Source organism: Symsagittifera roscoffensis, chromosome 1 (genome assembly GCF_963678635.1).
Source record: "Symsagittifera roscoffensis chromosome 1, txSymRosc1.1, whole genome shotgun sequence".
Taxonomy (NCBI): Eukaryota; Metazoa; Xenacoelomorpha; order Acoela; family Convolutidae; genus Symsagittifera; species Symsagittifera roscoffensis.
Window position 1 is genome coordinate 10,661,469 of NC_087062.1, and position 72,089 is coordinate 10,733,557.

General features: G+C 36.5%; 2 protein-coding genes across 5 annotated transcripts in view; one reads left to right on the plus strand and one right to left on the minus strand.

Moving 5' to 3' along the window:
- Positions 1-5,091: 5,091 nt before the first annotated feature.
- On the minus strand, positions 5,092-33,947 carry LOC134854431 (uncharacterized). Its single transcript, XM_063870681.1, has 7 exons — positions 33,519-33,947; positions 29,508-29,732; positions 26,751-26,893; positions 26,296-26,438; positions 7,272-7,392; positions 5,963-6,152; positions 5,092-5,563 (listed from the first exon to the last, which is right to left on the minus strand). Exons 2-7 carry the CDS (start codon positions 29,650-29,652, stop codon positions 5,220-5,222), a joined length of 1,086 nt encoding a protein of 361 aa, XP_063726751.1. The 5' UTR covers positions 29,653-29,732; positions 33,519-33,947; the 3' UTR covers positions 5,092-5,219.
- Positions 33,948-71,762: 37,815 nt separating this feature from the next.
- LOC134857235 (arrestin domain-containing protein 3-like) overlaps positions 71,763-72,089 on the plus strand; it is a 16,088-nt gene continuing 15,761 nt past the window's right edge. For all 4 annotated transcript variants that reach the window (XM_063873610.1, XM_063873612.1, XM_063873611.1 and 1 more), the window contains exons 1-2: positions 71,763-71,878; positions 71,947-72,084. In XM_063873610.1, the coding sequence (XP_063729680.1) occupies positions 71,764-71,878; positions 71,947-72,084 (253 nt within the window). In that variant the 5' untranslated portion in view covers position 71,763. The remainder of the gene's footprint in view (positions 71,879-71,946; positions 72,085-72,089) is intronic.

Here is a 72,089-nt window from a genome sequence, read left to right on the forward strand (position 1 = left end):
GCCCGCGACTATATAAACCATCCTGACCACAAAAATACTCCCGAATTTCTCCGAATTTTATAACTTCTCTTCGTTCAATATACATATAATCACTCCGACCCAACTACTGAACAACCCCACTATGTCGATGAGCATGTATTAATCCCCACACTCCATTGGACATCATTTTATCAATTTTCAAACCCACATTTTCTGACACTCACTAACACACCGCAAGAAATAGAAAGAAACAAAAATGACCTTTTCAGACTAACTACAGCACTGTCACCTCGACAATTTACGCACGTAGGATACAAAAAGCTATTGAAAATGTTCACCGCGCCCCGAGCTAACGAGTATTCTATCGAGCACTATGATCATAATATCATCCGACCTAACCAAGACCAATTCCTCGATGACGACAAGACCGCTAACCCGCAACTAACTGAAATTTTTTTCATCTGAACATATTTTCACACTCAGTGCAATAGATAAAAAGCATGATCACATCATTTCAGAAGCACTTATTGACAATCAAGCTTACGAATCATTCTACAAAAAATTTGAATCCTTCTCACTAATCTTACACTTCCTCACTCCAAAAGAATGATATTTGCACTGTTCACACGACATCATGTTGAGAAATAGACATCCTGTTGAGAATTACTTGCACTTATTATAAATTCATTCAAAATCACTTTGACTTACATACACCATCACGACAACCGCATCACCGAAATCAATTTATTAACTCTAAATACACATCACGGTTTTTTCTTAATTTCACATATTGCATAAAAAATACTAACTTTCACGGCATCCTCCGTAACTATGACCCCATAACCCAAATGTACATCTTTTGTCCACTAATCAAGACTTTCAATGTAGAAGAATCCAGACCCTTAATTGTCCCACATGTATACATCCAACCTGTAGAAATGTCAATTTCAGAATTTATCCACAATACTAAGTATAATCACAAGCTTTTTAATCTAATTCAGAACACACATCATGAGTTTTCTTTTGGCACTGAAGAACTAAAGACAATTAAGGCACTGCAATTGCTTTGGCCACTGCTTCATACTAAAAACATCATTCGCATATTAGCAAAACTACTAACCACATCAGATGCTATACACGATATCTTCCCTCATAGATTCTTTCCCGATGACTAAGTAAGTATGAATTAAATAATTTAAAAACTAACAAATACGAAATAAAACTAACTTTTCTTTATCACCTGTTTTTTCTTTTTCTTTAGTCTTTAGATCACGATCATCAACAAATAGAAAAATCAAATAAAAATTACAAACTCCTTCATAAATTATAAATTTTTATTTACAAACCGTAATGAATGATGCAGTATAATTTCTTCTCCGAAGTAGTAAATTAATATATATAAATTTTTTCCCAATGTAGTAAATCTAAACACAATGAAAATAATTTAATAATTTCAATCCCTTCAAAGCAGTAAATTTAAAATTTTCAGTAATAAATCTATACAAATGCAAGCAGTACTAACCTTTTGGAGACAAAACTCACTCGCACACAAATTCTATCCACACTCGCACAGCTCGCCCACGACGAATTGTTTAAAATAATGATTTCCAGTTTCAACTTTCACTAACAACAGCTCAAACACCAACGCAGCTTACTAAACACCATAAACCACAAACTAACAGCATGACTATGAAAAGAAAACCCACGGTACCCAAACCGGATTAAACCAGCTTACAGAACTAGATAATTTATTCTTTTGAAGACTATTGACAAGTCAAAATGAAAGAATAAAACACCAAAAAGTCGAAAGACAAACCAAACCAAACAATTTGATTTTTGAAAAAAGGACACAACCAAAACAACAAAAGGAAGAACCAGTAACAAACACAACATAACAGGTTAACACAAAACAGGACCCCATAAAAAACCAGCATGAAATAATACCCTCACTCCTGGCCTAACCCACCAGAAGAGGACGCCCTGAGCATGCTTTATAGCCGGCCCAACCCATCGTGCCAGAATTCACACTTTGTTACCCATTACCTTTTTTGACAAAAAGTACTCAAGTGTGAGTCACTCTTGAAAACTAACAGAACTAAATTAAAGGCTTTTGTGATTAAAACTAATAACAAATCATAACTAAAAACAGAACTAACTAAAAATTTATTTATGTAAATTTTATAATGCAGTAATAGAGATCATTCACAATCACGAAAACAAGCATCAAGAAACTAAAAAGACCTCATCACACTCAATCCACAGAATGGCTAAACACAACCGATATGCCGCCCACAACCACAACTCAAAGGATTTGAAATACTACTTGACATCGAAGCAAAGGACTTCATTGAATCCGACCAATGACCACCTCGATGCTCAAGTATACGTACAGATCCGAGTTTCAAGGCATTCTCTCCAAACTCGAGCTTCACGCCATTTTCAAATAAGATCGAAACACAGTTCTCTACGCCGAACAGGAACAAACGATCATAACAAACCATTTGGAAATCAGATTGATTTTGTTTGCGGTCACAGTCATTGCTGAATGACAGAATGAGATCTACGGTTCCAGCTTCCTGGAGCTTCTTCCTCCAAGAACGGAAAAGAATTGATGCTCGCGAAATACAAACGATCATCATCAATCCTCCATTACAGATAGAAGTTAAAGAACAAAAAACTCTGTAAACCCCGGATGGGTGGAACCAGATCCAAAGTATATATTGTTATTGGTTATAATTTAGATATTTTATCCCTATAAAATATTAAAGACTAACCAATCACACTCCATCAAACTAATAACCCACTTATTTGTAAGTGCTGAAATTACTTGTAATTTCAGCACCAAAGCGATTTGAATTTAACTTAGAACTTAGTTGCTTTCTCCAGGAGACCGACTCGTAACAAAACCAGTATACTCTAGATCTATTGAAACTAAGAGATATAAGAGTAAGATTAAGCTCGGTATTAGACTAAGGAGTTGCACGAATCTATCCGACCGAAAATAAGATAGCGTGACAAGCAGACGGTGTACCCTATCTGAAATTACTGAGTTAACCTCCCATCTCAACTCATTTAGATCACTTTCAACCGTTTTCAAATGCAAAACAGTCTTATCTCTACTTTGAACTGTTACACTATTTTTCAACTTCAAATTTCCATAAAATATTCTCAAATCTTCCTGAAGTTTGCGTAAGATGTCGTTGGCCTCAAGGTTATCATTCCTTTTCGACCTTGTTTTTCAAAAACATAACGTCTGTTGATGGTGATAATTGTGTATGTATGCATTTAATTATGTAAAATACTATACTGGATCGGAATGGTGCGCCAAAAATAACCTTAGAGGCCAAATTTTTCCAAAAATGATATTTTGGACCTGTATTTTCAAAAAAAGTGATCAAAAAAAATCTGACGAAACTTTGCGGGACGGGGGGTTCAAGAACTAGAACACCAAGAAGGGGGTTGTTTCTGGATAAGGGGGTCGTTATTGGGGGTAAGGGACAAAGGGGCAAATTTTGTGGTGGGAGCAATGGAATCGATCGTTCTCCAGTTCGAGGCTTAGAAAAATTAAGCTTAGAAATCGAGTAGGATGTATACTCGTTTTGCAAAATCTCTTCATCACTAATTTGATAAATGCAGATATTCTTGCAAAATTTTGCGCGATGCGAAACAAAAAGAAAATGAAAAAAATCATTTTAATTGATTTTAAAAAATTGATTATAATCAATTTTAAATGTAATAAAAACAATGGATTATAATTGTTTTTTCCATTCCATTTTTTGTTTGAGGGCATCATGGGAATCTATTATTTTGTTACTTCTAAGCAGGGCATATCAAAATACTATTGCTATTGCAATATATTGTAATATGTATATTGCAATATTCTATTTTGAAAAATTATCATAAGCAATATATTGATATTTATCCTGCAATATATTGCAATATTTTGCAATACTTAAATTGATTAATAAAGCAGCGTTTAGGTTAAATGCACGTAATTTTCCGGCCATTTATAATGATTATCGGAAAAGCATGCTGCCTGCTAATCTGGAAATGCAACTTTTTTTTTCATTACAATCATAAATTTTGGGACATTACTACCGTGAAAGAATGTGTTGACAAAAATAATTTTTAATACTTATTTCCAATTCAATGTTTTTTTTGCATTTTTCTTCTCGGAAGTATTGCAATATATTGCAATATTATATTGCAAATGTGAAAAAAAAAAACAATATTTTATTGCCAAAAAATTCGGAAAGCAATAATATTGCAATAGTATTTTGATATGCCCTGCAATTATGATGATTTCTTTTCTATTTTTAGATGCGGGAAACTTTTAACACATGCAATTGATGTTTTTAAGGATCTCAGAAGCAAGCGAACACATTTTTCTGCTCTATCATAGCACCGAGCTTGGCGTTGTAATGAAGTCTTTTTCATAGTTCGACCAAAATGGTTCTTGAGCTTTCTCAGATAACTATAAATACCCATCCAAGTTGCCTTCATAAGAAGTCATCGCGTGCTTATTTTGAGGCACAGTTTTGGCACGTTTTCTCAAAAATGGACTTGCTGTGCAGCGTTTTTGACAAACTTCATTTTAGGGTGTTTTAGGAGGGGGTTTGATAAATTAGACGATAAGCAAATTAGACGGAGGAACTTAAAAGGAAATTAGACGGTTTTGCAAAACTGCAATTGTGAGAAAATAGACGAAAGTGAGAGAAATTAACTTTGTTTGCACACAAATTGCGTTAGAAAAATAAAATTGTTTGTAGACAACAGTTCAATTTCGGTGGCCAAAAACTTTACAAGTCAATCATGCATAATTTATTCAATTCAAAACTCTCCTGTAATATTCAGATTTGACATTGTATGTTCATTTGAACTAATTGTTTTGATAGGTATTGACATTTTATGTTCTTTTTGTACTTGTGAAACTTGACTCTTAAGAAAAAATTGGCCCTTTCCTTTTCATAGCTTTTTCGTCTAAAATGCGACATCCGTAAAAAAGAAATTCCGTCAAATTTCGTTTTTGTAGTATCCGTCTAATTTGCTTATCGTCTAGTTTCCTAGGCCCCTTTTAGGAGAGATTGGTTAATCAAGTTAGTCTATACTTCAAAATACTTATGGCTGATTTTCGACGAAATACAGAACTTACTATCTACTGCTTTTCATATACTTCCAAAAAATGAAATGGCAAAAAACAGCAGAACTGACAATTGTATTTTAAAATTAAGCTTATAAGTTTACATGAGTCCGACTTCTGATAAGTTCTGCTGAATAATTGTATCAGCCACCACATTTATCAAATGAGCCAGAGCTTCCGTGTCAGTCGCGCACGTTAAGTGAGGGTATATATTTCTATTCTCCGTCTGGTTTTTGCTCATAAACTGATCTGTGAAGTACTCCGCCCCTTTTTTGTAGTCTGGGCCGCCTGAATAGTCCTTGAAGTATTTCTCAATAGGGGATCGCACCACTTTCTCTCGGAAGAGGTCTGTTTTGTTCAGAAATAGAACCACGCTTTTCTTCTTGAAGACGCTCATTTGAATTGTGTTTTCGAAGAGATTTAGACTCTCGGCCATTCGATTGGTTCCTTTGAAAGAATCAAATCAGCTGATAGAAACTAAAACTTTTACCTTAGGGCTTTCTTATGGCGAAATTTGATCAAAAAACGCCTTTTGAACAGTTAAGCGGAAAATTATCAAATTATCAAAAACCTTGTCGGCTAAAATTATTCTCAAAATTTCTATACAAAACTATCCGTTGGTGCAACAAAGAAATCAATTTTTCTGACGTAAATGGTCCGTTAAGTTTTTTTTTAATGAAGAAACATTTCGATAGGCAGATAAATGTCCTTTTTGAATTTTTTCCAAATTGTGATTTTTCAAAAGGTAATAGTTATTTTCGTAAATTAAATGCAAATTAATTCCTTCTTGAAACACATCTTTATTTTTAATGTCATTTTATTCTTAACTTAAAACTAATTTGATTCCTTTTCTCGTGTCTTCAAAGAGCGTGAGGTCATAGTCATTCAAAGAGGCCACGTATATGAGGGCAGTGACATCATCAAAAGCATGCACCCACTTCTTGCGCTGGTTCCTCTGACCGCCAACGTCTATGATTCGGAATCTGCCCTCGCTGTTGTTGGTTCGGATGTTGATTTCTATTTCAACTATGCCCTGTTTTGACAAAGTGCAATTGTGAACAAGAAACTATTTGGTTTTTGGATTTGTTTGCTTGTCTTTGAGCATAAGATTTGAGCATGTTTGCTTGTCTACTTTGCCAGACATAAATTATATCTACTGTTTTTTGATTATTTGTTTTTTTTTGCGAAGCGCCATTTTCATTTTTTTTAAATTGAAGCTTCCATGTAGGTCTTCCCGCGTTTAGAAATTGTCTTATTGTAACCTAAAATTTATCTTTTTATTTCAAAAATTGCTTTTTAAAAACTAGGTAATTTACGCACTAACAACGCTTTTTTCGTTTTTAAAAGCCTTTTTGAAATAAAAAGCCAAAATAAATCTAATATAGTTAAGTTAAGACGATTTCTCCACGCGGGAAGTATCAAAACACAAGCTTTTCAACTCCTTACGGAAAACCGCTGCTGTAACCCGTAAAAAAGGATTTACATGCAAGTTTTTTTGATTGAATTGTTTAAATGGCATGGTAATTTTGCCTCACATGCAATCAACGAGAACTCCAGGCAATTTAGCTTCTATGCTGTGCGACGGTTGTTGATTACGTTCTAGAGAAAAAAATGGATTTTTTTTAAACAAGAAATTGGGTAAGTTTTGAAACGATAAAGAAGCGATGAACTCTGATCATATTTTCAAACGCAGTCACGAAGAGTAACATCATTAATTTATTTAATAACATTCTACCAGCTGATTTAGAAAAAAGAGGCTGAGGTTGTGGCTTTCTGATCATACTACAGCGACTGATCTTAGGCATTTATGGGTTATTCCAGACTTTTGAGGCCGAGAAGTATCTGCGACAGGTGCAGCACAAGAAAAAATAACCGCTGTTTCAATTTAACCAAAACTTGCTTCTCAAAAAATTTCAAGTCTTAAATTATGTTCTGTTTCCTTAGTTTCTGAAATTTGAAGCTTGCTCAATGCGAATAAAACCCAGACAATTTTATTTGTCGTGTCCAGACTACCGCTAATTTTTACCGACTATTGCGACTGGTTTTAAGACAAAACGCCGAGCCAACGCATCAAGAACGCATATCGATGTTTGCAACTTATCTTTAGACTTTCAATGTGGCGTCAATGTCACTGTAACTTATGTGTACTTGCCTGTGTCTGCTGTCGTGCTCGGATAATGTCATCTGTAGATGGCTCGTAGCTCTCCTTTGAGATCTCGTCAATCTTCTCTATGAAGTACTTGGCAGAGTCTATCAGCTGGTACTCGTTCGATCTAGAACGATCATTGGTTGGGCTCTTGGAACCTGATCTAAACTACATTTTATGATTGGATAAATTAGATATTTTACCACTGTAAAGTATTTAATATTAACCAATCATGATCCATCTAACTAACAACCCACTTATTTGTAAGTGCTGAAATTACTTGTAATTTCAGCACCAGAGAGATTTGAATTTAACTTAGAAATTAGTTGGACTCTCCAAGAAGACTTCAGCAGCCGCAATAAACCAGTATACCCTAGATCTATTGAGCCTAGCAGAGACTAGTTAAACAACCTGAGACTAGATAGTATAAGAGTAAGATTAGGATCGGTATTAGACTAAGAAGTTGCACGAATCTATCCGGCCGAAAAGAAGATAGCGTGACGAGCAGACGGTGTACCCTATCCGAAATTACTCTATGAGTTAACCACCTCGGTCCTAACTCATCTTGTGCGACCATAAGTCTCGAACAAGACCCTAATAGCTTAGAATTAACCAAAAATAGATTAGAATTTAGACAAAACATTTTTAAAAATGTTATACGACGATAATTTAATCGAAATGTCTCTACGACTCAATAGATCAGAGCCAATATTCCGAACGATAACAAAACTACCCGGAATTGCAAGAAGACCTCGAACCAGAGACGACATACGACAAAATAGAAACTTACCAAATAGTTATATGATAGTACGGCAAAAGCCAACACAAACTTTTATATTTAGAATTTTATTAGCAATGAATTTAGATTTTCATTTGCAAACATAAAATTTTGAAGTCAATCTTCATAATCATTTCAGGCGCTAAAACAAAACTAATAATATACAATAACGATTGATAAAAAGATCTCAGATCGTTTTCCTAAAATTCTGCAGTATTATATAAAACATGTTTGAAAAATATTTTTTGAAATTCAAAACAAAAATTAGTAGCATGACAATAAACTGTTAGTAATCATAAAATCATCTAAATGTCCCAGCTTCATCACCTAAAACATAACAGCAATCATAAGCTCACTAATATCATTAAAAAACTAAATCTTTTTCTTAAACAAATTTAATCATTTTAAACTTAAAATCACTTAATTTTAAAATCAAATCATCAAGGCTTATCCTTGGATCTTAAATAATTTTCTTTTTAATTAAATTTAAAACTTGATCATCAAGGCCTATCCTTGGATCAAAAAGAACAATTTTGTTCTCCCCCACCCACTTAGCTAGTGTCTAACGACCTCAAACGTCGATTCACTATCCAACCCTTTCAAAAAACCCAAGACTAATAGAAATTTTTGAACAAAACTAATCATTCAAATTAGGATAAACAGTGAAGAACTTCGGTTATTCATCCTTCACTTGAACCCTCCTCTTATCAAGACCCAGGATAAATATTAGACTTTGTAAGTTTAAAATAGTATCTAACGAACTACTCGCGTTCTAATTATACCTGAACCTTGTGGATCGATTTACTATTCTCCAACCCTTGAACACAATCACTACCCCTAAGTAAGATTAAGTAAGTTAACACCTTAGCTTATACTAGCCACGAGAAAGTAAAAAATCATTCTTCGGAATCGATATACTTTTCTCTCCAACCCTGAACAAATAGACCCAGGTTAAGCAAACCAAAAAATCGTAAGGACTAACAGATTAAGAAAATAGAAATCATCTAACAACTTACTGCATCCGTCATCCTAAACCTTATGTCATTTAAAAATCTAGGAAACAAATAAAAACAATCGTATTACACAACTTTGAAATAGATAACAAAAAATACGATCTTGTAATCACACCTCATACACAAACAGTTGGATATATTAGAACAAAACGACAAACACTAAAAAGAAAAATAATAAACAAATAAAGACAAATCACACGAAAAAGATTTTCCAAAAACAGAAACGCATTTTCAGAATCAGAAGCCAGCAATTTAGTCGAACTTTATAAATTAAAAGAATCAATTGATAAAAATTGTCCCATTCACGATCAACTATATTTTTCCGACTCAGAAACAACTTCAAATTCATCAAAAAGAGGAAAAAGACGAATAAAAAAGCAATATAAACACAAACCAGTACACTTATATAACTGGAAACAACCAATTAGACACATCGATAATTACCTATTAACAGTCATTAAACGAAAAAATGAGCCAAACACACACTCCAAGTGAAGATAGTCCAGATGATGACGATATCTTCCCCTTCCTCGTAGATGCAACCAATGATAGAGGACAGCATATATTTTGCAAGAATTTACTCCTAAATTTGTTTGAACCCGGAATCAGCCCATGTAAAACAGAGTTCCCAGATGTAAAAATCAAAAGACAAATTATTGATCACTATCTGAAAGATATATGTAATTTGACACAACACTACGGAATCTACACCATAGAATTAACCTCACCAAACCCGAATCACCGCAAATATGTAATTCAAACAGACGACCTTGATTTAGAATTTTCAAAAGTATTCTCAGAATATATAAAAAGCATACAATATCATAACTCACAAAGAGCAAACTCCATATTTACTAATGAAGTTTTTGCAATAATATATAGTTATATCTCAATATTAGAAAACGAAATTCCAATCTCAAATGTCTCACCGACAGAGACATCTAAACATATAAGGGTACGACATGAAATCACACTATTTTCATCTTTCCTAAATATAATTAAAGAAAATTTCACTAAAGATGAAGTTTCACAACATACAAAACATGACTTACAAAAAATTTTGGCATGGTTTATAATAGATTATTTCACACATAATATAGATTTAATTTCACAAGCAAGAAAAAATTTTAGACCTCAAAATTCAATCGATGATACCGGCATCACAGAACAGTCAGACTACACTTGGGACCCCGAATGGTCTCATTATGCATCCATAAATTTTCCACAATCAATTTCAAGTCAAGCAATAAGTACAATATCTTATACAAGAGATTATGTAAGAGTAGTACCATTAACCATTGACGCAACACCATTAAACTACAATACATTTTTACCTGATACTCGAAATAACAGTTTAAACTCAACGGTCATACACAATGAAAACCTTAATGAAACTAGGAATCTCACTCAAAACACCATCGCACTTCATAAACGAAGAAATTGTCCAAACAACAACTACACAACAAAGTATTTCACCGATACGTCCAAATTTAACAACACCAAAAAATACACACACTTCACTAGCACAGGTAACCTTACAATCAACCGTTAAACCTTCGGTTGCTCCAAAATATTCACAAATGGATTACCAAACATATAAACCCATGACAATACCGTCAAAAACACGCAGAACGTTCACAAGAAACAATTTTGCAGATTGCTATCCTCCACGAAATAATAATAATAATCAAATCAGATCTCGACATTGGAATAATCCAATGGCAACAACCAACTCAGTAAATTTTTCACATCCTCCACAGGATCATAGTGAAAATTACCCATTCTTTCAACAGAATAAAAATAAAAAACAAGCACCTCATCAAATGGATTATCTATCCTCTGATGATGATTATTTACAACCAGATATATTTGCACCATATACCCACGAACATCGCGGACAAGGAGTACAGAAACCATATACACATCATAGAATTTTTTCTCCACATCCAACGGATACACAAAATCAACAACCAATACAAATGCAAAACCCAATTAACATACAATCCTTTCAACCAATTCAGCCACAAAACCCAATGATTACACACTCGTATCAACCAACACAAATGCAAAATGAAATACCACTCCCATATTACCTTCAACAACACGAAATAACAAAAAATCAACTTTCAAATTTTTCACAAATGCCAAATGCCGCAGAATCATTATAAATGACAATGAATCCATACCTTATGGGTGGATCATCAATAACATCAAACAAACCATTAATGGTATTCACAGGAACAGACCCTGAATATTCTGTAGAAGATTATTTAAATGCAGTAACAGCAAATTTAATTTTAAATATAGGACCTGAACCAATTAATACGCCACTACATCAAAATTGGATACATCGACGCACAGGATACATCTTTCGAAAACTAGTAGACAAGCTAGAGCAAGCGGAAATCACAATGAAACTTGAAGAAACAGAAAATCAGAAATTACAATATGTTAACCGAATCGAAACAAATACCACAAGTATCAACAATATACAGGAATCAGATACAGACCTTGTTGAAAAAATCACTAAAATACTCAATATTTATGAAAAACACCCAAACTTTAAAGGCAAACCATCTTTCAAAAAATGGTGTAATTATTGCCGACGATACGGACATAGCATTTCTGAATGTAGACAAAAACAACAAGATAACCAAAACAAACCTCAAAAATATAAAGAACCAAATAAATCATTCTATCAGTACATGAAGAAAGATCAAAATCTACCGAACAAAAATGTATACAGCAACAACAGTTCAGTAAAACCACTTCCGAACAATACCAACTACACGAGAAATCAATCACCATATAACTCAAGTTATAGAGGAAGATCACCAGAACGAAGAAATACACAAAATTCGTCACAAAATCATTACAATAGACCAAATAGTCGAAATAACTATTCCAGATCAAATTCAAATACAACACAATTTGTTTCTAGATCTAATTCCCAATCAAGGAATAGATACTATCCAAACAATCAGTCACGAAACTCATCATATAATAGGAATAGAAACTACTCCAATAATCGAAATAGAAGTTATTCAAACAATCGAAATCAGAATTACCCGAACAATCGATCAAGGAATAACTCATATAACAGATCAAACTATCACAGATCAAACAATAATTATCAAAATAGATCAAGAAACAATTCACAAAATCGACATTCAAGTTATAATAATCGTTATAGAAATTATTCCCAATCACCACACAGAAATAATAATCATTATAACAATTCCAACAATCGCCACAGAAGTAGTACACCTAAACATCAAAGACATATAAACCAAGTACAATCAAATCAGGAAACAACATCAGACCCCCCAGGTATTGATGACACAGCAAATGACGAACTACAACTAAATCAAATAAACTGTGGATCATCAGATTCAGAAAGTGAAACAGAAAACACTACCTCCATCAATATGATAACAGTCGAAAATGACTACGAACCTATTATATATGAACAACCTTTTTCATCACATATATATGAAAACCAATTAGAACTCCCTCACAATTATTATATTGAACCCATCCATTCCACACAAACAACACAAGAAACTAGCGAAATCAACACTACAAATAAATCCAATGAAAATGACAAAACAAAATGCTTGAATACAAATCACATCTATCAAAATATACAAAAAGAACAACCTAAAGAAAAAATTTGGACAATACCATTTCTTTTAGAAAGTCCAAGAAACAAAGAATTTCAACCACCAGATCTTGAAATCGATTTTCTAATTGATTCAGGAGCAGAATCAAACATAATAAACATTCCCACATGGAATGAGATAAAAACATTACACCCAAAATTAACACCTCTTGAAACCTCCAGTAAACTAGCAACAGCACAAGGATCAACTTTGGTAAACTATGGAAAAATTCAATTATTTCTTCTCCCCACAAGAACAATGGAGCAGAATAAAATTTTAAATAAACCATTTAAACAAATATTTCATATCACTGATATTAAACACAATATCATTGGAATACCATTTATATCTAAATAAATACCAACAATCAACATCTTAAACAGTAAAATACTAATCAAAGATAAATACACAAAAATAAAAGACACATCACTAACATTTTTTCAAAGATTAAACAAACAACCACCATTCTTTTCAAAATTTTATCCAATATATAACCAACAAAGAAAACACCTGAAACCACTATCAGGAAACATACATAATTTTTCAATAAAACAAGTTCACCAATATGATAAAAAACAAAATAAACAACAACTCTATATGTCAGATTTTGAATTCAAGCCTATCCATAAGTTTTTCAAAATCACAATCTCATCCATAAAATATTTGAAAAACTCGAACTCAGATATTATATCTCTACATGTATACAACAATACACCCTATCAAGTAACATTACCTTTAGGATTTTTAGGCTATTGCGAAACCAACGCTACGATATCACCAATACACGAAAAAGAATATCGCGTAAATAATATACTCCAATTATTAGATATTTGTCAATCCACAATTCTTAATGAAGAATTATCCATAAACAATATAATAAGTAATGAAAAGAGAAATACAGACTATTTCACAAAAACCCCATATTTCAAACCTACATTCAACATAAGTAACTACACAGAAACTCAACAGAAGTTTTTAACAATGTTTAACTTCCAACACTCACAAATAACACAAGACGAATTTGATAAATTAGCCAAACAGCTAATAAAATATTCATCAGTCTATGCAACATCCAAATTTGATGTTGGCAAAATCAGCTCATCACTACATCTCCCATTAAAACCTGACGCAGTTTTCAAAAAACAAAGAGCAAGTAAAATACCAATTCATTTACACGATAAAGTGAACAGATTACTCGACATTTTAGAACAATACAAGATTATATTACCGGTAAACAAAGAAGAACAACCAAAAGGTAACACATTTATCAACCCTGTTATCATCCTAGCAAAAGGAGAATCATTAAAAATAGTTCTAGACGCTAGATATCTTAATTCACTAATAGACGAATCAAAATGCAATTGGCCTATTGAACCAATACAAGTTATTTTAACAAAAATAAACGGAAAATACTTTACAACCGCAGATATGAATAGTGCATATAATCAAATGCCACTAGATGAACAATCACGACGCTTAACACAATTTGTTATTGGAAACCAGCAATATGAATTCAACCGCCTATTCTATGGAATATCCGTAAGACCAGCAGCATTTTCAGCTTTTATGAGCAAAATTTTTAGACCACTAATACTCAAGAAAAATGCAATCACTTATTTAGACGATGTTTTTATGCAATCACAGACAAAAGAAGAAATGTTTAAAGTTTTAGAACACTATCACAAAATACTTCAGAACGAAAATCTGAAGGCCGCCCCCGATATATCACACTTCTTTTTAACACGAGTTAAATTCTTAGGACATAATATAGAAAGAAAAACAATCACTCCATTGAAATCACGCATTGATGCTATTCAGATGCTCCAACCACCAACAAACAAAAAAAAATCCAAGAATTCCTTGGAATGTTAAACTTTTTAAGCAAATATGTCTATAAAATGCAATTATACCTAAGACCTGTTTATAATATACTTAGACAACAAAATAATTTTGAATGGAACACAGAACATCAAGCACAATTTGAAGAAATTAAAACACTCTTAACTGAACAAATTTCGAATACAATTCCAGATCCAAATCAACCATTCTATGCAATGTGCGACGCTTCGAATTTTGGCATCGGCGCAGCATTATTACAATCACACAATGGTACAAACAAAATGAACCTTATATCAGCAAATTCTCGATTATTCACTCAAGCAGAGCTACGACTCTCAACTCTAATGAGAGAATGTACAGCCATAATATATACACTAACAGAATATGAATTTCTGATACTTGGATCAAAACATCCAACAGTACTATTTACAGATCACAAACCAATCATCTTTCTCTTTACACAAAAATCCAATCCAAATCACCGAGTTTATAGATTTCAATTAATTCTAATGAAATTCCCAAACATACATATAGTTTGGACAGCAGGAAAAAATCTCGCATTACCAGACACATTAAGTCGAAATACACCACCTGAATTACTTACACGTTGAAATACCCAAAAATATAAAATTCTACCTTGCAGAAAACGAAACATCACCCCGACTAGAATGCAAATATGCAGTAAAAACTGACGTTGAACAATCACAAATAAATAATTTACAACACTTCCCACTTTATTTAGATTGCCAAAATAACCACTACGAAGTTGATCTACTTGGAACATCAACTTTTAAACCAATTCCATATTCACAATGGATAAAAAATAACACACAACAAAAAAGAGTAAAACAATATCCACATAAAAAAGACCTTTTTCCATTAATTGAAAAAGAAAATCTAACTGATAAAATAAATTTATCAGGACCACAAACAAACGATTCAAAATACACAATAAATCAAGTTTTTGATCTCCATGACCCACTTGATACAATTCCTTTATCTAAATTAGAAATTGAAAACATTTTTCTCCCCCCAACAGATAAAATTACAATTAATATTTTGAAACAATATCAAAATCTTGACCCAGTAATTCGACAACTAAAATCATGGCACAAATATAAAACTAAACCCGTCAAGGCAGATACAACTATTTTAGGAAATAAAACACTCCTCCGATATTTTCGAAAATTTAATAATACATCAATTAACGAAAACACAGACCTTCTAGAATACAAATTAAATGAATCTACAGTTCCCTGTCTCCCTTTAAGTATGATTCTTATAGCTTTTAATATATCACATACACAAAACATTAGAGGACACTCTGGATCAGAGAAAACATATTCAAATTTCATACAAAACTTCTATTTTCCAAATGCACCAATTTGGATAAAAGTACTATGCAATGATTGTATAGTATGTCAGCTAAATAAACCTTATCCAAATCAAAAACAAATAGCTCAAAAACAAGATTTTAAAGGACAAAGTTTTTACTTTAACCAACGTATTTCATTTGATACAAAAGGACCAATTTCACCCTCATCCGAAGGAAACTCCTACATTAGGGTAAATGTTGACGCATTTACACATTATGTAGCACTTAACCCAGTACCACATTGTAACGCTTATTATGCTTACACAACACTTTATGAACACTGGATAGCTAAATTCGGACTACCAGAAATTTTAGTTACAGACAACGGTACAGAATTCATAAATAATGAAATCATCACACTATATCATTTATATAACATCAAACACAAACCACGTACATCTCACGCACCTTGGACAAACGGCTTAGTCGAAGGTATGAACCGTTCACTACAAGAATATCTTAGATGTATCATCAATGGAAATGATACAAGATACACCGAATGGTCAACAGATGTAAAACTATTTCCCTTAGCATATAATTCACAAATCACGACAACTCTAGGAATGTCACCATATGAAATGGTTTTTAATCAAAAGCCACGCAAACCGATTATGTTTACAGCAAACTCTCATAAAAATGCACAAAGTTATTGTCAACCGAATAAAGACTCAATTTGTTATAACCTACCTCTACACACACACGATGAAGATCATTTTCATCACCCACAAATTCTTAAATTAGCCTCCGGTACACACACCGAATGGATTTTAAACAGAGATAAAAAACACAATGAAATTTACCAAAAAGGAACAAAAAAGTTGTTACAAAGGCAAAACATTAATGAACAAATAAATTTACGCTTTACACCAGCCTCCGATTTAAAAATTGGAACATTTGTTTTATTACCCAATTTTAACACTCAAAAAGGAATTTCTAAAAAATTACAACCCCTTCGTAAAGGACCATACCAAATAATTGCCAAACCCACTGACGTCACATATAAAATCACCGACTCAGACAAAAAAGAATTTGTTCAACATCGAAACAACCTATTACCTTATTACCCAAAAGAATACGCACTACGCGAACTAACTCAATTATATTCTTTCACAGGTTTAAAAGTTATTCAAAGTAACCCACAAATGGAAAATAAACCAAAAGAACAACATGACATTCACATCGAAAACCAAAATGAAAAATCAACTACAACGAAAATCAATACAAAAAAGCTAGATCAAAATACACCTCCAAAAGAAAGAAAAAATATAAAATGACAGAAAAAATAATACCCCAAGAACAAATCGACAAATCAGAACATAGAGAGTCATCACGACTTAGAAATCAACCACGTAAAAACTATAAAACATTCATTCCACAATCTAAACTATTAAAGAAAGTCGAATTTCAAAAACAGCTTTAATTTCATATTTAACAATTTTTGCACCTCTGAAATATTTTCAACTTTCATTTTTCAAAATAACATGCTGACAAACACGCAGCGATTCTAGTTCATAATTAGCCAATAGGATTCATCCAATCCGTCACCTTCTCTAACTCTAACACAGATCAACTAGACGAACGATATAAGACTCCAGGCATATCTCTAATTATAACTTTGCGACCTCCAGGTCAAAAATAAGCAAACCACTCCAACTTGACAATTAAAAAAAATATACCCATAATATCATAACCCTCCCTTATCTAATAACCCAAAGATCAACAATGTTTCCCCAACTCAGACCTCAAATATCCCCAAAACAAATATGTTAAATTAGCCTAAAGTAAAAGAACGACCATTTTAATTAGCCTAAAGTATAAAAATCTCAAAAATACCCCAGATCATTTGACAAATAAAAATAAAGACAAAGAAGACCTCCTGATCACCATAAAATTTGCCCCCAACAATTTTTCACAAAACTCAACCCACTTGTCAAAAAACCAATAAATAATTCGACCACACTTGAAAATTGCCTCAAACAACAAAAAATATTCGATCGAGAAGCCATTTCTTCAATGCTCTTCTCTCGACCAGTTACCATAATTCTAAACATTCTCGCAAACTTTTTCAAAATATTTAAACTTTTCATCATATTTCTTTTTGATACCTTTGAATCTTTTACAATAATCCTAATCATTTTTTGCAATATTTTTCTAATTTTCTACTCCCTATTTGAAATATACCTCCAGCTTTCACAAGCCCTTGACTATATCCACAGGTACGATTCACAAAACATATCTAAATGATACGAACCATTTTTAGTATAACAGATATTTTCTTACTATTTATAATTTTTATAACATTTCTATCATCCCTCATCTTGACAATATGCAAATGTATAAAGAAAGCAATTATCACATTCGCCCTAGCAACAATCCTCCTAATTCTTTTTTTAGAAGAATACTACAATAAACATAAATTTTTCCACTAAAGAGTAAATAAAAAACCATCAAAAATTGCTAACCAACAATCACACAGTCAGTCTTCATCGACATCATCCCAAGAAAACCCAACACCACCTTCAATTACCCAAAAACCCCAAACATCTACACGAATTTCCTTTCAAGATAACCCATATACTTTTGAAGAACGACACGCTCGCTTATCAGAACCACTAGAACCAGTTCAACGACAAGCACCTCTAAGTGAACCAACATATAACTTATACCCAACATTACCACAAGAATTAAGTAGAATACGAAATCCTAGTCAAAACCAAAACACAGTCGAAATAAATAGACAAATTATACATCCTCGACGAAACAGAAATTTTCAAACTCCCCGAGTTCATTTTGATATACCCCAATCCCCATCACAAAGTACTCCAGAAAACCCCATCGGTATATTACCAGAAACCCCTACGCTTCTTTCACAACGTAGCACCTCAATCCTACCATCAGATTACTTAGGTTCAACACCAACATCTGAACAAATACGTTAAAATCCCTTTAACCCTACAAACCAAACATCACGACTACCATATTGGACAACACATTCATTCACACAAGGTGAACCAAATTTAATCAATGATCCAATAGATATTTCTACGGATACAACAACATCCTCATCACTACCAGAAACATTATCATTACCATCAACACCATCAATCAGCCAGATTTCACCAACACCTTTTAACTTCAATTTCCCAAATAACCTCGACGCTAGATACCGAGAACAATCATCAACAAATATTCCTTTAAGACTAGACTGGAATACATTCACAGCACCTCCACCATTATTTGGACAACACCTAGAAAATAACCGACTCCACAACTGGGCACTAAACCGACTACAATATAGACAAGACATCCACGAAGACATTCGTGATCATAACATCCAAATACTCCAACAAAATAGTCTACAATTAAAATTTGAAATCACGGTTAAATTAAACAACATTACTCAACATCCCTATCCATTAAACCCACCAAATATAACAGCTCAATCCCTACCACCACCCTTTATAACAACTGAAGTAATATACAAATACGACAGATATACCAAAAAGACAATTGGTTACATCACATTTTATAACCCATACTCAGGATTATCATACACATGTATATTCTAAAAATATTAATTTTTCTCCAATTATTTTTTCTAGTAACCCCCAATCAAAACATAAACCCTTCCCCCCGCACAGGACCCCAAGATTTATTAGTAACACATTAAGATTGTGAAGAAAACGAACAAAAAACACTACACAAATATGCAATAAATCAAGTATCACAATGCGAAACAGAACCACAAGCCATAGAAACAACAAATGTAATAGCGACACTTTATTCAAAAGCCCGAGCAACAACAGTTATAGGATATAATTTCACAGCAACATTTTCTGAAAACAAAGTACATTGTTCACAAGTCTCAAATGGAAATAAAAACCGACTTGACCACGAATCATTTTACCAGAGTAATATCGAACGACTTTTACATCTCAATCCCGAAGATTGTAAAAACGAGTTACTCCGACTAAATAACACAAAAAATAAAAACACAGATAGAAACTTAGTATATTTCCAAGTTTTTTCAGATTCTGTACATCAAGCAGAACTTGAAAGATATCAAGGACATATAAAACTAGACGAAAAATATCCATACAACGGCGCACATGGAAGATTAACTTATGACATACACGATAAACACTGGATACCACATATTGGTATAAATAACCCATCAAACTTCAAAGCAGACACAAAAAATAAAGGATATCAAGAAATAATGTTTTTCGATTGGAAAATACAACTCGAAAAAATACAACTCACACGCGATTTATCAGACAACACAATGATCTACCAAGGAATTAGATTACCTTGTAAAAATGACCAAGGTTATTGTGGCCCTACAACACGAACACAAGCAACAATTGTTTGGTTCCCCGAAGACACATGTACAACATTTCAAGTAGCAAAAATACACGCTCGTATGATAAAATTTCACGAAAATTTTTTTATACAATCAATTCCATATGAACAAGTAAACCCATCACGAAAACAAAGTTCTAATTTTAGGAACATACACAATATAGAAAATAAATTGACACGTTTTCAAATATATCAAGAAACAGAACTTGCATGTAAATACAGAAACCCACTTCACAAAACACAATACTCTGAAATATTAGTTGAATACGAAAAAGGATTCGACATGACCACTGGAAAAATAAAAATCGACCCATATGCCACAGGTCATCCTCCAAACGAAGGAACATCATATATACCAGTTAATTTTCAAAAAAGTAAAGGTCAACCTGGTGGACATCTCAAACCCCATGACACTAGAAGCACACGTTTACAAGAACTATCACTAATGAATAGTACATATTTCGGTAATATCCACTATGATATTCATCTAGATATGAAATTAGACTACACAATTAGCCGCATTTTTCAAGAAATGTTACTCTCTGAATTAGAAACACTTCACCAATTATGCGAATTAGAAAGAACACAAATTCTACAATCACTTGCACTAGCAGTATTAAAAATACCCAACGCAGGATATTTATTATCAGGCAATAGATCAAATTTTTTAGACTATGAAGGAAACATTTTATGGTTTTATACCTGTACCAAAAAAGTATCACCACTATATGTTTTTGAAGATAAACGATGCTATAAAAGAATCCCTATCTTTTATAAGAATAAAGTACACTTCGTTGACACACTTTCAAGACGAACCTATTTCTGGGATACCGCAGTCCCATGTGGATCAGAAAATAGCCACAATGTAGTACAACTGAACCCTGATGAAGATAAATATAAGCTTCTTACCCCATATCCCACATTAATGCAATCACTCAAAAAATTTTCACCTGAAAGCATTAGAGCTATTGTTCGAAATCCAAATATTGACTTACAATCAATTGGAATATATTCAAAATCCGATATACAACATCACATTAGAACACAACAATTCCAAGAATTATTAACAAAAATGGACACTATACAAAGACAATCAATTGACCAAAACTTACGCAAACTTGCTGAAACAGCAGGATTTGCAGATATTTATACACAAGATTATAGCGGATATTTTAAAGACATTAAAGACTATATATATCTCAACGGTGAAAAATATCGACCACAAGATATTTCACCTATAAATGTTTTTAGCTTTGTTACACTCAAAAATGAAATTCTTGATTTTCTAGGATGGCCCTATTACATCTTAGAAAAATTAACTATTTTATACGCAATGTTTAACTTTATAGGATTTCTTTTCTCACTCTTAAAAGGAATCTATAATACATGCGCTATACACACACAAGTAAATAGACAAGCAAGTGTAGCACGCATCCTATTTGCAGGATTTTTCGGAATTTTTTCATCATCAATAAACAAAATTCTTTTAGACGCACAAATAAAAGAATACAACACAAAAATAGCAACAAGACAGAAAACATATGACGAAGAACATAACAATGTAGACATTACACCTACAGCACCACAGTTACCACCCCTACCACATAACCATCCATTATCACTAGTCCCACGAAATTTTCGAAATTTAGCAATAACACATAATCCAAACTTTAGACCAACCATATCACAAAGCCCCATTCAACGTATAGTAACACACAATTCACTAGATGAAAATACATATGAACAAATTATAGAACAACCACATACAACTGCTTTTCAGTCTCAAAATAATAATTTTTTTAGCCCACGATGAGCCGACAACTTGGATCCCTACACCGCTCAAATTCCCACCCAACCAACCCCAACACTCCAATTACAATAATTCCACTTTTTGCTTTCCCGCCACCCGATTTTCCAACCAATACTATAACATCAGGCATGAATTCAGACACTAATTCACACATCTCAGTTTTATACTCCATCTCACAACTCAATAACCCAGATATTGAAACCCCTGATGAATTTGCAGACTCTGAACCATCTCCATCCAATAATTTTCAAACCAATCCCTCTGTTTTTTCGAAACCCCCTTTTCAACCAATCCCACCAAATAACCCACTCCCATCCATTTCTACACCCTCCTATGCTTCACAAGTTACCCCAACCTACTCTTCACTTCATTCAGACCGATCACCCAATTCTCCAGACACCCCCCAAATCTCCCAAGAACTAGATAATTTTATCACCTTACAACAACAACCCTTCCACCTTGACACCTCAACTATAAACCAGATTTCATCAACCATAGAATCATCAAACCCACCTACCCCTACACCCTCTTCAGCTTATACCGCATCATTAGCACCATCATCCACATCCACCGAATCATCAATTAGCACTAATAGAGCTTACCGCACTTTCAAAAGAAAATTCCCAAACCATCCATTTCCAACAAAACCAGGAACAGCCCGTGAATATATTAATCACCCAAATCACACTAACACGAGAGAATTTTTAGCAATCACCTTACCTTCATTTCCACAATATACATTAAACACCCCTAACGACACTAACGAAACGGGTAATTTTGTAGACGAACACGTTTTAATGCCTACACTCCATTGGACATCATATTATCATTTTACTAACCCCCTTTGCCTACCTCTATCTACTACTCACATCGATATTGAAAGACATCAAAATATGCTATATCGACTCACTACACCACTAACACATAGACAATTTACTTATATAGGATATAAAAAGTCACTAAAACATACACAGCACCCCGAGCTAACGAGTATACGCTAGAATATTATGATCATAACATCATCCGAACTAACCAAGACCAATTTTTAGATGATGATTGCTTCGCTAACCCACAAATCACAGAAAAATTTTTCATTAAAACACCATATGTATTTACACTCAATATATTTGATCGCAAATTTGACCACATCATTTCTGAAGCACTAACCAACACACAAGCTTACGAAAGTTTTAAAGAAGAATTTCCATTATTTTCACTAACCTTTCATTTCCTTGCACCACATGAACGAGAATTGCACTGCTCACACGACATTATGTTACGCACTAAACAAACCCACACATATACATATTACCGCTTCATACAAAATCACTTTGACCTACACACTCCATCAAGACAACCACACCATCGTTTTCAATTTATTAACTCTAAATACACTTCACCATTTTTTCTTAATTTCACATATTGCATCAAAGATACTAACCTTCACGGTATTCTTCGCAATTATGATCCCATAACCCAAATGTATATTTTTTGTCCCATCACAAAGACCTTCAACGCAGAAGAATCCAGACCCTTTCTTATCCCACATGAATTTGTTCAACCTATAGAAATCCCCATATTAGAATTCATCCACAACACTAAATATAACCACAAATTATATAATCTCATCCAAAACACACCTTATGAGTTTGCAGTTGGCACTGAAGAACTAAAAACCATTAAAGCACTTCAATTGCTTTGGCCACTGCTTCAAACTAAAAACATCATTCGCATACTAGCAAAATTACTAACAAATTCAGACATAATACACGACATCTTCCCCCACGGTTTTTTCCCTGACGACTAACAGGTAAGTATAATTTATATATATTCTTAACTAATAAATTTAAAACAAAACACTAACCATTCTTTATCCATGTCTTATTTAGATTTTTAGTCTTCATCCCACGATCATCTGCAAAATACACAAAAGAAAAATCAAAAATAGAAAACTCCTTCAAATTGTTCAAACTTCTATTAATATTTTGCACAAGCTAAATTCAATTCATACCAATGTAGTAAATTAATTTATAAATTGTTTCCCCACAAGCAGTAAATCTAATAATGATGAAAATTTGTAACTTAATTTTTCCCCAAAACTAGCAGTAAAATTGAATTCTATGTAGTAAATTAATAAAACGAAAATGCAGTACTAACCTTTTGATATTTCATTCATTCGCACAAAAATTCTATCCAAACTTGCACAGCTCGCCCACGAAGAATTGTTTAAAATAATGAATTTCAGTTTCAAGTTTTCACACTCAACAACTCTAACACACGATAACAAGTTTCAAACTTTCCTTTAACCCGGTTGGAAAGGAATTATATACTAAACAAAACTAACCAATGCAGCTTACTAAACACCACAGATCATAGAATAACAGCATGACTAAGAAAAGGAAACCAACGGTACCCAAACCGGATTAACCCAGTTTAAAACTGGATAATTTATTCTTTTGAAGACTATTATAAAGTCTAAGAAAGGAATAATAAAACACAAAAAAGTCGAAAGACAAACCCATACCAAAAACAATTTGATTTTTGAAAAAAGGACACAACCAACGAAACATAAGAAAAACCACAATAAACCCAACATAAAACGTTATCACATAACAGGACCTCTCACAGAAACCGCACGAAATCATACTCCCACTCCTGGCCTAACCCACCAGAGAGGACGTCCTGAGCATGCTCTATAGCCGGCCTAACCCACCGCGCTACATCCACGCTTTGTGACGACACTCCTATTTTTAATAAGAGGTACTCAAGGGTGAGTAACTCTTCAAAATAACCGAACTAAAACAAAAAGCTTTTGTGAAAACAACTAACCAAAATCATAATTAAAACACCAAACTAATAAAAATTTTATAAATGTAAATTACACCTTGCAGTATATAGATCAGCATACAACACCAAAGACGAACATCCAAAGACAAAATGACCCCACTACACTCGAAAAAGAATGGCCAACCACAATCAATATGCCGCCCACAATCACAACTCAAAGGATTTAGAGTACGACTTGACTTCGCAGAAAAGGGCTTCATTGAACTAGACCAATGACCACCTCGATGTTCAATTATACGTACAGATCCGAGTAACCAGGCATCCCCTCCACGCACAATCTCCACGCCATTCCCAGACAAGGTCAAACACAAAAGAAGTTCTCTACATGAAACGCAAAAAACCTGTCATAGCCAACCATTCTGAAATCAGATTTGAGTTTGTTGCGAAAACCCAGTTGTTGTCATGAGAAGACACAACGATTGAACCTGGAACTCCTCTAACAAGAGAACCCAGAAGAAATATGATGTTCGCCAAATACCAACGTCCATCATCCATCCTTTGAATTGCAGAAAGACTATTCTAAAAAACTCTGTAAAACCCGGATGGGTGGAACCTGATCTAAACTACATTTTATGATTGGATAAATTAGATATTTTACCACTGTAAAGTATTTAATATTAACCAATCATGATCCATCTAACTAACAACCCACTTATTTGTAAGTGCTGAAATTACTTGTAATTTCAGCACCAGAGAGATTTGAATTTAACTTAGAAATTAGTTGGACTCTCCAAGAAGACTTCAGCAGCCGCAATAAACCAGTATACCCTAGATCTATTGAGCCTAGCAGAGACTAGTTAAACAACCTGAGACTAGATAGTATAAGAGTAAGATTAGGATCGGTATTAGACTAAGAAGTTGCACGAATCTATCCGGCCGAAAATAAGATAGCGTGACGAGCAGACGGTGTACCCTATCCGAAATTACTCTATGAGTTAACCACCTTGGTCCTAACTCACTCTTTTATTTTTCACCCCCCCTCTTATTTGAATCTCGACATTGAAAGGTATTTTATCAATGTTATAATAAAATTTAATTGAAATTTTTGCTATGTGGGGGCAAGAGCATTGTTAGAGCTGTTAACGAAAGGTGGTAACAAGGGTGGATCTCGGCTTTTTTGCGCAGTGGGAAGGACTGATAATCCAGTAAATTGTCTTCAGCTTTGTTAATTTTTTCAAGTCAATTTAGCTTAAGCAGAATTGCCTATTCATGAGCAAGAAAACGATAAGACACCATTACTGGTTAATATAATAATAACTAGCACAAAATCAACTATAGTAGTTTTCAACTTAACCAAATTCAACTTATAACTTTATCATAAATGGAAAGAGAGTAGCATCTGACCTGACGTAGCAAGACTGTAGTCCTGGATCCTGCCACACAGCAACAATGGCACTCACGATGCTATTCGGGATATTGTTATTCAAGGGGTCAAAGTTCAACTGGAACTCCCTGATCTGAGAGTCCTTCTCCTCCAGGTCTCCGTTCTAACACGCACATGATACTCGTTCGGAAAGATTTAACAGAAAACTTAATGGCTCAATTTATGGGATACCAATTTTATCGTTTTGTTATTTTTTCCAAACACAATCTGTTAAACTTAAGAAGTATATTTTATAAAATAACAGAGGGGTAGATTCATTTAAGTAGATTCATATAGTTATCATCTCATTCTTAAGCTGAGACCTTTGGCAAAACGGTACCTTGCAAGAAATAAGTTTTTATGTAATGAAACAATTTAGCACAATAACCCAATTGTATTCTGAATAGCACAACAACTTTTGTGTGCAATGGAGTACCTCGAAAACTATGCCCAGGTTTTTCATGGCCTGCAGTATCATGGCCACTGATCTGATTGCATTGTCCCGCACTATGGCCCTGAACTTGAGCTTCTCATCCCGACTGAATCCGTCCGCATAAATCACCCGCATTTGCTTCACCACTAAAACACAGTGAACATAAATTAGCAACCTGTGTAAATCTCAAGATGGTTTAATCAATCTAGGACCTTCGCGAAGGGATTGAGGAGTTCAAAAAAATCAAAATTTTCATCAATTTTTTTTATTCGGATTCAGAAAACTTGATTTTTCCAGCCCTCTCAAAACACTATAAAGTCACAATTTGCGCCGTCCATAAAATGTTTGCGACGTCAACTTTTTGCAAACAAATCATGCCGAAAACTCCATAAGGAAACCTTGGAACTTTTACAAAAAGCGTTTTTTTCTGTACGTGCTCGCACTCAAAATGGTTAATTAATTGCGTCGAAGGCGCATTAGATAATTTTCAGTTACAGTCAACCAGAACGTTAGACAGAAAAGGTTCAATCAAGATTTCTGGATATCTTTAACTATATCCCCCGGGGGTACCTAGTAACGAATATCCTTCCCCATAAAGAAACAAGACTGCTCGTATCAGGGCGAAGCCCTGAAGGTTCCGACTGCCTTTTAAGGTTTATGGAGCAGCAGTAATAACATAAAAAATTTATTGAAATAAATTAAAATGAACTTTTTTTTTTCCAAAATTTGAAATTTTTTGTGAAAATCATCCCCCCACACGCCATATAAAGTACAAAAAGATAGATTTCGTTCCTTGTAACAAATCAATTATGGCAAATAAACTTCGTTCAACCAATTTGGAACAATTTATAAGACGGATTAAATCTCCGCTTACGCGTTAATAGCGCGAATTATATCGCGCGTTAATTGTCCCAAATTGGTCAAAATGGCGAAAATGGTATTCTTTAAACCCCCAATATTTTACAAAAAATAATCTCAGATGAAATATCTTTTTGAATTTAAGCTCAAGACAACAGTACTTTTTAAATGATATAAAAAAATTTGGTCAAACAAGGCTAGTTAAAAAAAATTGTCTGAAGAAAAAAAAACACCCGAGCACAAATATTCCGTTACTTTCGTTACGAAAGTCGGAACAAAAAACCAACGGTGAAGCATATCAGATTTTTATACCTAGTAATTTTGCAAAATGGGGATATAGTTAAAGATTGTCAAATAGATCCAAAGCTTTTTCTGCGTTGCTCCGCTGCGCTTTTATTCGACACGGTAGACATAAAACGCGTGTTGCAAACCATGTGTGATGTACATTGATGTTTCGAGTTTTGAAAAAAGGGACGAAAAATGTATCATTCATGTATTTTATTCAGAACAATTTCGACGTTTTATTTAACCAATTGTTTTGTAAACCTCTAAAAAATTTTGACACTCTGAATTCAAATTCAAAAACATGATTTTTTGATATATTTTTTTGCGAATTTATTAGGGATATTAAAAACTGCCGGATCTTCCTAACAATTCCCCCTCTTTCAAAAAAGGGAGGCAATTGTTAAGTAGATAAAATTATCGAGTTTTTGACCCAACAGATTTTAATTCAATCTGAGATTCGAATTTTACATAGAACGCTCTAGGGCCAATTTACTGTTTTCTTTACAGGGGTATTTCTTAGTAGATTGTTAAGTAGATTCATATTGCTAAATTGGGCTAATTTTCTATTAATTGGTGTATCAATTTAGATGAGGCAATCTGTCTCAAAAATTGTCAAAAATTAAACTAAGCCAAACTAATTGGCCAGAGTGATGTGGCAGTAGATGCGAAATATATAAAAAATCATAAAACAAAACAAAATAATATATAATAAGTTATTTTAAAAAAAAGTTTAAGGGACTAATACTCCACCCTGACGGGGAGAAGTTACTTACCTTGTTTCGAGCAGATTTTTTATTGGTAGTTAAAAAGCCCCAGTGCAAAAAAGAATTGTTTAAGAAACCTGCAGAGTTGCCCATTTTTAAAGTTCGATTAGGATATATTTACAGAACCAACTGATACGTGTTGAAACTTGTCAGCCCCGCAGACACGAATTGCTTACGAAAATGCCTAAGCAACCACCGCCAAGTCATCGTTAGAGAGTTTTTTGAGATAACACTAAGTTTTCTGCTATTCAAAAAAGGACCAAATCTGTCGATTTTCTACTCGTACAAAATCTGTTGCAGGACACAAAATCTAATGCGGGACAAAACCTTGCTTCCAAACAGCCCCTCAGTTTTGACCATAACTTCGCGTTTCTATTGGCGCGCGCTCTCCCTCAAAGTTATTATGTAATGACACCAAAGGCGCCGTAAGAAAAATTTTAGGTTCGTTCAGTCAGAACTTGATGTCGTACAAGAGTAGCAAGGGAAAAGCACCCATTGAATGGACAGGGTGTCGAGTTCCAGGGAAAGGGCGTCCCCACCCCCCCCCCCCAACCCCCTCTCCTAACTCCGCTACTGATTAATGGGGTTTGTTGGTTTATGAGTGAAAGATCGTCCAGCAGTTCTTATGTTCCGTGGGGATACATTAGGAAAAGGTAGTTCTACTCACTTGTCCTTATGGGATCTCTTTAAGTATATCCCCCCTCGGGTACCTAGTAACGAATATCCCCCCTTCAAAGAAATAAATCATTGGTTAAGCATATGAGAACTTTCAACCTAATAACGACCCCCCCCCCCCCCCATCCCCCCATTATGCAAAAGGGGGATATACTTAGAGAGATCCGTTTTTACGTACCCGTGCTTTTTCCGCACTCGCCCGCCCCCAGCAGCAGTAGTTTCTCATCGGACCTCAGCTTCTCCGCGTCCTTCTTCAAATTCATGTCTATCTCGTTGTTCCGCTGCACATCTTCATCCGGCGGACAACACAACAGAGCGCCCATTGTTGTCGCTAACTAATTTGAGGTGTGATTTCGAGTGTCGAATTGATAACTCTGATTACTACAAAAAGCTGAAAGATGTACTTTGAAACAGTGTATTGACTTTGGAAAAATTCTTTCTATGGTAATGACTAAATTAAATTGAAAATCTACAACTAAAAATTCTCAATTAAAATTTGCAATTAAAAATTTTCGAAAAATTTCAAACTTTTCGGAATAATTTTGATTATTTTTTCTGAACTACGCTTTGTTTTAAGATTTCTGATGAAGGGTGGACGCATAATTGGAAATATATTTTTTATGTGGAATGATACTTTGTAGTTTCCATATACTACACGCGGGGTAACAGCAAGCTTAGCTCTTAAGCCCCAACCCTCTTATATATACTTTCGTGCTTCGGATAAGCTTATTACGAACAAACAATCCTTCAGACAAACTTTGACAGATTTTGTTTACCCCAGTTTCCATGACGCGAAATTTGAGCGAAGTAGTTCAGTTAATTTAAGCCTTCATTCGATGTTCAGATTCGTAGAAAAATTGGTACTGGCGACGAGAATTGTCCTGAAAAATGTTTCACTCAAAATCAAACTCACCCATTTTTTTATTTATGCGGCTAAATTAGCAAACAAACTCAAAAAAAACTTCCTATGGGATGGATTTGCTCTATTTTACCGGCAGGTTAAAAAAACAACTTTTTTCTCTCAGGATTTTGCCTCTGTCACGAACAAAGGCGACGCGTTCTCTGGAAATCTTGTCGGTTTTATTATAACCTAAGCTCCCTTTCACAAGAATTATTATGTTTTTTCAGAGTAACTTTTGAAACAAGCTTTTAATAGCAGGCTGAACCAACAAAGAATAAATTTGCTGCGGCAAACTTCAAAAATATCCCAAAAACGTTGTGTTTTTCCCGCTCAAAACCTTATAAACCTGAGTATTAATACAATATAGAATACTGTATTAAGACTGAACATCTCTCCTCGATGTGGTTCTCTACAGACAAATATTGACTCTCTACTGAGGCGTTGATTTCGAAATATTTACGATTTTTCAACGGTGTTTTTTTAAAACTTTTTAAACGCGTTTTAACTTGACAGGGTTTATAGTAAGGTTTGAGGCTGTTTAATTGCTGTTAAGATAGTAGAACACTTTTCTAAAGAAAAAAAACCAGATGTTTGATCGTTTCCTCGAAAGTCAAAAGGAAAATTTTACCCTAACATTTGGTCCAAAATATCCGATCTATCGGTCGGAATATTGAACGCGGTACTGAATTTTTTGAGAGGACCAATTTCTAAACTTTAAATATCTATCCAGTTTGCTGGTAAAGCGTAGACGGCAATTTATTCTGGTTTTTCCAAGTGAAATGTTATAAAACAAACGAACAGGTCCAAATAATGGGTATTTAGACTCAAAATGTATGACCTTCTACTTGACATTGCGTGGTGAAATTTTCTGAAGAAGTGAAAATTTCTGAAGAAGTTTCTTCAGAAAAAAATGAAAAGGTTGATAGGCCACAAAATTATTTCGAACTCATATATGGGCAGTCTAAAGACATAGGATTTTGCCCTAATCTGAACAGTTTTGTATAAAAGAAGGATATCTGTTTTTTTTTTCACTTTAGGATCATTTTTGTCGGTTGTGTGATGTAAAACTAAAAAAACGAAGAGAAGTTTAGTGAACTAGGCTGAATCGACATCCTATTATTCGACATTTTCAAAATTTCGTCCTCCCCTTCTCTCTGAAAAAAAAACTAGAACCATCCCTGCGTCTAAGCTAGAGTGGAGAGGGAGGGGGTCTGCCCCGCCTTAAGTTTGCTCCTGCGCGAATAGCTATACTAAAAACTGTCACGTCCTATCTTTATCAACAGTCCTATTTGTATTTAATTTTTGGATGTGTATCATGTAGGGAGTCATGAGTAAGATAAGGTATCTGCCCTACAAATATTTTTGGTGATTGTTTGGTGATTAGGGAATAGCCAAATCCATGATATATTTCGTTTGTCTGAAAGGATTTTTTTTTGAAACGTACAATTTGTGGCCGGTCATCCTAATTTTTTTGCAAGAACACTTTTTTGTGGTCTAGAACATTTATAGATACATTGAAGTTTTTTTTACAATTACTCTTCTTATAGCAGAGAAAAAGCAATTAATTCCCGTAAAAGAATTAGTTTTGCCGAGATCTTTATTCGGCGGTTCTAATTCGGCGGTTCTTTATATGCCGATATCAACAACCGCATCCGCGTTGTTGAGTATAACGCGGTACTGAAAAAGTTCTGTGCTGAGAATAATATCACTTTGATAAACCTGCATGAATCTGTGATGAATATCTAAAAGAACGATAAATTTTTCTTCGGTAATTTGCACTTAAGTGATACTTTTGGCCTACCTTTCCTAGTCAACCGCGTGGTAACCTCATTGCTGTACTCTTATTCGAATCGTATAAAAACAAGCACGAATTAATATCATCCAACAAGTTTTTAAACTGTTATCGATGCAATGATGATGGTCTTGAAGGAGCAAAATTTTAGTTTAATTTGTCATGAAGTTTTATTGGCGCCTAAGGATACATATTTTGCTCCTCTTCACTCATGATAAAAGCTTACTGTTGTATCCTTCCAGCAGCCCCAATGTTGATTTGCTTTCGAATCGAATTTTATACGAATCACCACTAAGAAAAATTTCAACCATCCGTAATATTTATCCGAAAAAGAAAAGGTTGATAGGCCAGAAAATTATTTTGGACTCATAAATGGGCAGTCTTAAGAGATAGGATTTCGCCCTAATTTGAACAGTTTTGTATATAACAAGGATAGCTGTTTTTTTTTCATTTTCATTTTAGGATCATTTCTGTGTGTTGTGTGATGTAAAACTAAAAAAATCATAGATATTTAGTGAACTAGGCTTAATCGACATCCTTTAGTTTTGAAAAATGTGAAACGAGCAAAGAGTAACCTTTAAATCATAAAATTGTTTCAAAAGCTTTTTCTAAATTTCTGCTCAATTTTTCTTTTGATTTAGAAAAAAAATTATTGCGCAGTAGGCGCCAAATGACGCTTCAAATTTAGTTTACCGAAGTAAGACTATGTTTTTACTTGTCAAATGATGTTTTTTTAATCTAAGACCTACTCGCTCGCTTTACTCGCTCGAAATAAAAACAACCCAAAAACTTCTCGACGGTAAGAAAATTTTTAAATTCGCTGAAATCATGATTAAGAGGGCTTCAATGTGATATACGACTCGACCCATTCCAATGTGTAACATATTTATTCAAAAAAAGACTGAAAACGTTTTGATTTTTTCTACAATTATTTTTTTTTCATACGATTCATACAATAGGTGGCTGGTTTTTCTCAATTTTTACATTAAGGGATTTAGATAGGATGGAGCGAAGCAGACGCACCTTCCACTCAGATTCTTGACCCCTAACGACCAAAAAGGTCCCTCCCCTGTACTATATTAAGATATACGTTTTTGGCTGTCTGACCCTAAATTGTTTCCTAAAGCGGCTTTGAAGCCAATATTTTCTTATTTTGAGAGGGGAGCGCGTGCCAAAAAAACGCGATTTTTAGTCATACTTTTTAAAAAGAGCTACAAACGCTTTTTAGACTTTTTTTCATTGCGTTGAAATAGGGTCTATATAGAAATTTGGGACAGCTCAGAAAATAAATTTAGTCGACCTAACAGAAAAGGTCGACAAAATGTTCGACTTTTGTTTGCAAATCCGCCCCCGTTCCCTCGAATAAATGAAAATCCTAGATCCATCCCTGCTTTTTTATATATATCATTTCAATTTGTAAAACATTCTCTGAAAAGCGTAGCCGGGAGTTTGGTGTTTTCTGCGTTAAAGAAAAAAATTGAAGTGATGCAGTACACTGTTTTTGATTTCTTGTGTTTAATTAAAATGAAAAGCAGTCCAGTAAAGCCGATAGATTAAACTACTTGGAAATAGGTTTCTGAATAAGTTTAAAATTTCAACTAAAAGATTTTTGAAACTTGAAATAACAATATCTGAGTGTTTCTCATGTAAAAGAAATGAAAGAAACAAACAAACTAAAGTTTCGCTTAATGGGTTCAAGATCCCGAAATCAATACAATGAATTTTAAATTATGATGTATTTTGGCGTTTCTAAACATCGGAATCTAAACAATACCATCATATCTGCCATTTTGAGAAACGATTTGTATGACATTGGAAACTAACAATCAGTAAGTCGTATTGTGAATAATGTAGTAATATTATTTGACTCAAAACTGCGCAAAATTTAAGGTGCAACAAAGTATGTTTGTATCAAGATTGCACGTAGACATCAAACGAGCGATTTAGACAAGAAACACCAAACGTCCAAAACCTTCGCTGATGGCAATCAATTGTTTGATTATCAAATTTGCAAAGAATGAAAGTTCCAAACTTTAAGTCAGCAGATATTTATCCTATCAGAGAACAAAGACATGTGGTAAGCATGTAATGATTTATCGAAAATCAGATTAATGGAAGAACCAAAAAATGATTCCCCATAAAATTTTTTGAATAATTTTCAATGATCATATTTGTCACCATCCCTTGAAAGAATCTTTTAAAATTTAGAAGCAGCTGGTACTTTTAGAAGGAATCAGTAAGAAACAAGATTCAAGTGCTGGGATACAGGATTTTCTCGAAAGGGAGTTCAAAAAAGTTTGCTCCTGAAAAATCTGCATCTGCGCCGACGACGCCTAAAAACTTAAATTTTCTAAGAAAGCGGGGGGGGGGGGGGGGGGGGGGTAGATCTCCCTTTTAAGAGTTTGACCCCTTTATACCCAATGGTTCCTCCCCTTAGTACTATTTTACTTCCCCTTAGTATTACTTAGTAATAAGTTTTAAAGGGGTACGCGCGCCCAAAAAATGCATTTTTGGGTCAAAATCTTCAAAAAAGTGCCCACAAATGCAATGCAGAAACTTTTGCAAAAGATGGTTTTATATTACAGGGTTTTCGAAGAGCTGGGAAACAGCAACCTGGTCATCCTTAAAAGAAGCTCACCAAATAATCGAACATTTTTGAAAGTTCGTCCTCGAAACTCCCCCTGAAAAAAAGATCCACCCCTGCCTCCAACTCTGCGTCTAACGTGCGTCCTTTCCTAGATCAATTCTTGCGTGTAACTTTGAGAGGAGGGTGTGTGCCTCGCCCTGAATTTAGTACTGTCCTAATAGTTAACTTAAGAACTTTCATGTCGTGTCTTTATCAACAGTCCCATTTTAATTTTATGTTTTCGATGTGCATCGTGTATTGAGTTGAGTAATGAGTAATATTAATTTTTTGAAGTATATGATCTACAATTATTCTTAGTGATTGTCTGGTGATTAAGGAATAGCAGAATCCATAATACATTTCGTATGGCTGAAATAAATTTTGTTTGCGTACGTTTTGAGGTCATTCAAATTTTTTTGCAAGAACACTGTTTATTGGACTCTAGAACATCAATACATTGAAACTTTTTACAATTACTCAACTTATAGCAGAGAAAAAAGAAACTAATTGTCATTCGGAGAGTTACATCTTTTGTCTTGAGTTTGCGAAAATAAAGGTCCGCTAAGATGCCAGTTTTCTAAATCAATTAATGAAAACAATCATTCTATAAAAAATTAGTTGTTCTTCTGTCTACTTTCGAGAGAGTGGAAAGAAAATACGGTGTAGCTTCGGTGTTTATCAGTTAATTCTGATTTCCTCAAAGGAGGCTAATGTGAGATTCAATGGGACTTGTCGTTGGAATCGTTTTAGATGTGATAAAAAAATAACGTGGTTTAAAATGGCCAAGAGTATCTTTTAAAACAAAATTTTTTTTTGATATTCAGACTCAATTTTGACAAAAATTAATATGTTGGATATATTCTTTATTTTCTCAACTCCTCCTGATTACTTTTTCAAAAAATACAGGGTAATTTTTTCTCTTCAAACTGCATCTACAAGCGGCGCGTACATAAGCTGAAAGTTTATTGCGTTTTTTCTATAAAAAAATTGAAAGCAATTTGATTTAAATGTTTTAGTTTTTCTGAACCAATAACTGTGGTGGGAACGTTTTGGGCTATTTTTGGAACTCAATTTATTTGTAAGTAGCAAAAAATTGATGATCAACAAAAGAGCTGACATTTAAACTTTTTTACCAAAAAACGTTCGAAAGCAGTTAAGCCGACAGCCAAAAATATTATATATTTTCCTCTAATTATTTGGCAGCGTTTTTGCCTTTCAAAATCAACAAGAGGCGCAAAAATTGTCCTGAAAGAACGTTTTGGCGGGGAATTTTTGAAATGTGACAAGAAAACAATTTCAAAATTGATTTGGATTACAAATGCTTAAATTGTCTATAGATGCAATATTTATATCCGTTTTTAGGTTAGTCCAACTCAAGCTTTACGTTTTGTTCATAAAAAAGCACTTGAAATTTGCCAAGAACATTCGAGTGTCTACAATATTAATACCTGTGACATCAAAAGGTTTCTTTAACCATCAGTTGTTATTGGTCTAATTGTGTTACACGGACACTTCGGACAACTTTTTATAGAAAATCAAAATCTAATTACCTCAAAAAAGGTTCCGTTCTTTAAATTGTAAAATTTTTATGAAAAAAAGAATTATATGGGTGGTGATGATATGTGGTTGAATGAGTTTGATCAATTTTGGATGTTTACATTTCTCTTGATTATATTCCAAGGAAACACCAAGTGATCAAATGTTGGCCTCAATTGATGCATTCCCGCATGGCACTGCTTCAGCCAGTATAATGATTTGATCAGCACCCACCAAGATTTGGTTACATTCTGAATAGGTCATGCAGCTTGTTTGGTGGTCTTGGTCTACAATCTGCACCGTTAAATTCCAAACTCTTGGCTGATTTCAGGGGAAACTTTATCTTGCTGTTTTCCTTCATTTTTTGCAGGCCACCCACACGACTGAACCTTATTTTGTAGACCTGCTTCATTCCCGGCCATTCAAATCGTTTCAAGGTCTGAGCTTTCACCTTATCAACACTTCGATGACCCCATTTGATTATGGAACTTGAAGAGAAACTCTGTTTTTTATAACTGAGACACAATTAGGTTGTATTTGTGGAGCAGTTTGTCTTCTCTCGTTCCTCGTCAGGCCAAAGCAGCGTTTTTTAAATCAGATATAACGTGTATGTTTTCACCTTGTAGAACCTGAGGATGATTGTCTTTCTCCAGGCCTCTTTTGTCTTCTCTCACATTCCTTATCCACCTCGTCAGTTTAATATTCTTTTCATCGTTCTCCTGAAAATTTAGAGCTTGCTTTTGTATCTTTTTTTGCACTTTGAAGTGGCCAATTGTACCGTCCGACTTGTGGGCGTCACAACATTCAGCTTCACGCTCACAGCCTTAGACAATAGTTTCTCGGCAAACTGGAACGGTTGCAGATCATCTACCCGTACCGAACATTTCAAAAACATTTCAATGTTTATTTAATCATTTCAAAAAGAATTTCTGACCAGAAATTAGATTAGATACAAAGCATTTCAGCTCAGAAATAAAGAATTTTCTCGGTACGGGTAGCCAGTGACCTTTGATTCATTGTGCTGACCTTTTAGCCACCGCTATGAGTTCTATATCAGTTGTTGTTCCTTCACCTTCTGTATTCAAGCTCAAAACCTCTTCTATTTAGTTCAAACGAACAACTTTGCATTATTGCCACTTCAATGGCATCGTTTCTAAAAATAATACTCATCCGTGATGTCCAAGCTGCTTCTCCAAGAGAGCTGTCTCTTCAAGTTTTAAGAGTGGCAAAAACTCACTTCCGCGACTTCCAGTTTGGATAACCAATAAGGTCCCTTTTTAAGACCTGATCAACCAATAGTCCTTTTATAACAGTCAGGCTCTAGATTGGCCTCAATTGTCTTGTCCAGCAAGGAAACGTTGTAGAAAACTATCCTTGTGAGCTCATCTGGAACAGGTCAGACCTAACCAGCAAGTCAATGGGAGTTGTGTTTCTTAATTGAACTGTTATGGCTAGTTTTTCCTTTAACCTGGTATACAAAATGTGGGCTTTATCCAGCCATTTTATAAGAAGCAAGTCCTCATATGTCTTCGGTCTATGAAGATTAGATCTGCCTATTTCGGCTCGACTGGCCTCCGGTTCTTCCTGCCTCGCTTAGAAATTTGTCTTCCCGGGTTGACAAAAAATGCTTATCATACAATTTTCATATCTGAAAAAAATGCTTATCATACTCTTTCATACAATTTCATAGAGCAAAATTAAGTCTATGCAAAATAAGCATTTTTTCCAGAAATGAAATTGTGTGATAAGGAATTTTTCCATACTATGAAATTGTATGATAAGCATTTTTTCATAAACGAAAATTTAAAAAAATTTGCTTCGAAATTTCGTGTTTCAACCGAAACGCTAAACAAGGATTTTTTGTCATAAGACAACCCAGAGTGTAACTGGCAATTACCACGCAGATAAACTGCATTTGGTGACTTTAGTCATAAAAGTTTTTTATAACATTTTCACATGGAACTATATACCGAACAAATAACTTTTTGAATATGGCTAGATAGTTTTTTGTTTGAAAAAATTTTGATTGTTGAGAAAAAAGGTCTGTTTTTCTACAAAATTATTTTTATTTTAGCAATTGAAACAAAAGAAAATAATCGTGTTTACAAAAAAAAACATTTTCTTGTAATTTTTCGATTTTTTTGGGTGAAAAACTCATCCTGGACTACGTTATAAACACAAAAAGTCAAATTTTGCATGCAAAAAATTTTTTTTCGTAAAATTTATGTTGTAGCACGAAAGCAAGTTTGCAGTCCAAAATGGGATTAACATTTTTTACTTCGAATTTTAGTTTTTGCTTATGAAAAAAAAATGCATATCATACAATTTTCATATATGAAAAGTGTATGATAAGCATTTTTTATGAAAAAATTTAAATCATTTTTCTAATGACCAGAAAGCTTCAAAAGAGGCAAGTAGACCAAAAATGTTCATCAAAAATTTTTAAAACACTTGCAAATTTTGTATGAATTTTCTATGATAAGCATTTTTTTTCGATAGATTTCACATATGAAACTGAATGATAAGCATTTTTCTTCTATGAACGCCAACCCGGGTTCTCGCTGAGATCATTAAGAGGCCAAACTGTGCATTGGATAGGCGACAATTTTGTATCTGTATGTTCCTGGATTTCAGAGACAAGTCTTCAAACGTGTTAAATTTTGTCGGAACGATCAAAGAAAATGAAAGCAACAAAAGAAGAACAAAGGGAGCGTCCTTGTTGCGGAGCCCCCTTACATTTCCCAAAAGGCACAGATTGGCCTCGTAATGATTGCCCGCTTTCTGATTTTTGTCTCGAGTCCTGTGTTTGATTGATGACTGATGCCCATCAAGCCTCAATTTCCATCAGCCGAAAAAAACTCCAGTCTATGGAGTGATTTTGATTAATTAACGGTCGCGTTTGTCCAGACTTAGTCTGAAAAAGCGCTGCTGTGGTATGCCTGGTACCTTAACAACTTTAGTGGCAACAAGTTCCTTGATTGCAGCAGTTCTTGGGGCTCCCTGCTTCAACTCAGTTTCTTATAGCACTATCCCGGGTTGACCTCCATAGACCAAAAATGCTAATCATACAACTCCATAAACTAAGTCTATGAAAAAATACTAGTCATACAAGTTTCATACTTAGCTAAACTGGTGTCATCGAATTTTCGAAGACCTTTTCTCTTGTTTTGGCATAAATTTTGGTGTATCGTACTAAATAAAAAAGAAAATTTTTTTGTCAAAAAAATGCTAATCATACAATTTCCATTCATGGAAATTGTATGAGTAGCATTTTTTTGATGGCGACAAAAAAATTGCCCCCAAAAATTTTTTTGTGTTTTTTTTTCAACCGCAAATTGATTTTCGTACTCAAACTAAATTTTTTTGAAAAAAAAAATTTTGCGTGCAAAATTTGATTTTTTGTGTGTATAACATAGTCCTGGATATACTAATATTGGATTTTTTTTCCATTTCTCTTGAAAACATTTTTCAAAAACGCTCAAGACTCCTCTTTTTTTGTATGGCATGTTTTTGTATGCCTTGATCAATGTCTGGTAATTTGAAAATTCAAATTTTAGAAATAATCATCTTTGAAAGTTTTTGTCAAATTTTAAAAGTTTGATACTTTCGTTATATTGTTTGCGTGAGACAAAATTAAGACATAGCAGGCTGTTTCCAAAGCATTTTTAATGCGTGACGGCCAAACTTATGGTTACTACGTTTGAGTAATCAAGGTTTATGTCATTTGTGTTCGATTACGAACACAACCAATAAATTTTGAGAAATTAAAATGTAAAAAATCAATCTTTTTAGTTAATGGAAAAATGCTAGTCATACAATTTCCATATATGAAAAAATACTAATCTTAGACCATTCATGCAATTTTCTGAACGTATGGAATTGCACGGAAAGTGTATGACTAGCATTTTTCCATAAATGGAAATTGTATGACTAGCAATTTTGATCAACCCGGGATGCTCTCATGAACGATGGGGCGCCGGACCGTTTCCCCATTCTTTTCTTGTTATTGATAGAGGATTCCCAGACTAGCTACCAGCGATTTGTTGGTGCCAAGAAGTATGTGTCTTTGTCAGTGTGCATGCGAAGCAGAGGTGCTTCACAAAACTCGATTTTGGTGCCTATGATGATCCAGCAGAGGTTTCATGACGGTCCATCATGTGTCCTATACAAAATTTTAAAATCCTTCGCAAATTCATTTTTTTTGAACTTTCACTTCAAACCAGACTTCTTCATATACATGCAAAGATTTCATTGAAGTGCTCCGTATTGTCGGTTGTCGTCGGGGTAGCAATGAACACAACTTCAACGTAGCACATTATATTGTTGTTTTATTTCTTGGTAACGCCGGTTTGTGTCTTCGAAGTCATTCGTTGGAACGTCACTTTGATTTTAAACATGCCGAACGGCGTTCTGTTGTGTTAAAGCAATGTCAATTTACAAGAAGAACACAAAATCTCGCAACTTTTCTTGCGAAAGTAAATTTGCCAATATGCTCATCTTTTAACAAGGGTTTTCAAAAACTTCGCGTCGCCTATGTTGGACAGAATCTCATCCATGCGGGATTTGCGGTAAGCGAGCTTTCTTCCCAAGAAGTTCATATGACAGAAATCAGCACAATTTCTCAATTGATGTTTTTGGCCATCTTTACTCCTTATACCCTTGGCGAGGTAGTAGAACTCATCAAGTCTTACCTTAGCAACACTTTTGGTTTCTCTTGTACAGGCTTGTGGCTTATGGTGCATTCTTTTATCTCTGTGGGTCTATGCCCGTTTTTTGAGCTCGATGTTGTGCTCGATGAAAAATAAGCAACCAAGTTCGGCCCTTTAACGTGAAAAATTTTGATGTTATCTCAGTAAGACGACTCTGATGGTCTTTTACTCGACATCCGAAAACTTACGTCTCATATACTCAATTATCACTAGGACTGGTTTGTCTGAAACCAACTCTTCTGGGGAGCGTCTCTCGGAAAATCGATCAGTTCGAGAGGCCATCATCAGTCTCGGAATTCATAGTCAAGACTTTATTCGAAAAAATATGCCCTTAATCTAATGATTAGGCAGAATCTCATTCTCAATATCCATCAGCCGAAACAATTCCAGTCTATAGAGTGATTTTGGTTCATGAAAACTCGCGTTTGTCCAGAATAAGTCTGAAAAAAGCGAGCGCCGCCGTGGTATGCCTGGAGCCTTAACAAATTTAATTGCAACAAGTTCCGTTGATCGCAGCAGTTCTTGGGGCTCCCTGTTTCAATTCAGTTTCACTAAGCACCACGTTCCCATGATCAATGGAACCCTGTAACGTTTCCCCAATCTTTTCTTCTTATTGAAAGAAGATCTCCGGATTAGCTACCAGCGATGCGTTGGTGCCAAGAAGTATGTTTGTTTCTCAGTATGAATGCGAAGCAGAGGTGCTTCACAAAACTCGATCTTGATTTTTTCGACTGCTTCTTCTAGACAATCCACCTGATAACCCAGCATAGGTCTCATGACGGTCCATCATGTGCTCTAAACAAAATATTGAAACTTTAAAAGTTTCACTTTTTTGGGTTTTCACTTCAAACCAGGCTTCTTCATATATGCCCACTGACCCGCAATGACAAGGGCCTCCGCAGTGAGCATAACTTCAACTTAGCACATTATATTGTTGCTTCCTTTCTTGGTGACGCCGTTTGGGTTTCAAACATACCGAATGGCGTTCTGTTATGTTAAAGCAATGCCAGTTTAATGCAAAACCCAAAATCTCGCGATCTTTTTTGCAAAAAAAAATTGCCAATATGCTCATTTTATATCGAGGCTTGTTGAAAATTTCGCGTCGCCTATGTTGGACAGAATCTCATCCATGCGGGATTTGAGGTAAGCGAGCTTTCTTCCCAAGAAAATCATATGACAGAAATCAGCACAATTTCTCAATTGATGTTTTTGGCCATCTTTACTCCTTATGCCCTTGGCGAGGTAGTAGAACTCATCAAGTCTTACCTTAGCAACACTTTTGGTTTCTCTTAAACAGGCTTGTGGCTTATGGTGCATTCTTTTATCTCTGTGGGTCTATGCCCGTTTTTCGAGCTCGATGTTGTGCTCGATGAAAAATAAGCAACCAAGTTCGGCCCTTTAACGTGAAAAATTTTGATGTTATCTCAGTAAGACGACTCTGATGGTCTTTTACTCGACATCCGAAAACTTACGTCTCATATACTGAATTATCACTAGGACTGGTTTGTCTGAAACCAACTCTTCTGGGGAGCGTCTCTCGGAAAATCGATCAGTTCGAGAGGCCATCATCAGTCTCGGAATTCATAGTCAAGACTTTATTCGAAAAAATATGCCCTTAATCTAATGATTAGGCAGAATCTCATTCTCAATATCCATCAGCCGAAACAATTCCAGTCTATAGAGTGATTTTGGTTCATGAAAACTCGCGTTTGTCCAGAATAAGTCTGAAAAAAGCGAGCGCCGCCGTGGTATGCCTGGAGCCTTAACAAATTTAATTGCAACAAGTTCCGTTGATCGCAGCAGTTCTTGGGGCTCCCTGTTTCAATTCAGTTTCACTAAGCACCACGTTCCCATGATCAATGGAACCCAGGACCGTTTCCCCATTCTTTTCTTCTTATTGATAGAGGATCTCCGGATTAGCTACCAGCGATTCGTTGGTGATAAGAAGTATGTGTGTTTCTCAGTATGAATGCGAAGCAGAGGTGCTTCACAAAACTCGATCTTGATTTTTTCGACTGCTTCTTCTAGACAATCCACCTGATAACCCAGCATAGGTCTCATGACGGTCCATCATGTGCTCTAAACAAAATATTGAGACTTTAAAAGTTTCACTTTTTTGAGTTTTCACTTCAAACCAGGCTTCTTCATATATGCCCACTGACCCGCAATGACAAGGGCCTCCGCAGTGAGCATAACTTCAACTTAGCACATTATATTGTTGCTTCCTTTCTTGGTGACGCCGTTTGGGTTTCAAACATACCGAATGGCGTTCTGTTATGTTAAAGCAATGCCAGTTTAATGCAAAACCCAAAATCTCGCGATCTTTTTTGCAAAAAAAAATTGCCAATATGCTTATTTTATATCGAGGTTTGTTGAAAATTTCGCTTCGCCTATCTTGGACAGAGTCTCATCCATGCGGGATTTGCGGTAAGCGAGCTTTCTTGCTAAGGAGTACATATGACAGAAAATGTTTTCACAATTTCTCAAATGTCAACACAATTTCTCAAATGTTTTTTTTTGCCACCTTTACTCCTTATGCCCATGGCGAGCTAGTAGAATTCATCAAGTCTTACTTTACCAACACTTTTGGTTTCTCTCGTACAGGCTTGTGGCTTATGATGCATCATGCTATCTCTTTGGGTCTCTGTCCATTTCTCGAGCTCGACTTTGTGCTCGACGAAAAATAAGCAACCAGTTTCGGCCCTTTAACGTGAAGTATTTTGATGTTATCTCTGTAAGACCACTCTGATGGTCTTTTACTCGACATCCAAAAACTTCCGTCTCAAATGCTCAATTATCAATAGGACTGGTTTGTATGAAACCAACTCTTCTGGGGACAGTCTATCGGAAAATCGATCAGTTCCAGAGGCCATCATCAGTCTCGGAATTCATAGTCAGGACTTTATTCGAAAAAATATGCTCTTAATCTGATGATTAGGCAGAATTTCATTCTCAAAATCCATCAGCCGAAACAACTCCAGTCTATGGAGTGATTTTGGTTCATGAAAGCTCGCGTTTGTCCAGACTAAGTCTGAAAAAAGCGCCGCCGTGGTATAACTGGAGCCTTAACAAAATTAATGGCAACAAGCTCCGTTGATCGCAGCAGTTCTTGGGGCTCCCTGTTTCAAATCAGTTTCACTAAGCACCACGCTCCCCTGAACAATGGAACCCTGTAACGTTTCCCCAATCTTTTCTTCTTATTGAAAGAAGATCTCCGGATTAGCTACCAGCGAGGCGTTGGTGCCAAGAAGTATGTTTGTTTCTCAGTGTGCATACGAACCAGAGGTGCTTCACAAAACTCGATCTTGATTTTTTCGACTGCTTCTTCTAGACAATCCAACTGATAATCCAGCAGAGGTCTCATGACGGTCCATCAAGTGCTCTAAGCAAAATATTGAAGCCTTAAAAGGTTCATCGGCTCTGATATATTGAGTCGTAGAGACGTTTCAATTTAAATATTATCATGTAACATTTCGGAAATGCTTTTGTCTATTTCTAATCTATCCTGTTAGTTCTAAGCTAATTCGTTTTTTAAGGTCTAATTTGAGACTTATGGTCGCACTAGATGAGTTATGACCGAGGTGTAACTCATAGAGGAGTTTCGGATAAGGTACACCGTCTGCTCGTCACGCTATTTTATTTTCGGCCGGACAGATCTTAGACCTTAGGCCGGCAACTTCTTAGTCTAATACCGATCCTAATCTTACTCTTATATCTACTAGTCTCAGGGTGTTTAACTAGTCTCTGCTAGGCTCATTAGATCTAGAGTATACTGGCTTATTGCGGTTGCTAGAAGGTCTCTTGGAGAGGTAACTAATTTCTAAGTTAAATTCAAATCTCTCTGGTGCTGAAATTACAAGTAATTTCAGCACTTACAAATAAATGGGTTATTAGTTAAATGGGTCATGATTGGTTTATATGAATTATTTTATAGGGATAAAATATCCAATTTATAACCAATAATAAAATATAGTTTAGATCTGGTTCCATTGCTTTTGCATCTTTTTTTGGTCTTTGAGGGGCCAATTGTACCGTTCGACTTGTGGGCGTCACAACATTCAGCTTCACACTCACAGCCTTTGACAATAGTTTCTCGGCAAACTGGAACGGTTGCAGATCATCTAGCCTCTGACCTCTTGATTGAATGACACATCTCATTGTGCTGACCTTTTAGCAACCGCTATGAGTTCTATGTCAGTTGTTGTTCCTTCACCTTCTGTATTCAAGCTCAAAACCTCTTCTATTTAGTTTAAAAGAACAACTTTGCATTATTGCCATTTCAATGGCGTCGTTTCTAAAAATAATACTCATCCGTGATGTCCAAGCTGCTTCTCCAAGAGAGCTGTCTCTTCAAGTTTTAAGAGTGGCAAAAACTCACTTCCGCGACTTCCAGTTTGGATAACCAATAAGGTCCCTTTTTCAGACCTGATCAACCAATAGTCCTTTTATAACAGTCAGGCTCTAGATTGGCCTTAATTGTCTTGTCCAGCAAGGAAACGTTGTTGAAAACTATCCTTCTGAGCTCATCTGGAACAGGTCAGACCTGACCAGCAACTCAATGGGAGTTTCGTTTTTTGATTGAACTGTTATGGCTAGTTATTCCTTCAACCTGGTATACAAAATGTGGGATATATCCAGCCATTTTGTAAGAAGCAAGTCATCATATGTATTCGGTCTATGAAGATTAGCTCTGCCTATTTCTGCTCGACTGGCCTCCGGTTCTTCCTGCCTCGCTTAGAAATTTGTCTTCCCGGGTTGACAAAAAAGGCTTATCATACTCTTTCATACAACTTCATAGAGCAAAAATAAGTGTATGAAAATAGCAAAATAAACTTTTTTCCATAAATGAAATTGTATGATAAGCAATTTTTCCATACTATGAAATTTTATGATAAGCATTTTCTTCATAAACGAAAATACAAAAAATTATTGCTTCGAAACTTCGTGTTTCAACCGAAACGCTAACCAAGGATTTTTTGTCATAAGACAACCCAGAGTGTAACTGGCAGTTACCACGCAGATAAACTGCATATGGTGACTTTAGCCATAAAGGTTAATTTTAACATTTTCACATAGAATTATATACCAAACAAGTAACTTTTTGAATAGGGCTAGATAGTTTTTAGTTTGAAAAAAATTTGATTGTTGAGAAAAAAAGGCCTGTTGTTCTACAAAGTTATTTTTATTTTAGCATTTGAAACAAAAGATAATAATCGTGTTTACAAAAAAAAAACATTTTCTTTTAATTTTTGGATATTTTGGGTAAAAAATTCATTCTTATTTTATTGCGTAAAATCCATGCGTAAAATTTATGTTTTAGCACAAAAGCAAGTTTGCAGTCAAAAGTGGGATGAAAATTTTTAACTTCAAATTTTTTTGTTTTTGTTTATGAAAAAAATGCGTACCATACAATTTTCATATAAGAAAATTGTATGATAAGCACTTTTTATGAAAAATTTTTAATCATTTTTTAATGACCAGACAGCTTCAAAAGAGGCAGGTAGACCAAAAACGTTCATTAAAAATTTCTAAAATGCTTGCAAATTTTGTATGAATTTTCTATGATAAGCTTTTTTTCCATAGACTTCACATATTAAACTGTATGATAAGCATTTTTCTTCTATGGACGTCAATCCGCGTTCTCGTTGAGATCATTACGAGGCCAAACTGTGCATTGGATAGGCGACAGTTTTGTATCTGTATGTTCCTGGATCTCAGAGACAAGTCCTCAAACATGTTAAATTTTGTCGGAACGACCAAAGAAAATGAAAGCAACAAAAGAAGAACAAAGGGAGCGTCCTTGCTGCGGAATGCGCTTACATTTCCCAAAAAGCACAGATTGGCCTCGTAACGACTGCCCGCTTTCTGATTTTTGTCTCGAGTCCTGTGTTTGATTGATGACTGATGCCCATCAAGCCTCAATATTCATCAACCGAAACAACTCCAGTCTATGGAGTGATTTTGATTAATTAACGGTCGCGTTTGTCCAGACTTAGTCTGAAAAAAGCGCTGCTGTGGTATGCCTGGTAACCTTAACAACTTTAGTGGCAGCAAGATCCGTTGATCGCAGCAGTTCTCGGGGCTCCTTGTTTCAACTCAGTTTCACTTAGCACTATCCCGGGTTGACCTCCATAGACCAAAAATGCTGATCAAACAATTCCATAAACTAAGTCTATTAAAAAATACTAATCATACAAATTTCATATTTTGCTAAAATGGTGTCATCGAATTTTCGAAAAACTTCTCTCTTGTTTTGGCATAAATTTTAATGTATCGATCTAAATAAAAAAAGAAAAATTTTTTGTCAAAGAAAATGCTAATCATACAATTTCCAATTCTGTATTTTTGAAATTGCCCTCAAAAAATTTTTTTGTGTTTTTTTTTTTTCAACCGCAAAAAGATTTTTGTACTCAAACAAACATTTTTTGTGTGGATAACGTAGTCCTGGATATACTAATATTGGACTTTTTTCCATTTCTCTTGATAACATTTTTCAAAAAAGCTCAATACTCCTCTCTTTTTTGTATGGCGTGTTTTTGTATGCCCTGATCAATGTCTGGTAATTTGAAAATTCAAATTTTAGAAATAACCATCTTCCAAAAATTTTGGCAAAATTTAAAAGTTTGATACTTTTGTTATATTATTTGCGTGAGACAGAATTAAGACATTGCAGGCTTTTTCCAAAACATTTTTAATGCGTGACGGCCAAACATTTGGTTACTACGTTTGAATAACCAAGGTTTATGCGATTTGTGTTCGGTTACGTACACAACCAATAAATTTTGTAAAATTAAAATGTAAAAATCAATCTTATTGGTTTATGGAAAAATGCTAGTCATACAATTTCCATATATGAAAAAAAACTAATCTTAGACCTTTCATGCACTTTTCTGTACGTATGGATATGCATGGGAAGTGTATGACTAGCATTTTTCCATTTATGGAAATTGTTTGACTAGCATTTTTGGTCAACCCGGGATGCTCCCATGAACGATGGGGCGCCGGACCGTTTCCCCATTCTTTTCTTAGTTTTGATAGAAGATTCCCTGACTAGCTACCAGCGATTTGTTGGTGCCAAGAAGTATGTGTCTTTCTCAGTGTGCATGCGAAGCAGAGGTGCTTCACAAAACTCGATCTTGGTGCCTATGATGATCCAGCAGAGGTCTCATGACGGTCCATCATGTGTCCTAAACAAAATTTTGAATCCTTCGTAAATTCGCTTTTTTGGACTTTTCATTTCAAATTAGACTTCTTCATTCATGCAAAGATTTCATCGGAGTGCTCCGTATGGTCGGTTGTCGTCGGGGTAGCAATGACCACAACTTCAACGTAGCACATTATACTGTTGCTTTATTTCTTGGTGACGCCGGTTTGTGTCTTCAAATTCATTCTTTGGAACGTCGCTTTGATTTTAAACATGCCGAACGGCGTTCTGTTATGTTAAAGCAATGTCAATTTACAAGAAGAACACAAAATCTCGCAACCTTTCTTGCGAAAGTAAATTTGCCAATATGCTCATCTTTTAACAAGGGCTGTCAAAAACTTCGTGTCGCCTATCTTGGACAGAATAACATCCACACGGGATTTGCGGTAAGCGAGCTTTCTTCTCAAGAAGTTCATATGACAGAAATCAACACAATTTCTAAATTAATGTTTTTGGCCATCTTTACTCCTTATGCCCTTGGCGAGGTAGTAGAACTCATCAAATTTTACCTTAGCAACACTTTTGGTTTCTCTTGTGGCTTATGGTGCATCATGTTATCTCTCTGGGTCTCTGCCCATTTTTCGAGCTCGATTTTGTGCTCGACGAAAAATAAGCAACCAGTTTCGGCCCTTTAACGTGAAGTATTTGATGTTATCTGTGTAAGACCACTCTGATGGTCTTTTACTCGACATCCAAAAACTTCCGTCTCATATACTCAATTATCACTAGGACTGGTTTGTTTGAAACCAACTCTTCTGGTGACAGTCTCTCGGAAAATTGATCAGTTCCAGAAGCCATCATCAGATACGGAATTCATAGTCAAGACTTTATTCGAAAAAATATGCTCTTAATCTAATGATTAGGCAGAATCTCATTCTCAATATCCATCAGCCGAAACAATTCCAGTCTATAGAGTGATTTTGGTTCATGAAAGCTCGCGTTTGTCCAGACTAAGTCTGAAAGAAGCGAGCGCCGCCGTGATATGCCTGGAGCCTTAACAAATTTAATTGCAACAAGTTCCGTTGATCGCAGCAGTTCTTGGGGCTCCCTGTTTCAATTCAGTTTCACTAAGCACCACGTTCTCATGATCAATGGAACCCAGGACCGTTTCCCCATTCTTTTCTTCTTATTGATACAGGATCTCCGGATTAGCTACCAGCGATTCGTTGGTGCCAAGAAGTATGTTTGTTTCTCAGTGTGCATGCGAAGCAGAGGTGCTTCAAAAAACTCGATCTTGATTTTTTCGACTGCTTTTTCTAGACAATCCAACTGATAATCCAGCAGAGGTCTCATGACGGTCCATCAAGTGCTCTAAACAAAATATTGAAGCCTTAAAATTTTCACTTTTTTGGGTTTTCACTTCAAACCAGGCTTCTTCATTTATGCCCCCTGACCCGCAATGACATGGGCCTCCGCAATGAGCACAACTTCAACATAGCACATTATATTGTTGCTTCGTTTCTTGGTGACGCCGTTTGGGTTTCAAGCATACTGAATGGCGTTCTGTTATGTTAAAGCAATGCCAGTTTAAAGCAAAACCCAAAATCTCGCGATCTTTTTTGCGAAAAAAAATTTGCCAATATGCTCATCTTAAATCGAGGCTTGTTGAAAATTTTGCTTCGCCTATCTTGGACAGAGTCTCATCCATGCGGGATTTGCGGTAAGCGAGCTTTCTTGCTAAGGAGTACATATGACAGAAATCAACACAATTTCTCAAATGTTTTTTTTTTGCCATCTTTACTCCTTATGCCCATGGCGAGCTAGTAGAATTCATCAAGTTTTACTTTACCAACCTTTTTGGTTTCTCTTGTACAGGCTTGTGGCTTATGGTGCATCAAGCTATCTCTCTGGGTCTCTGCCCGTTTCTCGAGCTCATTTTTGTGCGCGACGAAAAATAAGCACCAGTTTCGGCCCTTTAACGTGAAGTATTTTGATGTTATCTCTGTAAGACCACTCTGATCGTCTTTTACTCGACATCCAAAAACTTCCGTCTCAAATGCTCAATTATCACTAAGACTGATTTGTATGAAACCCACTCTTCTGGTGACAGTCTCTCGGAAAATTGATCAGTTCCAGAAGCCATCATCAGTCTCGGAATTCATAGTCAAGACTTTGTTCGATAAAATCTGCTCTTAATCTGATGGTTGAGCAGAATCTCATTCTCTTCAGGGGCATAAATCAGCCTTCATTTTCATCAGATTCTTCGTTAGGGGAAATGTCCTATAATGACCAAGTTCTGGCTCTTTTCTTAAAGTAGAAAAACAGATAGAATGTGTGAAGGCAAATTAAGGTAAATGTCAACTGTATTTTAAAGAATGTAAGGCACTTTTTATTTCAGGCGTATCCAGACGTAAAAAGAACAGTGATTAGAAAAAGAGACCGGTGGCCAGCCATTTAAGGTTGATTACCAAAACTTTATATAAACATAAACTGTATAACATGTACCCCTATGTCATAGGGGGTAGGGTCATCCATAAAATTCAAACAAATTGTAGAATTCAAGTTGTAGATTGCTGTATATAATATATCACAGTTTAGTTTGTTATTGTCGTCCGTACGTATTTCCGGAGTCTTTTCGTCCGTTTCCTGCGTTCCCTTGCTTCCGCGTGGATCGTTTCCCGACGCCGTCGCCGTTGTTGTTTTCCTCTGCTTTCCTCTTTCGCCGTTAGTGTGATCGCTTCGTCCGCCGTGTCGTCCGAATCGTCATCGCTAGATTCGGCAATTCGTCGACTTTTCTGCTTCTCTGGCGTCGTATTTGTCGTTCGTTTTGCAAGTGCTCGTCTCTCAAATTGAACCGTTGCCTTGTTCGACCCAAATGGTAGACCGTCGGCAACCGCCCAAGTCCTCGTGGTACTTGTTGATGGGCTTGCGACTCCTCTATTCTCCGTTTCTAGTTCATATCTAAACGCGACACCGCTAAACAAATAGCTTTTCTGAATTCCTCGGTATGTTGCGTAATTTTTTCAAATTTTTAATCAATTTTTTTTATACCTGGTTGGTTCTTTAGGATCGGTAACGCCGCTCTACTGGTACATCGTGTAAGCCTCCTTTGGTGTCTTGGCCTTTCTACGCCGTAATTCTGGAAGGGTTGTCAAGCTCCACATCCTTCTCAGTGAGTTCCTTCTCGCCTAGCATTCGGAGGCCGCGTCGATTTTGTGGGGCCAGTGTCAGGCCGCTTCTCTTATCCCAGTAAAAGAGCTTTGATTTTTTGCTCGATATGTTCCTTCAGATAAGTTATCATGTAATTCTTAAGAGAGTCAATGGTTCTTTCAACCATACCGGTTGCCCGATGATTTCTAACCGGCTACTTTAAAAATGCTTTCCTCCTTCGCCGTTGGTAAGATCGCTTCGTCTGCAGTGTCGTTTGAGTTGTCGTCGCTAGAATGGTCAGTTCGTCGATTCTTCTGCTTCTCTGGTGCCGTATTTGTTGTATTTGCCGCTCGTTTTGCTCTTGCTCGTCTCTCACTTTGAACCGTTGGCGTGTTCACCCCAATTGGTAAGATGTCGAGCAACATCTTCCACCCGTGTCCTTGTCGAAATTGTTGATGGGCCTGCGACTCCTGCAGTCTCCAGTTCTGGCTCGAAACTAAGCGAGACACCGTTAAACAAAAGCCTTTTTTCAGTTCCACGGTATTTGGCGTAATTTTTTCAAATTACCTTGAAGTTTTTTATACCTGGTTGGTTGTTTAGGATCGGTAACGCCGCTCTGCTGGTACAACATTTAAATCTACTTGGTTGGCTTGGCCTTTCTATGCCCTAATTCTGGAGGTGATTTAAGGTGTTGAACTTTTTCAGAGAGTTCCTGCTCGTCTAGTATTCGGGGGGCGCTTCGGTTTCGTGGGGCCATTGTCAGCTCGCTTCTCTTATAAAGTCCTCCATCATGAAAACGTCTTGGTTGGCTCTTCCGCTCCTTTCGTCTGAAAATGAAAGTTTTTGGCATTATTTTGTTCCAGTTGAGATTTCTCAAATTGGGACGTTTTGTTAGATTTCGCGAAACCGTGTCCGCTTTTCTCCCTTGGTGTGCTTCAAATGAAAGTAGGAGTTGCCCAATGATCTCTAACCGGCGACATTAAAAATTCAATGGTTTGTTTTCGCAGAAATTTGTTATTCCTACTGGAGAAAAACCCGGAGCCTTGCTCCATGTGAAGTTTTCTAGGGTTTCGGTTAGTAGCGATTTACTTTTTAAGGATTTCCAAGACATTTTCTGAATTATTGCTAGAGCAGACATAAGTCGAAGGCCAATGAGAATATACATCGGCGGCTGAAAGAGCGTAACTTTTTTCTTTTTACGTCTTTTCCGGTTCCCCGGAAGTCCATTTGGACTACTTCTATAGGTCCCTCTGATACATACATTTTTCTACGTCACCATTGCCTATGTCGGGATTTAGAATTTTATCGGCTTCTAAGCATTTTTTGCATAACTTGGCCGTCGCATACATCTTGGAGAGGCATTTTTCCTTGACCGCGATGTCTGTGAAGTGTTGTCCCTAAAACTTTTCTAGATTCGTGATGATCTCTTCCGTCTTCGCATTCTTATCCCATATTGCGTCCCGTATGGTTTTGTTTATGGGGTCCTTTTTATGTTCGCCTCAACCATTTTCATGTCCGGTTGTTCCATTGGCCGCACAACCTTACCTTCCGTCGGTATTACTGAAAAGAATCACTTTTCTCTATTGATAAGAGCCAGGGAATTTTGATAGGGAACGAAATTATTGTGTCCAGTTTCTAGGACGATGAAGTCTGCTGGGGTTGTTTTTCTGCGGCATCACCTCTATGTCGTAACCCGAGCAGCTTGAGCCAACGGTTGATATTGTTTTTGACAGGTTTTTCAAGACCACCTTGAGGTTTACATTCCCTGATTTAGTAAAATTTTTGCTCATTTACTAATGCGGTACTTTTATCCGGCTTGTCCAGGATTGACCTTGAAAAATTTTGAGCCAAATCTTGTAAATTGAAATTATTGATATATCGAGCAGCGAGTGAGCAAATCTTGAGAACGAAGTCTGTTTTTCATCTTTCCGTTTGTTCATAAGTTATGCGATATGAAAATACCTCTCCTGCATTGGCTGAATTTCGCTCGCATGTTTTTTACGCCTTCATCCGGCTCGCTTTGTTTGTTTGATCCATTTGCATATTCACTGAATTGAATGTTGCTCTTGACTGAAACGTAATGGATATTTTTGTGTCTTCTGCCGTTCGATTTTGGCACGTATAGATCGGAAAGATTCCTTTTCCTGGGTTTTTCGTACTTTTTGTGATTTTTATTGGCGGATTTAGCATTTGATTTATCATGCTAATCTTTGCAACCGTAAATGTAGAATCATGATGGGCTTCTAGGGGACGCATCAGATGAGGTGTATCTTGATAAATAGCCTACCAACCCCATTTTTGACCCTTGCCGGTTTTCAATCTAAAAATCATAAAGTAATAACCTATCGTCCTATCAATTTAACCTGCTGAAAAACGTTTTTTTTTCAACTTGTTGCGATGAAATTAATAACGATAGTAACGCGTTATGGTCTGAAATGGTTGGTAAACATGATCTGTAATTGTAATTTTCATAACGTTTTTTGGAGCATACGACAGCTAGTAATTCGAGCTCATTCGTTTAATTTTTGCGTTCGGCTGAATTAAGTTATTTTGACGCGAACGAGATTGACTGCCTTCCCTCTTGGCTATGCTGTTCCTGCCTTGCTCCGAGTCTATCGTGGCTTGCATTGCATACAAAACGGTTTTCCCGGTGTATGTCCATATTTTTGAGCTCGGTTGTACTGGCACCAATCACTTATGAGAATCAACCGCTACTTTGCACTTTTTCGTCCAATTCACTTTTTTATACTGGCTCAGGAGTAACCTTAGGGGTGCGCTATTTTCCACGAAATTTGGTAGGAGTTTTTGTAAACTATGTAGTGATCTTTTTAGCAATTTTACTTAATTTTATTATCCGCACCACTTTTAGCTCGTCTATAGGTTTCGTTTTTCCTATTGATGGCGTAATTCCAGTATTGTTTTTTTGAATACCCAGCTATTGGCAACATGATTTTGCGAATTCGCCTTTCCGTAGTTTCAACAACACCTTTGCTATGGCAAATTTCCTAAGTATTTTCTCTACTTCACAGTATGTTCGATTTTTTTTCCTTTTGAGACAATAAATAGGTCGTCTATAAATGCGTCTGCCTGCGGGAACGCATTTACGAGAGTGTCTTTAACTTTTTGTATCACGGCGGGCAGCGATGTTAGTGTGTAAAAGCCGTTCTTGAAGCGGTAGGTACCGGTAGATTTCCCCCTTACAAATGAGAAATTGCATTGTTCGCTTGTTTTTGGCTCTAGAGCTACTTGCCCACACGTGTACGTCAAACCTAGCGTTGTAAAATAGACTTCTCCGTCTTTTCTTTCTGCGATTACTTAGCTCATTTTGTCCATTAACTGGTCTATATTGGCCATTTGGTACTTGTTCTTGTGTACCGGTTTATTCATTTCTTTTGATTCAAGAGCAAATTTTATACTCCCATCTTTTTTCGCTGTATTTACAATTGGGCACACAAAATATTTTTCCGAAAAATTTTCGAGTTTCACCATATGTCCCTCCTGCATTTTACGCGTTGTTTTCCTATCTACTTTATCCTGTAGACTGATTGGCCATTTCCGCCCTTTTTGTTGCACTGGTTTTAATATGTCGACGAAATCTGCCCGAACCTTGTCTATGCGTATGCGAACTGTTCTAGAAAAAAAATTAGGAACAAGTTACAGAAACATATTTCTGCCACTCATCCAGCTAATTCTCCTCTTCTGCAGTCATCACTCGATCCCTTTGGACCAGCTCCAAATCCAAAGATCTCTTCAAATCGCGCCTCATTATCGATTGATGATTTCCTGCAATGACCGAGACCTTCAGCTGAGTAGCCCAACCATTTAGTTCGTTGGTTTTTTCTGCTGGCCCAAGTATGTGGATTTGGTTGCTATTGTAATCCAAGAAATCATCCCTACCGGGGAATAAGTGGATATTCGCCTTGCCCATAGCTCATTTCAGTTCTCGCAAGCTAAGTATGGCTACTGGAGAGCCGCTGTCGACCCACAGCAATATAATTTATAATTTTACCGCAAACGTTGGCCAGGACGTGGCATTGGTAATCTTAAGTTTGGTTAATTTCTGCCTACGTTTTAACGCCATTACCATATACTCGATCGATCCCCTCAGCCTCCTGATTCGCCTATCCGACAGTTTGGTCCTGGCTACTGCTTGTCATGCTTTGGTTACTCTGATGATGTTCCTGCTCTTCCTGAACCATTGCAATGCAACCTCTCCCTCTCCACTGGTTAGTTCCCGGACGTGTCCCACGGCATGTCCTTTCGAAATTTCTGAGTTTTCTTCAAGCAAGATGTCGCATCCTTCGCTGGGCACACTGGAGTTTGATGACGCTGGCTTTCCCGTGTATAATTTGTATTCTCTATCCCCTCTTCCTTAGGATGAGGCAATCCTATATACTTCCTCCGGCGTCTTTTTTTGAACGCGATAACTCCCGCTGGCAATCCGATTCCATCATATTCATAATGAATTTACCTCTAGCGTTCTACGCCGCGTTCGCGGAATCACATCCCCCGCCAACGCGCTCAGTTCAGCCTGGAACTTTTAAAAATTCACGTGCTCCCGTTCTTTTCTTCCTTAGAACAGCCCCAATGCATGCGTCACGTTGCGTTCTTGTTTCAATACGTGTTCCAAAAAGTCAAAAACTCTAGGAAATATTTCTGATATGAACTTCTCTCTGCCTGGATTTAAAAATCAGTTTCGCCTCGTCTTCAATCCATAAATATAGGTTTGGTTTAAGTTTTTACCGATTCCGTCCGCTTCTTTCTGTTCACTTCCGGTGGAAACGCGGCGACTTGAGCAGCTGTTAACGTGGTATCGAAATAGAAGTCGTCCGGATTGTTATCGTATTTCGCTATTATCCCCCAATGGAATTTTACTATCCGTTTCTTCCGAAAGGTTGGCGGATCAGGTGTTCTGGAAACCCAGAACGAAACCCCTTCTTTTTTATCTGCTGATTGGGCCATGCTGAAGTATGAAAAAACAGATGGAATTTATGAAGGAAAACTAAGGTCAATTCTGTTTTATTGTTTGTAAGGCAAACCGCACTTATTATTTCAGGCGTATCCAGATTTGCAAACAACATTGATTGGAAAAAAGTCCGTTGGCCAAAACTTCAAACACGAATACTAAACCATTACATAAACATAAACATAAACTGTGTAAATGGTACCCCTATGTCACTTTAAATGTCAGTTAAAAAAAACCTAAGACTCTTTTTGACTCCTACCCGCGGGGCCCAATTTGTTATTCATGTATTCAGGTTCAAACAAATTGGGGAGTTTTGGATAAAATCTTTTCCTAAAATGCTCCCATTTTCGCCGATTATTTGAATTCTCAAAGAACTTGACAAAAAATCAGTTCAATTTCTTAAACAATTGAATTCGAAACTACTGGACGAAACAATAATTGCCTTTCAGCTTCAAAATTTTCTCCAAGGAAAGGACCACTTTGCCAGTGATTGTATCACCCTGTCGGTAGAAAGCATTGATACGGTCGAGTACAATAACAAATTTTTGTGTTCTCATGCCCTCTGAAAACAGCAAAACAGATTAGCTAATTTTCAAAATAACGAAACAGATCTTCACAAGTAAGTTGAAAAACGAAACAAAATTGTTGCATATTTCTTTGTGTTTTTTTAATTTATAGACCCGTTCTGATTTTTAGTCAGATATCGAAAGCACACCGGTGGTTGAAAATATGAAAGTTTCGAGAATTTTCATAGACAGCGGTTTAAGTTTTCTACCGCATGTATCCAAAACAACCAGTAGAGCTTCCTCAAACCTGCTCGTGCTTGTTAAGCTAAAGCGATTGGGATTTCGTGCAGATTACCTTTCTTTGCTATATCAGTCACTATATCTATCAGTCTTAACATACGGCTTGGAAGTATGGGGCGGCGCTGCGAAAACGGTTCTTAGAAAAGTGGACGCTGTTCAAAATGTGCTGTTCGTATGGGTATTATAAAAGAATTGGTTCTTATCGAAAAACACATTAAAGTCAAAGACGCGAGACTTCTGAATAAAATCACTGAAACTGGTTCGAAGCATCAACTATATGACATATTGCCGCATAGACGCGATTACTCTTCCAAAAGGTTAGGTAAACGGCTACCTTTCATAAAGGTGTATGAATCTATGTTTCCTGACATACTTTTGAGGAAACTTTAGAAACTGGCCCAAAGCTAAAGCCAGAAGGACCAAGGCACTGGTGAACTCGCTTGACTTCATCATTCCATCACAGTTTCATCACAGTTTCTTCTTTTTAGTATATCTGATGTTATTTTCAGATGATAAATTAATACATTTCTTCTTATTCTTCTTCTTTCCTTAAAATCGGGTCGACAAAGTAGTTGAAACTGAACGGCTATCGGTCAAACCGCGCAAACTGACTTAGTAACTTGCAGAAATAGTGAACTCATGGTTGGGTCTCAGTATCCCCAGACCACGAGGTCACTCCTAAAACTTTTACTTAAATATTGTATTATCATTGTTTTTGTTCAGCAGATAAAAATCATCATATCCATCAGATATCAACCCTCTCCCTCAATTCTTTGCTTCTAGTACCCGAAAACTAACTAGACGTGAAATTGATTCAATTTAGGACATTCCGGGAAGCTATAGGTTGTTAAAATATAGATCAGAGTCCTTCTCCGAGACCCTTCCGGATTCTTGAGTCCGGAAGAAGAGCTGTCTTCTCGTCAACTAGAAAGGGTAGTAAAAACCTCCCTTTAGCCCTTCTGATTCTCGGGAATTGCTCGGTAACGATTGTAGCTGTACAACCGTTACAACTCGGAGCGCTCTTCTATAAATATGGTCGACTATAATTTCTGTCTTCTCTTTCGTTACTCGCACGTCTCTGTTATATCAGCAAAACTCGTCGTTCTGATGTTTGCGGTTTCAATTGCAGCAAAAATTAGAATTGCTACCTGTCATGAACTCCCTAACTCGAAATTTAAAAAAAAAATTTTCAATCCAAATTAACCCCTCCGAATACCTTCAATTGAATCAGTCAAAACAGTCAATTCTCCAGACATACTTATTTAAAGAAAAATTCGTCGATGACATGCATTTTCGGTTTTTATGGTCAAAAGTCACTAGTCCCCGGAAAGCACGATCAATGTCTTCATTGAGCTTAGTGTAACTCGCCGGAATGGTACAGTGCCATCAAACATATTTTAAAAAAAGCATCAAAATTTTTTTATCCACATCCGATCGACTCACTACGTGCTGCAAATGGCATCATACTACATTGCTATAGCGTTCTAGCATTTTCACAAGTCTGCACTCTGAGGATATGACTAAAGATAAAAAAAATCTTTTCTGACCTTTAGTGTAATTGACTCAAGTTAAAACTTTTTATCCTGGGGTTAAAAGGTGTTGGGACGCAGGCAAGTCCTGCCAACCAACAAACTAAGAATATCGTACTATGCTTCTTTTCTTAAAAATTTAATTGTTATTGGTCCTAAAAATAAAATTAAGAAAATCTGAGTTCAAAAGGAAAAATAAAACATTCTCCCTCTTCAAGAGATCACCGAAGTCCTTCATGTCACCACAAAGGGAACAGTCATCTTAGTTGATTGAAAACAATCATGCAGGCTGGAGTTTTTGAAAAATACTCTTATCCCGTTGGCTATAAACTGTGGCATGTTGGCTATAAACTATGGCATCAGTCGTCTTCTGGTCCAATTTTTCTTTACTTCTATCGGAATGTTCAAGTTTTTGATTATCGTCTTGAAAAGATCTAAACATTTTAGACAATCAAGCTTTACCGACTGTTCTCTTGTCGGTGCTTCCTGTCTATTATTCTCTCTAACTTGAGCTTCCAGCCATCTAATCGGCAACATAACTCCAACTATCACTGTTATTATGGGTTGTGATGAGTCTGATAAACCCATGGAGAGCAGCTCTCCAGAGTCCCAGATCAACACCAGGTTACTTCGCTCAGGATACCACCATGTTTCAAGCATGGACAATGGCATGGAAATTCATCATGCGTTACTATAATGCTATAACTTCCAGCAGTGGGTCAACTTCCATCATCACCCGGTGGATTTTGTCACTATCATCTACTGCCTTGTAATCCGTTGCTATTGATTTTTCTGCTTGTCTTTCAAAATCCCCAAATTCCCACTAGCATATCCTATGACCTAATTTCCTAATATCGTTTTTAATTCGTCCTTGGTTCTTTCTGGAACTGCGGTGAATATCTTAAAAAGTAACTCGTAAGATTTCTCGCAAGTCTTACACATTTTGTCACTGGGAAAGCTCGATCCACTATTGTCCTTGTTTTTTTTACGTCCACTGCCACGAAGTGTACTGAATAACGGCTTTTGCACATTGAAGCCATCGTCAAGCCTACTAGGTATCCAGCTTCAGACGGTCTGCGATATGTTTCATTTTGCTGAATGTTCATCTCCACTTCTATGGCTTCTCTCCATTTTCCGATATGCTTCTGTTCAGTCTGTAAAACTCTCGAAAATACTTCTACACTGATTGCCGTGACCATCTCATGTTTCGGTTCTAGATTCATAAGTGGCTCTTAAGAACCAAACATGCTGTAGAATCCTAGTGCAGTCACTAGGTTCGCTTCAGTTTCTCCATGACAATCTGCGACATATTCTGTTTCCGTTCTCGTTTTAACCGCTATAATTTCAAACAATAAAATCAGTTACTTATGTTGTCTCGCTGGTGTTTTTACGCAGTCAAGATCTCCACATATGTCACCTTCCAGTCAACAGACTTTCGATAGACAGCTACCAGGTTTGACTCAGTCTTCCAGTCCCTAGCCAGGCAACTCCAAAGTCGTCTCTCGAATGCTCCTAGAAGCTGTAGTTATCAGATTGTAGATGTTGTTGAGATCACGCAAATTGCAATCTGTGTTCAATTTCCTCTGCACATCCTGTGTAGCTCACATTATCGGATCGGCATTTAGACTCGGGCACCATTATGATTTCATTAATTCCCATACTACCATCAACCTTGTCCTCAGTAACTCATCTGAGAATCCTAATCCAAACTCCACTCTGTTGTCAGATTTCGGTATGGAAGTTGCAGTCGTCTTTCCTCCCAATACAAGTCCTACCTTGACTTGCTGACTGGCAATACTTCTTATCGTTGATATTTTCGACAACCAGAATCTCAGTAACACAGATTGTTCATAGTCGAAGTAGCAATTGCTGAATTGTTCATATGTCTGCGTTGGTGAGAGGATTGTACGCCATCCCCACAATTAGTGACACACAGTGGTATGACTTCTTGCTGATCGGACCAGAGTTTTTCTTGGACTTCAGCAGTGTCCCCCATCGATTCTATCCTGGGTCTAAGCTCCTTGTTCGAAAAAAGGTTCTAGCTTCAAAGGTTCTTTCATGTTCACTCTCAGTGGCTTGGTTTGATGAATGTCTAATAGCGCTTGTAAGAGCAATGTCCTCGCCACTGCACTGCCTTCTCTCAGCATTTTTGTGAAGGTGTTAAGCGCTCTCCATTTCGCACTCGCTGTTTCGGCTCCTTCACAGATCAACAGTTCTCTTAAATGTGTCATCAAGAGCACCTTCTCTTCCTTTGACCATTTCCTTTCTTCCGAATCGTACACTCCCATCGTCAGTCCCGTCATACACCAAGCAAGTCTGGGTTGCAGCTCCGTTCTGACGCACGGTATGGCTGTCAGATCTTGTACTTTTGGGGTAGTTCGCATTTTGTCTTTAAAGTGGCGTAGTATCACTGCACTCCACGGCTAACTCACCAGTTGATGCAACGTCTCCGTGTGCATTTTGGAAGAGGCTAACGCTCCATAAGCATTCCGCTTCCTCGTCGTGCCCTTGACGATTTCTTCCAGATAGCATTCCATGGCACTTTTGTTTTCTAGAGCAACCAGATGTCCTCTAGCCGAGTTCTTGTATTCCAGCAATTCCATGTGCCTGCTGGCGGGCTCGTCTATCGAGATTGTCTCCGATATTATCAGTCGATTGTGTTTCACTGGAGCTAGCTGTCCTACGACGCTTCCCTTTCCGTGGTTCATGCTTAATGGTTTGAAATCCTTGAGGTCACTCTCACCACACTGGCTAAGTTTCTCCATTTTTAACGTTGCTCCAGTAAGAGTGCGGTAACTCTTCTTGGTTTTATAGCTGGCTGGTCTCAATCTTGCCATGAGAATGGGTGGCACCATCACTACATCTGTCATCATCTTCGATGTGCCAGGCAATCTGTCATCGCCATGCCCCTCATCAACGGCATCCTCTACTCGTTTTTGTTTAGCTGAGTTGGTAGTCTTTGCTGGAGGTTCAGAGTCCACCTTTGCTATCCAGTTTATCTTAATGTGACTCGGCTGCCCGAACTTCATCTTCATGTCGTTGATCTTGTCAATCACCATATTCGATCGCATTGTGCCTTTCCGAGTTCTGGATAGTTCGGATTTCCTGCATCAATGGTCTGTTGAGACCTGTTTTCAACACGGACTGGGTCTAGAAGCAGTGCACTACCGTCCAGACTTCTTCCGTAAAAGCAAAAGTCCAAGCCACAGTCTGTACTGTTCTCATTTTCAATGTGGTAAACTTCCCACTATTTTTCTGCCAGGGTACCCAGTAGAGGTAGACGGGCTGTACTTCTATTTTTCTCCTACGCGGAGATTCCGTCAAAAAAATTTTTTGTCGTAGTTTCGTTCTTGCTAGGAACATTGGTCTCCGTCAAGTTATGAGCTGTATTCATGAAGGCTGATGGAGGTTCAAGTGTGGAAGTTTCATCCTCCACTGGTTCAGTCGTCCCTGTCACCATCTCCGTTTCGTCTTCAACCGGGAAGCTGAAGTCCAGGCTCGACGCGCCACCTACTGAGGCTTTGTCATAATCCTATCTCGCTTGGTCAGGATTCTGCTCCATTGGCTCTTCCGGCTGACGGTCTTTTGTTCTTCTTCCTCATCTCGCCCTGGCTAGGGACTGGAAGACTAGGGCTAGTCATTGCCTGGCTAGGGATTGGAAGACTGGGTCAAATCTGGTAGCTGTCTGTCGAAAGTCTGTTGACTGGAAGGTCACATATGTGGAGATCTTGACTGCGTAAAAACACCTGCCAGACAATATAAGCAACTGATTATATTGTCTGAAATTATAGCGATTAAAACGAGAACGGAAACAGAATTAATTGCAGATTGTTATGGAGAAACTGAAGCTAATCTAGTGGATGCACTAGGTTTCTAAAGCATGTTTGATTCTTAAGAGCCACTGATGAACCTAGAACCGAAACATGAGATGGTCACGGCAATCAGTGTAGAAGTGTTTCCGGGAGTTTTATAAACTGAACAGAAACATATCGGAAAAGGGAGAGAAGCCATAGAAGTGGAGATGAATATTCGGCAAGGTGAAACATATCGCAGAATGTCTGAAGCTGGATACCTAAAAGGCTTGACGATGGCTTCAATGTGCAAAAGCCGTTATCCAGTACACTTCGTGGCAGTGGGTGTAAATAAAACAAGGACAATAGTGGATCGAGCTTTCTCAGTGTCAAAATGTGTAAGACTTGCAGAAATCTTACTTTATTTTTTAAGATCTTCGCCGCAGTTCCAGAAAGAACCAAAGACGAATTGAAACCGATATTTGGAAAGTAGTTCATAGGATATGCTAGTGGGAAATTTGGGGATTTTGAAAGAAAGAAGTAGAAAGATCATTTGCAACGTTTTACAATGCAGTAGACGATAGTGACGAAATCCACCGGGTGATGATGGAAGTAGAACCACTGCTGGAAGCGTCAGGGAACCGAAATTGGAGAAGCATTATACTAACGCATGATGAATTTCCATGACACTGTTTGTTTGAAACTTGGTGGTATCCTGGGCGAAGTAATCTGGTGTTGATCTGGGACTCTAGAGTGCTGCTCTCCATGGGTTTATCAGACTCATCACAGCCCATAAAAAAGTTATAGTTGAAGTTATGATGGAGATTAGATGGCTGGAAGCTCAAGTTAGAGAGAATAAAAGACAGGAAGCAGCGACTAAGGAAAAGTCGGAAAAGCTTGACTGTCTAAAAGATTTAGATCTTTTCGAGACGATGTGCAAAATCTTGAACCTTCCGATACAAGTAAAGAAAATTTGGACCAGAAGACGACTGATGCCGTGGTTTATAGCCAACATGACTGTCTGGTTGTACGAGTATGACAAAAAGCTTATTTGTACAGCAGATTGTACAGTTTGTATCAGATGCACATAGGATCAGAAGCTTTCGAACGAGCTTTCATGACGCACCGGAATGAAGTAACTACCGCAGTAAAAAGAACGTTGAAGACAATTGGTTTTGACGACAGAGAAAAAGAAGAATCCTTAAAGAAAAATCTAGATGAAAGGTGACGTAGTGCCTCCACAACAGCTTCTGCAGTAATAGGGAAACGACGGTAGACCCTCTACGTTGTTGCAAACAAAGGGTAGAAGAGCAAACGTGTGAGAGGACTGCCTCCAATAGCTTCAGAATAGCCACTGATATGTTGCACGACACTGAAACCGAAAGGGCAGAGTCGATGTCGCAGGAGGAGGAGATGGAACAGTAACAATAGCCGGATGACCAGATGCAAAAAGAGAACGATTAGAAGATTTAAGAAGTTTTAGAACTTCTGACTGACGAAAACTTGAAAGAAAGAGATAAAAACATGGATGTAACAAAGAGGCGGAAAATAAAACCAGAATGTTTTTGTGTACGAAAAACTCCAATGAGCAACCAAGCTAACTAAGCTTGAAATTGATGGTTGATAGAAGAAAAATTTTTAGTTATGTTGAGTTCAATTTTGCTGCATTTATAACTTGCATTGTGATTTTGGTTAGTGTTTTTACAGACTTTTACTATTTAATTAGGAAGGTTTGGGTTGAGAGTGTGTTCCAAAAACTCCGGCCTGAATGATTGTTTTCAATCAACTAAGATGACTGTTCACTTTGTGGTGACATGAAGGACTTACGTGATCTCTTGAAGAGGGAGAAAGTTTTATTGTTTCTTTTGAACACCGATTTTCTTAATTTCATTATTTAGGACCAATAACAACTAATTTTTTTAAGAAAAGAAGCATAGTAGGATAGATTTAGTTTGTTGGTTGGCAGGTTTTCCTGCGTCCCAACAATTTTTAACCCTAGCAGAAAAAGTTTTAACTTGAGTCAATTGCACTAAAGGTCAGAAAAGGCACTTTTTCATAAGTCATATCCTCAAAATGAAAAATTTAGAAGGCTACAACAATGTAGAATGATGCCATTTGCAGCACGTAGTGAGTCGATGTAATGTGGATAAAGTTTTTTTGATGCATTTTGTAAATTATGTTCGATTGCACTGTACCATTCCGGCGAGTTACACTAAGCTCAATGAAGACATTGATCGTGCTTTCCGGGGACTAGTGAACTTTGACCATAAAAACCAAAAATGCATGTCATCGACGAATTTTTCTTTAAAATAGTATGTCTGGAGTATTGACTGTTTTGACTGTTTCAATTGAAGGTATTCGGAGGGGTTAATTTGGATTGAAGAAGAAATTTTTCAACTTTGAATTAGGGAGTTCATGACAAGTAGCGATTCTGACTTTTGCTGCAATTGAAACCGCAAACATGAGAACGACGATTTTTGCTGTTATAACAGAGACGTGCGAGTAACGAGAGGGATGACAGAAATTACAGTCGACGATATTTATAGAAGAGCGCTCCGAGTTGTAACGGTTGTACAGCTACAATCGTTACCGAGCAATTCCCGAGAATCAGAAGGGCTAAAGGGAGGATTTTACTACCCTTTCTAGATGACGAGAAGAGAGCTCTTCTTCCGGACTCAAGAATCCGGAAGGGTCTCGGAGAAGGACTGTGAACTATATTTTAACAATTTATAGCTTCCCGGAATGTCCTAAATTGAATTAATTTCACGTCTAGTTAGTTTTCGGGTACTGAGAACCTAAGAATTGAGGGAGAGGCTTGATATCTGATGATTATGATGATTTTTATCTGCTGAACAAAAACAATGATAATACAATATTTAAGTAATAGTTTTAGGAGTGACCTCGTGGTCTGGGGATACTGAGACCCAACCATGAGTTCACTATTTCTGCATGTTACTAAGTCAGTTTGCGCGGTTTGACCGATAGCCGTTCAGTTTTAACTACTTTGTCGACCCGATGTTAATGGAAGAAGAAGAATAAGAAGAAAAGTATTAATTTAACATCTAAAAATAACATCAGATATACTAAAAATAAGAAACTGTGATGAAACTGTGATGGAATGATGAAGTCAAGCGAGTTCACCAGTGCCTTGGTCCATCTGGCTTTAGCTTTGGGTCAGTTTCTAAAATTTCATCAAAAGTCTGTCAGGAAACATAGATTCATACACCTTTTTGACTGCCTTTTTGGCAGTCGGTAGTCCTTTAGTTAACCTTTTGGAACAGTAATTGCGTCTATGCGGCAACACGTCTTATAGTTGATGCTTCGAACCAGTTTTAGTCATTTTATGCAGAAGTCTCGCGTCTTTGACTTTAATGTGTTTTTCGATAGGAACTAATTCTTTTATAATACCCACACGAGCAGCACATTTTTGAACAGCGTACACTTTTCTAAGAACCGTTTTCGCAGCGCCGCCCCATACTTCCAAGCCGTAAGTTAAGACTGATAGAACTAGTGACTGATATAGCTAAGAAAAGTCATCTGCACAAAATCCCAATCGCTTTAGTTTAAGAAGCAGGAGCAGGTTTGAGGAAGCTCTACTGGTTGTCTTGGATATATCTGGTAGAAAAATTGAACTGCTGTCAATAAAAATTCCCAAAACTTTCATTTTTGCAACCAGCGGTATGCTTTCGATATCTGAGCAGATGAAGGGTACCTTTTTCTTGAGATTGAATCTCCTTTCTTTGGATTTCAGGAGTTGACAGTTATATTATGACACATACACCTACACACCTACACCTATAGTTATGACACAAAAATTCTGGCTAAAACAACAAAATTTTGAAACAACTTACATGTTAGCATTAAAATTAGCCATAAAACGAAAATGTGAAAATAAAAATGAAGAAAACTCTCAGAAATTTGTGACAAAATGTTTTAAAATGTTACATAATAGTTGTTATATAATTTCAGTGATATTTGTAAAGTTTTGATTGAATGAATTTTTAAAGTTTTGAAGTAAAGATGTGTGTGACACTTTTTATGATCTTTGATCATTTTGTAAAGATAGTTTAGAATGTTTAAAACCTGAAGATGCACAAAATCGTGGCAGTGGATGTAAATAAAACAAGGACAATAGTGGATCGAGCTTTCTCAGTGTCAAAATGTGTAAGACTTGCAAGAAATCTTTCGTTTATTTTTTAAGATCTTCGCCGCAGTTCCAGAAAGAACCAAAGACGAATTGAAACCGATATTTGGAAAGTAGTTCATAGGATATGCTAGTGGGAAATTTGGGGATTTTGAAAGAAAGAAGTAGAAAGATCATTTGCAACGTATTACAATGCAGTAGACGATAGTGACGAAATCCACCGGGTGATGATGGAAGTAGAACCACTGCTGGAAGCGTCAGGGAACCGAAATTGGAGAAGCATTATACTAACGCATGATGAATTTCCATGACACTGTTTGTTTGAAACATGGTGGTATCCTGGGCGAAGTAATCTGGTTTTGATCTGGGACTCTAGAGTGCTGCTCTCCATGGGTTTATCAGACTCATCACAGCCCATAAAAAAGTTATAGTTGAAGTTATGATGGAGATTAGATGGCTGGAAGCTCAAGTTAGAGAGAATAAAAGACAGGAAGCAGCGACTAAGGAAAAGTCGGAAAAGCTTGACTGTCTAAAAGATTTAGATGTTTTCGAGACGATGTGCAAAATCTTGAACCTTCCGATACAAGTAAAGAAAATTTGGACCAGAAGACGACTGATGCCGTGGTTTATAGCCAACATGACTGTCTGGTTGTACGAGTATGACAAAAAGCTTATTTCGAAGCACAGCAGATTGTACAGTTTGTATCAGATGCACATAGGATCAGAAGCTTTCGAACGAGCTTTCATGACGCACCGGAATGAAGTAACTACCGCAGTAAAAAGAACGTTGAAGACAATTGGTTTTGACGACAGAGAAAAAGAAGAATCCTTAAAGAAAAATCTAGATGAAAGGTGACGTAGTGCCTCCACAACAGCTTCTGCAGTAATAGGGAAACGACGGTAGACCCTCTACGTTGTTGCAAACAAAGGGTAGAAGAGCAAACGTGTGAGAGGACTGCCTCCAATAGCTTCAGAATAGCCACTGATATGTTGCACGACACTGAACCGAAGGGGCAGAGTCGATGTTGCAGGAGGAGGAGATGGAACAGTAACAATAGCCGGATGACCAGATGCAAAAAGAGAACGATTAGAAGATTTAAGAAGTTTTAGAACTTCTGACTGACGAAAACTTGAAAGAAAGAGATAAAAACATGGATGTAACAAAGAGGCGGAAAATAAAACCAAAATGTTTTTGTGTACGAAAAACTCCAATGAGCAACCAAGCTAACTAAGCTTGAAATTGATGGTTGATAGAAGAAAAAATTTTAGTTATGTTGAGTTCAATTTTGCTGCATTTATAACTTGCATTGTGATTTTGGTTAGTGTTTTTACAGACTTTTACTATTTAATTAGGAAGGTTTGGGTTGAGAGTGTGTTCCAAAATCTCCGGCCTGAATGATTGTTTTCAATCAACTAAGATGACTGTTCACTTTGTGGTGACATGAAGGACTTACGTGATCTCTTGAAGAGGGAGAATGTTTTATTGTTTCTTTTGAACACCGATTTTCTTAATTTCATTATTTAGGACCAATAACAACTAAATTTTTTAAGAAAAGAAGCATAGTAGGATAGATTTAGTTTGTTGGTTGGCAGGTTTTCCTGCGTCCCAACAATTTTTAACCCTAGCAGAAAAAGTTTTAACTTGAGTCAATTGCACTAAAGGTCAAAAAAGGCACTTTTTCATAAGTCATGTCCTCAAAATGAAAGTTTTAGAAGGCTACAACAATGTAGAATGATGCCATTTGCAGCACGTAGTGAGTCGATGTAATGTGGATAAAGTTTTTTTTATGCATTTTGTAAATTATGTTCGATTGCACTGTACCATTCCGGCGAGTTACACTAAGCTCAATGAAGACATTGATCGTGCTTTCCGGGGACTAGTGAACTTTGACCATAAAAACCAAAAATGCATGTCATCGACGATTTTTTCTTTAAAGTAGTATGTCTGGAGAATTGACTGTTTTGACTGTTTCAATTGAAGGTATTCGGAGGGGTTAATTTGGATTGAAGAAGAAATTTTTCAACTTTGAATTAGGGAGTTTATGACAGGTAGCGATTCTGACTTTTGCTGCAATTGAAACCGCAAACATGAGAACGACAATTTTTGCTGTTATAACAGAGACGTGCGAGTAACGAGAGGGATGACAGAAATTACAGTCGACGATATTTATAGAAGAGCGCTCCGAGTTGTAACGGTTGTACAGCTACAATCGTTACCGAGCAATTCCCGAGAATCAGAAGGGCTAAAGGGAGGATTTTACTACCCTTTCTAGATGACGAGAAGAGAGCTCTTCTTCCGGACTCAAGAATCCGGAAGGGTCTCGGAGAAGGACTGTGAACTATATTTTAACAATTTATAGCTTCCCGGAATGTCCTAAATTGAATTAATTTCACGTCTAGCTAGTTTTCGGGTACTGAGAAGCTAAGAATTGAGGGAGAGGCTTGATATCTGATGGATATGATGATTTTTATCTGCTGAACAAAAACAATGATAATACAATATTTAAGTAATAGTTTTAGGAGTGACCTCGTGGTCTGGGGATACTGAGACCCAACCATGAGTTCACTATTTCTGCATGTTACTAAGTCAGTTTGCGCGGTTTGACCGATAGCCGTTCAGTTTTAACTACTTTGTCGACCCGATGTTAATGGAAGAAGAAGAATAAGAAGAAAAGTATTAATTTAACATCTAAAAATAACATCAGATATACTAAAAATAAGAAACTGTGATGAAACTGTGATGGAATGATAAAGTCAAGCGAGTTCACCAGTGCCTTGGTCCATCTGGCTTTAGCTTTGGGTCAGTTTCTAAAAATTCATCAAAAGTCTGTCAGGAAACATAGATTCATACACCTTTTTGACTGCCTTTTTGGCAGTCGGTAGTCCTTTAGTTAACCTTTTGGACCAGTAATCGCGTCTATGCGGCAACACGTCTTATAGTTGATGCTTCGAACCAGTCTTAGTCAATTTATGCAGAAGTCTCGCGTCTTTGACTTTAATGTGTTTTTCGATAGGAACTAATTCTTTTATAATACCCACACGAACAGCACATTTTTGAACAGCGTACACTTTTCTAAGAACCGTTTTCGCAGCGCCAGCCCATACTTCCAAGCCGTAAGTTAAGACTGATAGAACTAGTGACTGATATAGTAAAGAAAAGTCATCTGCACAAAATCCCAATCGCTTTAGTTTAAGAAGCAGGAGCAGGTTTGAGGAAGCTCTACTGGTTGTCTTGGATATATGTGGTAGAAAAATTGAACTGCTGTCAATAAAAATTCCCAAAACTTTCATTTTTGCAACCAGCGGTATGCTTTCGATATCTGAGCAGATGAAGGGTACCTTTTTCTTGAGATGGAACCTCCTTTCTTTGGATTTCAGGGTGTTGACAGTTATATTATGACACATACACCTACACACCTACACCTATAGTTATGACACAAAAATTCTTGCTAAAACAACAAAATTTTGAAACAACTTACATGTTAGCATAAAAATTAGCCACAAAACGAAAATGTGAAAATAAAAACGAAGAAAACTCTCAGAAATTTGTGACAAAATGTTTTAAAATGTTACATAATAGTTGTTATATAATTTCAGTGATATTTGTAAAGTTTTGATTGAATGAATTTTTAAAATTTTGAAGTAAAGATGTGTGTGACACTTTTTATGATCTTTGATCATTTTGTACAGATAGTTTAGAATGTTTAAAACCTGAAGATGCACAAAATGTGCGAAAACGTTTGTTTGAATTTACAATTTTAATGCATTCTCAAAAAAGACATACACCACTTGAAGATTCCTTCAAAAATGATTCGACTAGATCGTCGAGTCCTCTAACGCCGATTTACGGATTGCTGTCGTCTGCAAACTAAACTAGACAAGCATTTTCGTAAAGACACTTCAAGTCGTCGAACGACTTAATGAAGGACGGTGACGGTGGTCCAAGAACCGTCCCTTGAGGTACACCTTGGTTGATGGAGGCTGGTTTTGACATTTTGTTCTGATATGATACAATCTGCATTCGATCTGATAGGAAAATTTTCAGCCAATTCACTACATGTGTATTGACTCCTGGGTTTATCTGTTTGATCTGGCTAATTATAAAATAATGGGGCACTCTGTCGAATGTTTTGGACATGTCCAGCGCGAAGAGACGTACACCGTCAAAATGATGAGTATCGAAGTCAGGGACTGTGTGTAGTTTTCGAAGAGCAGCGTTGACCGTTGAGCCTCCTGTTCTGAAACCAACTTGATAATTGTTCAGTGAACTTTTGTAGTTGTTTTTTTTATGAACTTGGTGTAGGCCAATCGCTCAAAGTGTCTGCTGAGTACTGGTGTGTTTGACATTGGCCGTAATTGGTCCATGCTGTCTGGTTGCGGGACTTTGGCTAGAGGAACAATTTTTGAAATCTTGAAAGCCTTCGGGAAAACACCACTTCTGAGTGATAAATTGTAGATGTGTTGAATACTAGGAGCAAAGTTATTGGCATTTTCGCTCAAGACCCACGCTGAAATGCCATCAAATTGAAAATGATGTTAATGGACCACAAATTGAACTGGCTTGGTAGAGACGATTAAAGGCATGTGAAGCTGTGTTTAGACACTAGCCAGTCGTTTTAGAGCCTAGCTTTATTTTCCGTCGGTATGTACTTCCGGGCGAATGTTACAAATAGAAGAACAATTCTGTTCACAGATGTTGATTTGTTCACCACGTTAAATTTCATTGCCTTATGTTATTGTTAAATAAGCTTCTCGAAAATGAATTTGAAAGGAAGGAGGGCCAAAAAAACAAGAACTGTCAAAAAATGTCATGAAGTTGAGAAATTCTTTGAAACATTGTTCATATTGATCATAGTTCCTAACTTTCTGACAAAATGTTTGGCTTGAAGTCTTGTTTGGCTTGTTTGGCTATTTTTACGATTCGGCTTGAAATCCCATCGGTTTGATGTCCGGCTCCCGAAAAAAAAAGAGTAAAAGACTAGGGTCTGTCTTCTTGATAAATCGTTTTTTTTTTACAGAAACTGAACTTGTTTTGTAGTCGAGCTTGTAGACGTCTAGTAGGCTCTTGGTTATCAATATGGCTTGATTCTTCTCAGGAATTTCATAGCAGCGCTCCAGAGCTTCGACCCTTTACTTGACTTAAATTAAGCATTAATAAGCTATTTTAGGCCTGCTCGCTTACTTATTTGCTGGAAATTAGACTAAAAATCAAAACGGGTCTATAAAGTTTGAAAACACAAAGAAATATGCATAAATTTAGTTTCATTTTTCAACCTATTTGTGAAGATCTGGTTCGTTATATTGGAACTTTGCTAATCTGTTTTGCTGTTTTCAGAGGGCATGAGAATACAAAAATTTGTTATTGTATTCGACCGTGCCAATGCTGTCTACCGGCAGGGTGATACAATTACTGGCAAAGTGGTCCTTTCCTTGGAGAAAGCTTTGAAGCTGAAAGGCAATAATTGTTTCGTTCAGTAGTTTCGAATTTAATTGTTTAAGAAATTGAATTGATTTTTGTTTCAGCTTTGAGAATTCAAATAGTCGGTGAAGCTTTAGTTAAATGGGAGTATGGAGTAAAGAAAACCCCAAAACAAAATTCAAATCACGTATTTTCTTCACGAGAGGAATACTTCAATTATAAGCAAACGCTGCATGGAAGAGGTTTG

Bases quoted from the DNA above. Each gene is read 5' to 3' on its own strand.
- LOC134854431 (XM_063870681.1), bottom strand. From the start codon at position 29,652: ATGGGCGCTCTGTTGTGTTGTCCGCCGGATGAAGATGTGCAGCGGAAC. The intron at 7,393-26,295 runs GTCAGATGCTAC...TGATCGTTCTAG, and splicing joins CTACAGTCTTGCTACGTCAG to ATCGAACGAGTACCAGCTGA. The intron at 6,153-7,271 runs GCAAGTACACAT...TTGTCAAAACAG, and splicing joins GAGCACGACAGCAGACACAG to GGCATAGTTGAAATAGAAAT.